This window comes from Phyllobates terribilis, unplaced genomic scaffold (genome assembly GCF_046119375.1).
Source record: "Phyllobates terribilis strain yellow unplaced genomic scaffold, ASM4611937v1 Scaffold_3__8_contigs__length_932513732, whole genome shotgun sequence".
NCBI lineage: Eukaryota > Metazoa > Chordata > Amphibia > Anura > Dendrobatidae > Phyllobates > Phyllobates terribilis.
Genome location: NW_027362763.1, coordinates 853,537,909 through 853,609,997, shown reverse-complemented (window position 1 = coordinate 853,609,997; position 72,089 = coordinate 853,537,909). Strand labels below are relative to the sequence as shown.

At 43.6% G+C, this 72,089-nt stretch overlaps 1 protein-coding gene across 1 annotated transcript; it reads right to left on the bottom strand.

Annotated features, from left to right (window-relative positions):
* Nucleotides 1–29,738: 29,738 nt before the first annotated feature.
* FBXO30 (F-box protein 30) lies at nucleotides 29,739–67,206 on the bottom strand. The gene is made up of 3 exons (XM_073672543.1): nucleotides 66,973–67,206; nucleotides 37,293–39,288; nucleotides 29,739–33,403 (listed from the first exon to the last, which is right to left on the bottom strand). Exons 2-3 carry the CDS (start codon nucleotides 39,273–39,275, stop codon nucleotides 33,200–33,202), a joined length of 2,187 nt encoding a protein of 728 aa, XP_073528644.1. The 5' UTR covers nucleotides 39,276–39,288; nucleotides 66,973–67,206; the 3' UTR covers nucleotides 29,739–33,199.
* Nucleotides 67,207–72,089: the final 4,883 nt, after the last annotated feature.

Below are 72,089 nucleotides of genomic sequence, written 5' to 3'. Positions count from 1 at the left end.
CTTTATGGGGCAATGAAAGAGAGATCTAGGACTTCAGCTGGAGGAAAATTACTATGTAAAGGATGGATAGTTGTGAGATCTGATCTTTGGTGACCGTGACTATTATTTACATTTTCTTTTGGGGGGGGGGGGGACCCAATTAGAGCTTCTGCTATGGGGCCCCATGATTCCTATGTACGCCCCTGAGTTCAACACTTAATTGAAATCATAACCTTTGTCATCACCTATTTCTGTGATTGCAATTGATAACACTCCCTTGAAATGTATTACTCACAAGGTTACTGCATTTCCCCTCACTATCAATATAGTTCACCAAGAAATTTTGGACTTGGTTGTATTAGATAATTTACCCTCTCCGGTCGTTTTAGGTTTGCCTTGGTTAAAACTGCACAATCCTTTGCTGGACTGGTCTACTAATGTGATTAAGTCTTGGAGTTCGAAGTGCTATGATAAATATTGTAATGGTCGCATTGCGGCTGTGGAAAAAGGGGAATTACCTGTACCTATTCAAGATTTTTGGAGGGTTTTTTCAGAGGAGGAGTCGCAAGTTTTACCTCCTCATAGGGATTATGATTGCGCCATTGAGTTTGTTCCTGGAGCTACTCTTCCCAAGAGTCGCTTGTTTAATCTGACTATTCCTGAAAGAAAGGCCTTGGAGGAGTACATACAGACTAGCCTGGCTGCTGGTCACATTAGACCTTCTAAGTTGCCTGTGGCAGTTGGATTTTTCTTTGGTAAAAAAAAAAGGACGGGGGTTTACGTCCATGTCTGGATTTTCGTGAAATTAATAAGATTATCGTACGCAATTCCTACCCATTGTCGTTAATTCCTGACTTGTTTAACCAGTTAGTGGGGGCCAAGTGGTTCTCCAAAATTGATCTCTGGGGGGCATACAATTTGTTACGAGTGAAGGAGGGTGATGAATGGAAAACTGCTTTTAACACTCCGGTAGGTCATTTTGAGAATCTGGTGATGCCTTTTGGTCTTACCAATGCACCTGCATTTTTTTCAGAACCTTATTAATGACATCCTGAGACCTTTGATTGGTAAGAATGTGGTTGTGTATTTGGATGACATTTTGATTTATTCACCAGATTTAGAGTCCCATTGGCAGAGTGTACGTGAAGTTTTGCAGTTATTGAGTGATAATTCACTCTTTGCTAAGCTGGAGAAATGTGAGTTCGCTGTGCAGAAAATTAGTTTTTTGGGCTACATTGTCTCCAGCGAGGGCTTTGAGATGGACCCGGTGAAGGTTCAGGCTGTGCAGGAATGGCCAAGGCCTATTGGTTTGAAATCTATACAGAGATTTTTGGGTTTTGCCAATTATTACAGGAAATTCATTAACCCTAGAACGCATTCCTGGGGCCTCACAGGCCCGCCCTGTTAATTGTTTTCTATTTTCTGCAAGATTTCTTTAGTTAGAATTTTGAAACTCTAGGTATTCCTCAGGTATATAGTTGTTCGTCATTTCCAGTTTGTCATTTATTTATTATTTGCACACGGGCCTAAAAGGCCCCAGGTATGTGAAAGTGTAGATTTTTATGGTCATGCATTCTAGGGTTAAGAATTTTTCTATAATTGTTAAGCCTTTGACCGATCTCACCAGGAAAGGTGCGAATACGGTCCCGTGGACTACTGAGGCCATTGAAGCGTTTGAGTATCTCAAAGAGGTTCAGTTCTGCCCCTATCCTTATGCAGCCTGATGAGACCAAGCCTTTTTTGGTTGAGGTCGATGCTTCATCAGTGGGGGTCGGAGCAGTTTTGTCTCAGGAGAACAAGGATGGAGTACATCCTTGTGCCTTCTTTTCAAAAAAAATTTCGGAAACCGAACTGAATTATGATGTTGGAAATCGGGAGTTGCTGGCTATTAAACTCGCGTTTGAACATTGGCGTCATTTTTTGGAAGGCGCTAGATTTCCTATTCAGGTTTTCACAGATCATAAGAACTTGATCTATCAGGATGCTGCCAAGCGCTTGAATGCCCGTCAAGCTAGGTGGGCACTTTTTTTTTCTCGGTTTCATTTTTCTGTTACCTATATCCCTGGTATGTTAAAGCCGATGCTTCATCTCGCAGCTTCTCTCCTACGGTCGGTGCCGAGGAGGAGGAGAGAATTTTACAGAAAGGAGTTGTGGTGGCGGCATTGGACTCCGTTTTAGAGAATGGGATTCTGGAAGCTCAAGATGATGCTCCATCTAACACTCCCCATGGGAGGTTTTTTGTGCCTAGAGCCTTTAGGAGAGATTTGTTTGTCGAGTGTCATGAGTCTCGGTTGGCAGGTCATCCAGGAATTTCGTAGACTAAGAGACTTATCAGTCGCATTTTTTGGTGGCCTGGATGGCAGAAGGAAGTCATCAAGTGGTTGTGTCAATGTACTGTGTGTGCTAGGTCAAAGGCTTCACATACTCCTGCTGCGGGGTTACTTTGCCCTCTCGAGGTTCCTGGTGCTTCTTGGACACATCTCACAAGTTGCCCTGCGCCAAGACACTCGCTAAGGCGTTTGTTAAGGAGATTGTCAAGCTCCATGGCGTTCCCACGGATATTGTTTCTGATAGAGGACCTCAGTTTGTGGATCGCTTTTGGCGTGCTTTTTGTGACAGGTTGGGAGTCCAGTTGTCACTTTCGTCTGGTTATCATCCTGAGTCTAATGGACAGACTGAAAGAAAGAACCAGGTTGTTGAACAGTTTTTGCGTTGCTTTGTGGCGGACAATCAAGAGGTGTGGTCTGAGTTTCTGCCTCTCGCAGAATTTGCTCTTAACAATCATACATCCTCCTCTGCTGGGTGTTCTCCTTTTTTTTGTTGTACTGGGAGACATCCGTCTTTTGGTTCGTTATTCAAATTGGGGTCGGCGGTGCCGGAGGAGGAGAATTTTTCCGGTGATTTGGAGAGAGTTTGGACTAATGTACGTTGCAACCTTCAAGAGGCTAACAAGAAGTCCAAGAAGTATTTTGACAGGAAACGTAAGGAGGTTTTGTTTACTGTGGGTGACATGGTTTGGTTGTCCTCAATGAACCTGCGGTTGAGGATTCCCTCTAAAAAACTGGGTCCTAAGTTTGTAGGTCCATTTAAAGTGCTTCAGGTTGTTAACCCGTCTGCTGTTAGGTTGGATGTCCCTACTTCCTGGAAGATTAATCCTGTGTTTCGTGTTTCCTTGTTGAAAAAGGCTGATGTATCAGATAGGGACGCCACTGTCACAGTTCCTCCTGTGGTGGAAGACGGCGAATATGAAATTTCTCGTATCTTGAATTCTAGATGGCATAGAGGGAGATTACAGTATCTTGTCTCCTGGAAGGGTTTTGGTCCCGAAGACAACTCCTGGGTAAGGACGGATGATGTCTCTGCTCCTAGGCTTGTTAAAGTTTTCCACAAGAGGTTTCCGGATAGGCCTGGGCCTGGAGGATCCGGAGGATCCTCATAAAAGAGGGGGTACTGTTAGAACCCTCCTGTTTGTTTTTTCCATCTTGTGTTTTGCGGTCACGTGACCATCTGCCTTTATATTCCAGCCCCACACTTTTGGCTGTGCTAGACTTCAGTGTTTGACTGTTTCTCTAGCCAGGTGCTTCTGTGCTTTTCTCTGTCATTTCGCTTGGTCCTTCTGGGACCTCTAGTACCTTTTTGTCAGTTTGTCTTTTTGTGTCCTGCAACAACTTTTCGTTTTAGGAGGTGTCCCATTTTTGTCCCAGCCCAGTTCTTTTAGGGACTCCTCCCCTTATGCTATAGGTCTTCGTTCAGACTAGCCGAGGACTAAGGCGGGTCTGTTCGCTAGGAACAGTCAGCCCGCTACATCCTAGTGATTCAGCTTAGTCTTACTGTAGGGACAGCTTTCCCCTATCTTTCCTTAGTACTTGTTGCAGATCATAACACATACATTGGGTGGTGCTTTTCTGCAAAGGGGACATGATGACTGCACTGTATTGAAGGGAGGATGGATGGGGTCATGTATTGCAACAATTTGGCCAACAACCTGCTCCTCTCAGTAATAGCATTGAAGATGAGTCGTGGCTGAATCTTCCAGGATGACTATCACCCAAAACAAACAACCAAGGCTACTAAGGAGTGGCTCCATAAGAAGCATTTCAAAGTCCTGGAGTGGCCTAGCCAGTCTCCAGACCTAAACCAAATCGAAAATCTTTGGAGGGAGCTGAAAATCAATGTTGCCCAGCAACAGCCACAAAAACCTGAAAGATCTGGAGAAGATCTGTATGGAGAAGTGGGCCAAAATCCCTGCTGCAGTGTGTGCAAACTTGGTCAAGAACTACAGGAAATGTGTGACCTCTGTAATTGCAAACAAAGGTTTCAATTCCAAATAGTAAGCTTTGTTTTTGTATTGTATCAAATACTTACCGTACTTTTCGGACTGTAAGGCTGCGTGCCCACGATGCATTTTTGATCCGTTTCCGCTGCGGAATTTCCGCAGCGGAAACGCATCAAAAACGCTTGGTAATCCGCACCCCATGATCCCCAATGGCATTCCGCAATGTCAATGCACATGCTGCGGATTTTTCCGCAGCGTTTCTGCAGCGCTCATAAATCCGCAGCATGTTCATTAATTTTGCATAAGCGCAGCGGAATTGCCGCCATTGACTTGCATTGAGACGCATATAATCCGTGTCTGTACATTTGTACACGCGGATTATATGCGGTTCATTGTGCGTATGGTACCCAGTTCTGGAGGAGAGAAGACTCTCATCCAGACCTGGGTACCATTGTACCTGGAAAAAAAAGAATAAAATAGTAAATAAAGTTTATATTCACCTGTCCGGCGGCCCCTGCAGAGCTTATCTTCCAGGACCTGAGATGACGTCGCGGTCATGTGACAGCAGCCTGTCTCGCGAGATGCCGGCAACCAGGAAGAAGCCAGGACGAGCGCGACAGCACACGCGGCGGGGGATCGGGGGTAAGTATAGCTTTATTTTTTTATTTTTACGGTCACACTATATAAATCCATGCCGTTTGAATGCCGTCGGCGGGCCCATCACCCGCCGGGCCTGGTGGCAGCGGCGTCCGCCAGGGCTGAGGAGTTTATGAGCCAAACCTCCGACTCAGACTCCTCAGTTTCCCCGACTCCCGACTCCACAGCCCTGCCTCACTACTGAGCATGTATATAAAGTGCAGATTCATCTCAACTGAAAGCCGAGATCTTTAGATCAGGAATTGAACAGACATTTATAGGACATTTCATAACTTTCCCAAATTCTTATGAAAAAAGTTACAGCACATCCGGTATTGTACTACTGTACCCAATTTATTATATATTTCATCTTCTTTTATATTATATTTCATATTCATTTTATATCGACTCAGACTCCAAAATGGACACTGACTCCCGACTCCACAGCCCTGGCGACAGCAGTCGTTACTCCCCTACCTAAGACAACCTGTCATGGTGGGGGAGGGGAATGATTTGGGCTTGTTTTGCATCCACAGGACCTGAGAACACTGCAGTTATTAATGCGACCATGAACTCTCCTGTACACCAAAGTATTCTTGAGTCAAATGGGAGGTGTCTATCCAAAAGCTAAAGCCGAAAGTGGGTCATGCAACAGGACAATGATCACAAGCAGCAAAATCTGTATCAGTGTAATACTATGGGTACAGAGAACTCTGTATAGGTTAAATGTGTATTGATGTTACAGTGATTCAGCACTTTTCATGCTAGTTTGTACATTAACAGTTAACATCCACACCAAGGCAGGTTGACAAGTGAACAGTTGGTGGGTGGAGTTCTACACACAAAAGTCAGTCATTTTCATAGTTCAGTTGTGTCCTAGTTAGAGTCTGTCAGAGAAGATGTAGACTACAGAGGAGGAAGAGAGAGTCCATAATTGGAGTTAAGAAGAGAATCTCAGCGAGCATCACTACACAGCCACAGTCAAGCATGTAGGGGATTCTTTCCCTTGTTCCCATCAGCTTGCAAACGGAGAGGCAAACGTGAGAACCTAACATGAGGGAGCAAGACGTCTGCCAATTGGGGTGAGTGATTGCCTGGTCCTCAAGTGCACACATTCGTCTAGTGCTAACTGAAGGTGGGACCAGGACACAGGAGCTACATTCAGCCATCTGGTGGTTACTCATGGAAGATAACGTCAAGCTGTATTTGCCCTTCATGTAATATGATGGTTAGTGAGGATGGGACAGTGAGGGCTAATATGGCTAGAGATGCTTCAAGGAACCTCTATAGCGTCAGTACTTGACACCAGAGATCTGGAGGGACTTACTTGTAAGCTACTCATCTGTTTTCCTATTGATCTGTCTCCGCTCTTGGATGTTGACTGTAATATGGAACTGTTTCACCATCAGCACGTGCTTGCCTGTACTGTACTCTTCTTTGGCTGTTCACAGCCCAAAGGGTTAACAAGTAAAGTTACCATCTGTTTTACTGTTAAAGTCTCCTGGCTTCAATACCTCTCTCACCTAGCCTCCTACCTCATCCCTCTCTCCCTCCATCACCAAAACACCATGGGGAATGTCAACCACATCGCACACCATCAAGAAGGGACAGAACGACGTTTAAACCCCACACACCCACAGCCGTGTGTTCCTTTTAAATGTGACCTCCGCAGCGCGAGGCGTCGGGCACGGCCACCACCAACCTTGAAACCAGGGGATCGCAGAGAGGATCCGACCCATGCCCGGCGTACTGGAGGGTCTTGGCCCTGCGCTCCGGTGCCCGTTACATCAGAGTGGCTGAAAAAGAAAAGAAATTCCTCCAGAAAGACACGAGAGACTGATGGTCATACAGAAAACAATTACTACAAGTAATTGCTGCTAAAGGGGGTTCTACAAGTTATTGATTTATAGGGTGTACTTCATTTTACACACATTGCTTCGGTATTTTGGCCTTGTTTTTTGGTACGTAAATGATGACAGTTTGCAATTTGTCATGTCTAGTTGTTCGTCTGAGCTAGTATTTACCTCATTTTAAACACCTTCTAAAAAAGGACCAGATATTATATTATTATTACTTTATTATTATTAATAATAATAATAATAATAATAATATGTCCTGATAGGAAAAAACAAGTACACCCTCTTTGAATACTATGGTTTTACCCATGCCTGGATATTTATATTCCACATTTGTATATAATTTTGATGTCTTCATATGTGATATATTAGAATATATATGTATGTTAGATAGTGTTATGCATGTACTGTTTACATAGGTACAGTGCTGGCCAAAAGTATTGGCACCCCTGCAATTCTGTCAGATAATACTCAGTTTCTTCCTGAAAATGATTGCAATCACAAATTCTTTGGTCTTATTATCTTCATTTAATTTGCTTGCAAGGAAAAAACAAAAGAGAATGAAGCAAAAATCAAATCATTGATCATTTCACACAAAACTCCAAAAAAGGGCCGGACAAAAGTATTGGCACCCTCAGCCTAATACTTGGTTGCACAACCTTTAGCCAAAATAACTGCGAACAACCGCTTCCGGTAACCATCAATGAGTTTCTTACAGTGATCTGCTGGAATTGTAGACCATTCTTCTTTGGCAAACGTGACAGATTATACTTTGTGATAGTGGCAAAATTTATTTGATATGATTTGCGTTTATTTGCGAACTAAAAGGAAATTTGTTGAAAATTTTGAAATTTTCAAACTTTGAATTTTCAAGCCCTTAAATCAAACAGATACTGTATGTCACACAAACTAATTAAAAAATAACATTTCCCACATGTCTACTTTACACCAGCACAATTTTTGCAACAGATTTTTTTTGTTCGGAAGTTATAAGGGTTAAAAGTTGACCAGCAATTTCTCATTTTTCCAACTAAAATTTACAAAACCATTTCTTTAGGGACCACATCACATTTGAAATGACTTTGCGGGATCTATATGACAGAAAATCCCCCAAAGTAACACCATTCTAAAAATTGAACCCCTCAAAGTGCTCAAAAGCACTTTCAAAAAGTTTATTAACCCTTCACAGGAACTGAAGCAACGTGGAAGGAAAAAAATTAACATTTAACTTTTTTCACACAAATTTTTACTTCAGACCCCAATTTTTATTTTTTTTTCGCAAAGCTAATGAGAGAAAATGGACCACAAAATTTGTTGTGCAATTTCTTCTGAGTACGCAGATACCCCTTTTGTGGAGGAAAACCACTGTTTAGGCGCACGCAGGGCTCAGAAGGGAAGGAGCGCCATTTAACTTTTTGAACGCAAAATTGGCTGGCATCTAGAGCAAACGCCATGTAGCCTTTGGAGAGCCTCTGATTGTCCTAAACAGTGGAAACCTCCTACAACTTGACACCATTTTGGAAACTAGATCCATCAAGGAACTTATGTAGATGTGTGATGAGCACCTTGAACCCCCAGGTGCTTCACATAAGTTTATAATGTAAAGCCGTGAAAATAAAAAAAACTAACTTTTTCCACACAAATGATCTTTTAGCCCCAATGTTTTTTTTATTTTCACAAGGGTGAGAGGAGAAAATGGACCCCGAGAATTGTTGTGCAATTTCTCCTGAGTACGCCGATACCCCATATAAACAAAAATAAATCCCTGTTTGGGCGCACGGCAGTGCTCAGAAGGGAAGGAGTACTGTTTGACTTTTTGAATGTAAAATTTGCTGACCTAATTAGCGGACGCCATGTCGCGTTTGGAGAGCCCCTGATGCGCCTAAACAGTGGAAACCACCCACAAGTGACCCCATTTTGAAAATTACTCCCATCAAGGATTTTATCAAGGGGTATAGTGAGCATTTTGAACCCAGAGGTACGACACAGAATTTGATAACATTAGGTCTTCATATTGAATATCTTGTCAGTAATATCTTGTCATTGAATATCTTGTCATTGTCTTGTGCACAACGCACAAGTGCCCGCTCGAGTGGCATGCTCGAGTCCCCGCCCACGTTTCGTGGCTGTTAGACACCCAAAAAAAAACATGCGGGGGATTGCCAGTATATTGCAGGAAATCCCTGCGTGTGTTTTTTTTTCTGTATAACAGCCACAAAGCATGTGGGGCGGGGACTCGAGCATGTGACTTGAGCACCCGCGATACTCTGTGCATACCCCAGCACCCTAGGCATACTCAAGTAGCAAGCACTTGAGCTCATCACTAGTCGTCATATTGTCATCATTTTTTTTTTTTTATTTTGAAAAAATCCCAACCCTAACCCCAATACAACCCTAATCCCACCACAACCTTAACACAACCCTAATCCTAATCCCAACCCCAACGACTGGAAAAAAAAATTCTAAAAAAAAATAAAAATATATTTTTAGCATTAACTAAGGGGGTGACAAAGGGGGATTTGATTTATTATTTTTTTTTCTTTTAATCACTGTGATCAACCCTATCACAGTGATCAAAAGGAACCAATAGGGAATATTCCTTATTGTTGCCAGGTACCGGCCGACAACACTGCGCATTCGTTCACCATTTTTTTTTTTTTTTACAGGAAGATGACGGAGGGGCGGGGGACAGATCAGGAGATATGGAGGACGGTGGAGGTACCAGGTGGGCATGGGGGACTTAATTTCTCTCTCCTCAGATATGTATATCATGTCAGAGGAGAGAGAAATCATTGTAACCACGGGCTCACTATTTTTTTCCGTGATCGTCTAATGAATAGCGGCAATCACGTGATCAGGGACCGGTAAAAACGTCCCTGATCATGTTCTTCAGGGTCTCAACTATTCCCGGTAGCTGAGACCCCAGAGAATTTCCAATGCTGGGGGGAGCTACAGCCTTATTCCTCAGCGCCATGAAAGAGCATCGCTGAGGCATAAGTACCCTTAACTGCCGTCGTGAAAATGCGTTACGGCGGTCGTTAAAGGGTTAATACATATGTACACCTTTGTAATATATTTAATATTTGCCTGTCATTTCTCTTTGCACTATGTCTACAATAGTAATTTGTGAATAAAGTTTACCTATTAGATAATCATGTATTACAATTTTTAAAACTATGATTTCAAAACATTGTATGCATACAGTATATATTACATGCAAGAACTGTATATGTGTAACATACCTGGCGGCGTCCTTGCATGGTGGTCCATCTCCCACTGTGCAAGAGGGCGCACTTGATCTCCTGTCCAGAATGTCTCTCTGGCTTCCCTCCATGCTGTCTGTTTGTGTCTGTTTCTGCTGCTTAAGGGCGGCGCCCGATCACTTCCTGCCTTTTGTACCTGCTGTGGGTCACACCCCTTGTGCGTCCTCAGCCTATTGCTGTCTGTCACTTGGTATATAGCTCAGCAGCTCCCTTCTATCCCTGCCTGAGCATAGTGTTTCCTTCAGTGTGTGCTTGCACTCTGAAGGTGCCAGGTCCCGTCTCTTGTCTCCTGCTTTTTGTATCAGTTCCCGTGTCTGAACTGAGTCCTGTATTTCTCCTGCTTTTTGTATCAGTTCCCATGTCTGAACTGAGTCCTGTATGTCTCCTGCTTTGCGGTATCAGCTCCCGTGTCTGAACTGTGTCCTGTATGTCTCCTGCTTTGCGGTATCAGCTCCCGTGTCTGAACTGAGTCCTGTATGTCTCCTGCTTTGCGGTTTCAGCTCCCGTGTCTGAACTGAGTCCTGTATGTCTCCTGCTTTGCGGTATCAGCTCCCGTGTCTGAACTGTGTCCTTTTTGTGTTCTCTGGTCTGTCCTGTCTGAACACGCTCCTTGCCTGTTCGTTCCGCCTTCTAGTGGCCGATTTCCTAGACCCGCTCCTGCGTCTGGTCTGTCCTGTCTGAACACGCTCCTTGCCTGTTCGTCCCGCCTCTCTGGGGGCCGTATTCCCAGACCCGCTCCTGTATCCCTCTGCAGTGTCGGTCTCCTCCGTACACTCAGTTCCAGTCTGAACTCTCTCCTGTCCTTTACCTGTTTTGCCTCTATGTCCGTTCCCTTCCTTTTTCTGCAGAGTCTGAACTCGTACCTAACTCCTGCTTGTTGTCTCTGCAAGTACTGTGTGAGTATCTGGCTCTGTCTTTCCCTTCCTGTCTGTTCCGTGTGAACAGAGCCCTGTCCTCCCTGCTCAGCCTTGTCTGCACTCTAGCTGTGCTTGCCTGTAACCCTCTGCCTGTATTGTTCCTGAGTCCCGGTGTGTACTGGGTCCTATCCCGCCTGTGTTCCTACCTGCTAGTGCCTCCCTGTCTGCACTCTAGCTGTGCTTGCCTTTACCCCCCTGCCTGCATACCCGCCTGCCTGCATACCAGTCGTGCCTGCCTATACCCTCCAGTCTGTGTGCCAGCCTACCAGCCTGTTCCTGTATTCCCCTGTGTGGGTCAACAGCCGTGTCCGGGGTCTGTCCTGGAGTAGCACCTGGTCCCTCTGCTCGGTTCCTCCTTGGTGCACTGGCGTCGTATGCCGTCGTGCGACCCTGGTCGGATCGGGTGAATACTTAGTCACGCCCCTCCAGGCATTCACTCTCCGGCACGGCCCAGTGGAATCACTACCAATCACACGCACACGCCGCTTAGCCCGGGCGTGTGCATAACAGCATGCTCAGGCCATGGTTCCCGTTGAGCCCCACGGCCTTCGCTCTTTGAGAAGTTTTTCCAGCGAATACATGCATTAAAATAAAATAAATAAATTTTTTCCCCCCTTTAGCTGAGTTCCAGGCGAATTACGCACCCGTCCAGATGGATCTATCAGCCCTCGTTCCTGCGGATCCGCCACGTTACTATGGGGATCCAAGACAGTGTCGTGCATTTGTGGAGCAATGCATGCTACACTTTAAGGCCTACCCTCTCTATTTTCCTTCCGATTGGGCTAAAGTGGCCTTTATGATTGACTACCTAGCGGGTGATGCCTTGAAATGGGTCACTCCCCTATGGGAAGCATGGGATCCTGTCATCCTTGACCTGCAGGCCTTCCTGGTGGCCTTTCGTATGGTCTTCGAGGACCCTAACTCTGAAGCCCCTGCTGAAGCTTCACTTCCCAATATCCCGGAGCAGCCCCGACGGGTAATGTGTGTGGGTAGCGCAATAGTCCTCCAGCCCAATGAGACTACTGCCCACCCAGAATCCTCACAGGGTGACTACGCTTTCCGGAATACTTCTCTCAACCTCAAGAGGCAGTCCAGACGTGCTAGACTTAGAGGCAAGCCGTCACGCCAGGGTCTGTCCTCCCTGAGACCTCCTGACCCCAACCTTGAAGTCCCTACTGAAGCTTCATCTCCCTGTATCCCGGAGAAACCCCAATGGGTAATGTGCGTGGGTAGTGCACCAGTTCTCCTGGCCGAAGAGACTTCTGCCCATCCAGACTCCACACAGGAGAACTTCCTGCACCCGGCATCAGATGCTTCTTTCTCTTTAACCGGTGTGCATGTCCAAGGATGCTCCAAAGCTGTGGTTACCTCAGAGTCTGTGCACCTCTACTACCTGGCGGAGGATCCCCTGTTGCCTCCTGAACCCTCCGGGATACCACTCGATGACAAATGGAGAGAGACTTCTCTACACCCGGTACTCAATACTTTGTCCGCTTCGTCCTGTGAGCCTGACAATGGGTACCCCAAAGTGGTAGTTACCTCCGAGTCTCTACACCCCTCCGACCAGGCGGAGGATCTCCAGTTGTCTCCTGAACCCTTCGGGGTGCTACCTGGTAGCGAAAGGACAGAGACTCTCCTATACTCTGTACCTGATACCTCGCTCGCTTCGTCCAGTGAGTCCAACCTAGTGTACTCCGAAGCAGAGGTTACTCCTGAGTCTCTACACCCCTCCGACCAGGCGGAGGACCTCCAGTTGTGTTCAGAATCCTTCGGGGTGCCACCTGGTGGTGAATGGACAGAGACTTTCCTATACTCTGTACCTGATACCTCGCTCGCTTCGTCCAGTGAGTCCAACCTAGTGTACTCCGAAGCAGAGGTTACTCCTGAGTCTCTACACCCCTCCGACCAGGCGGAGGACCTCCAGTTGTGTTCAGAATCCTTCGGGGTGCCACCTGGTGGTGAATGGACAGAGACTTTCCTATATCCTGGATCTGATACCTCGCTTGCTTCGTCCAGTGAGTCCGACCTAGTGTACTCCGAAGCAGAGGTTACCCGTGAGTCTCTACACCCCTCTGACCAGGCGGAGGACCGCCAGCTGTCTCCAGAACCCTTCGGGGTGCCACCTGGTGGTGAATGGACAGAGACTTTCCTATACTCGGTACCCGATACCTCGCCTGCTTCCTCCAGTGAGTCCGACCTAGTGTACTCTGAAGCAGTTGTTTTCTCTGAGCCTCTGCACTCTTCTGACCCGGCGGAGGACCTCCAGTTGTTTCCTGAATCCTCCGGGATACCACCAGATAACAAAGAGACAGTGACTTTTCCTCATTATGTACCTGATAACCCGTCTATTTCTTCCTGTGAGCTTGACAAGATGTACCTCGAAGCAGAGATTACCCTTAAGTCTCTGTCCCCCTCCAACCCAGTGAACGACTGGCCCTCGAATTCCCTGCGGAAGATTCTGGCAGGCCTGAAGAAGAGGGGGCGTAAGGGGGGAGGTACTGTAACATACCTGGCGGCGTCCTTGCATGGTGGTCCATCTCCCACTGTGCAAGAGGGCGCACTTGATCTCCTGTCCAGAATGTCTCTCTGGCTTCCCTCCATGCTGTCTGTTTGTGTCTGTTTCTGCTGCTTAAGGGCGGCGCCCGATCACTTCCTGCCTTTTGTACCTGCTGTGGGTCACACCCCTTGTGCGTCCTCAGCCTATTGCTGTCTGTCACTTGGTATATAGCTCAGCAGCTCCCTTCTATCCCTGCCTGAGCATAGTGTTTCCTTCAGTGTGTGCTTGCACTCTGAAGGTGCCAGGTCCCGTCTCTTGTCTCCTGCTTTTTGTATCAGTTCCCGTGTCTGAACTGAGTCCTGTATTTCTCCTGCTTTTTGTATCAGTTCCCGTGTCTGAACTGAGTCCTGTATGTCTCCTGCTTTGCGGTATCAGCTCCCGTGTCTGAACTGTGTCCTGTATGTCTCCTGCTTTGCGGTATCAGCTCCCGTGTCTGAACTGAGTCCTGTATGTCTCCTGCTTTGCGGTTTCAGCTCCCGTGTCTGAACTGAGTCCTGTATGTCTCCTGCTTTGCGGTATCAGCTCCCGTGTCTGAACTGTGTCCTTTTTGTGTTCTCTGGTCTGTCCTGTCTGAACACGCTCCTTGCCTGTTCGTTCCGCCTTCTAGTGGCCGATTTCCTAGACCCGCTCCTGCGTCTGGTCTGTCCTGTCTGAACACGCTCCTTGCCTGTTCGTCCCGCCTCTCTGGGGGCCGTATTCCCAGACCCGCTCCTGTATCCCTCTGCAGTGTCGGTCTCCTCCGTACACTCAGTTCCAGTCTGAACTCTCTCCTGTCCTTTACCTGTTTTGCCTCTATGTCCGTTCCCTTCCTTTTTCTGCAGAGTCTGAACTCGTACCTAACTCCTGCTTGTTGTCTCTGCAAGTACTGTGTGAGTATCTGGCTCTGTCTTTCCCTTCCTGTCTGTTCCGTGTGAACAGAGCCCTGTCCTCCCTGCTCAGCCTTGTCTGCACTCTAGCTGTGCTTGCCTGTAACCCTCTGCCTGTATTGTTCCTGAGTCCCGGTGTGTACTGGGTCCTATCCCGCCTGTGTTCCTACCTGCTAGTGCCTCCCTGTCTGCACTCTAGCTGTGCTTGCCTTTACCCCCCTGCCTGCATACCCGCCTGCCTGCATACCAGTCGTGCCTGCCTATACCCTCCAGTCTGTGTGCCAGCCTACCAGCCTGTTCCTGTATTCCCCTGTGTGGGTCAACAGCCGTGTCCGGGGTCTGTCCTGGAGTAGCACCTGGTCCCTCTGCTCGGTTCCTCCTTGGTGCACTGGCGTCGTATGCCGTCGTGCGACCCTGGTCGGATCGGGTGAATACTTAGTCACGCCCCTCCAGGCATTCACTCTCCGGCACGGCCCAGTGGAATCACTACCAATCACACGCACACGCCGCTTAGCCCGGGCGTGTGCATAACAATATGCATATAACTTCTCTCCAATAAATCAAAGACAGGAAGCAAGAAGACCTCCATAAGCCCTATAGAGAAAGATGGACGTACAGCAGGTGAAATGTGTTAAAGACTTATCAGCAATTTAAGTAAATATATTTCTAAAGGTGAGATTGACATGAAATAACCCATCCAATACACACAGGCAAAGAAATCAAAGCACAGATGTCAATTAAGTTATGTGTAATAATGAGAAATGACACAGGTGAAAAGTATTAAACCACATGAAGATAGAGTTCAAAAGCCATGGAAAGTCATGACACCAGCTGAAATCTATCAGCAATTAGAAAGCAATCCTGCCACTTCATGAAAAATAATATTAGCTAGTTCAACTGATGTCCTATAAAAAGGTGCCACACAAGAAACATCTCATAATGGGTAAAACCAGTAAACTGTCTCAAGACCTTCACAGCCTTATTGTTGCAAAACAAGCAACAGAAAGACCTGGAATCAGCAGGTACAATTGTTTCAAGGAAAACTATACGCAAGATTCCATTGCTGTACAAAAATCATGTTCAAGCACATTTAAAAGTTTGCTGAAGAACATTTAGACAAGCTTGTGAAATACTGGGAGAATATAGTCTGGTCAAATGAGACAAATTGTAATGCTTTGCATGCCATAATACACACCATGTCTGGAGGCCAAAAGGCACTGCATATCACCCCAAAATCATCATACCAACAGTGAAGCTTGAAGGTGGGAACATCAAGGTGTGGGGCTGTTTTTATGCATATGGCACTGGCAATTTTCATATAATTGAAGGAAGAATGAATAGACAAATGTACTGAGACATTCTTGATAAAAATCTGGTGCCATCTACCAGGATGATGAAGATGAAACAAGGGTGGACATTTCATCAAGACAATAATCCCAAACACACAGCCAAAAAAACTCTCAATTGGTTTCAGAGAAAGAAAATAAATCTGCTAGAATGGCCAAGCCGACGACTGAACCTGAATCCAACAGGAAATTTATGGAAGGAACTAAAGCTCAGAGTTCACAGAAGTAGACTACGGAACAAGCTGGCGCACACAGACACAAGAGGGCCCTTTTGCAAGAACAATATATGGGCCCTTTTCAGCCCAATAGCTCATCATAATGCACAATTCCACCTGATTTGGAGATAGAAATGGGCCCCGTCAACTCTTGGGCCCTGTGCGACTGCACAGGTTGCACCAATGATATGTTTGCCCCTGACCGAACCTTCAGGATTTGAAGAGTGTGTGGAAGAAAGGGCCAAAATCACACCTGAGCAATGTATGTGACTAGTTTCTCCATACAGGAGACATCATGAAGCCATCATCACCAGGGGTGGATTAAGAGTAGCCAGGGTCCCGGGCAGTTCAGAAGGCGTGGGCCCCCCCGGTACCTGATGGGATCATGTGACATGTCGTGTGATACCTTTGATAAATAATGTGTTACTCACATAAACTAACATACAGGTGCTCTGGTGCAGATCTGTAAACTGAAAAAGATAGAGATAGGAGCGCCGCGCAAATTTTTCCCTTGTGTACAGTGCTATGCACAACATAGCGCTATACAAAATAGAGCAGAGAAGGTGGGAGATTAATTTTCCGAAGGGGCCACATGAGAGACCATGACTGTTGTGGAGGCCGAACCAATAGGCTGAAATTAATTCTGCTCAAAATTAATATTAGCATATTAATTAGAATATTTTTTTTACATTAATTGTATTACTTAATATTGAGCACAATTAAGTATGCGGACATCCCCTATATACAATATGAGATTCCACATAATCCCCATATATACAGTATAAGCCGCACATAGCTCCCTATACCGTGTGAGCCCCCATATAGCTCCCTAGATAGATACAGTATGAGCCCCCATGTAGCCATCTATATACAGTATGAGCCTGCACATAGCTCCCCGTTTCCAGTATGAGTCCGCACTTAGCTCCCCGTGTCCAGTATGAGGCCACATGTAGCTCCCCGTGTCCAGTATGAGGCCACACGTAGCTCCCCGTGTTCAGTATGAGGCCGCACATAGCTCCCCATACACAGCATGAGGCCGCACGTAGCTCCCCATATACAGCATGAGGCCGCACATAGCTCCCCATGTCCAATATGAGGCCGCACATAGCTCCCCATATAGAGCGTGAGGCCACACGTAGCTCCCCATATACGGCATGATGCCGCACTGCGCTCCTCAGATGCTGCGGTATGAAGCCACACGGCGCTCCCCAGATGCTGTGGTATGAAGCCGCACAGCTCTCCCCAGATGCTGCTGCAGTATGAAGCCGCACAGCTCTCCCCAGATGCTGCAATATGAAGCCACACAGCGCTCCCCAGATGCTGCGGTATGAAGCCGCACAGCGCTCCCCAGATGCTGCGGTATGAAGCCGCACGGCGCTCCCCAGATGCTGCGGTATGAAGCCGCACGGCGCTCCCCAGATGCTGCGGCATGAAGCCGCACGGCGCTCCCCAGATGCTGCGGTATGAAGCCGCACGGCGCTCCCCAGATGCTGCGGTATGAGGCTGCACGCCACTCCCCAGATGCTGCCGTACATATACGGGTCATAGAAATGTGCACACACACAAACATACAAAGACACATACATACACGCATAAACATATTTGAAACAAAAAAATACATATAAACAGACATATTACACATACATAGATAACACAATCATACATGTACACACAAACACACTGTGTCTCACACACACACACACACACACACACACCATCCCCGGCCCCGCCCGCCTCTGCCTGCTGGTATACTGAAGGCAGCATGGCTACCACAGCATCTTGCAGCGGCATGCTATTCCATCCAGTTTGCGTTTAGTTGGACCATCATTTATTTTTCAACAGGACAATGACCCCAAACACACCTCCAGGCTGTGTAAGGGCTATTTGACCAAGAAGGAGAGTGATGGGGTGCTACACGAGATGACCTGGCCTCCACAGTCACCAGACTTGAACCCAATCGAGATGGTTTGGGGTGAGCTGGACCGCAGAGTGAAGGCAAAAGGGCCAACAAGTGCTAAGCATCTCTGGGAACTCCTTCAAGATTGTTGGAAGACCATTTCCGGTGACTACCTCTTGAAGCTCATCAAGAGAATGCCAAGAGTGTGCAAAGCAGTCATCAAAGCAAAAGGTGGCTACTTTGAAAAACCTAGAATATAAGACATATTTTCAGTTGTTTCACACTTTTTTGTTAAGTATATAATTCCACATGTGTTAATTCATAGTTTTGATGCCTTCAGTGTGAATGTACAATTTTCATAGTCCTGAAAATACAGAAAAATCTTTAAATGAGAAGGTGTGTCCAAACTTTTGGTCTGTACTGTAATGTTATCTAAAATTATTGAATTTTCTTCAATTTCGTTAAGCATAATCCCACTAAATTGCAGCCGCCTGTCTGGATCATCCTCCAATAAACCATGAATTAGACGTGGACGATAAGCTTTCCACCCAATAGATTTCAGGATTCGCATGATAGAAGCTCGTGAAATTCCCAATTCCAAAGAGGCTCTTCTGGTGGACTTTTTTGGACTCTGAACAAATGTTTCAGCATCAAGTTGTTTATTATCTGCTGTACAGACTGTTTTGGGTCGACCAGTTTTTGGAGCATTAAGGATTGAGCCAGTGGCATTGAATTTGTCACGAATGCGGTAAATGGTTTGTCTCTTTGGGGCTTGAGTACCAAATGTTTCAACCCAATTTGTTCTAACGGTTTCAGCATTTTGAGATTTCCAATACTCTGCTAAAATCCATTTTCTTTGATCTGTATTTAAATTATTTACCATTATGTGTTATCTGAGTTATCTGAAAAGAAATCAGATTTGGGGGAGATCTGTCTGTGAAAACTAGATCTGTGAAACTGGCTCAGTTGCCCTTAGCAACCAGATTCCACCTTTCATTTTCCAAAGAGTCTGAGGAATGAAAAGTGGAATCTGATTGGTTGCTAAAGGCAACTGAGCCAGTTTCACTTTACACCATGTTTGATAAATCTCCCCCTTCATAACCTTATTACACTTTCTGTCCACCTACTTTTGGACCACCCTGTATATGTATGAAGTACATAAAATGCCATCTTCCTTAATTCATAAATACGGCTACACTGTACAATATATAAATGTATTATTAATATACTGTTGGAATCAGGGCCGGACTGGCCATCTGGCAATTCTGGCAAATGCCAGAAGTGCCTGTCTGGTCGTGGACCACCTTGTTTGCTACGTTGTTATTGGAATCTGCATCCTTAAGATGCCCATAGCGTTAAAAGTTGTGACGGAGCACAAAGTCACTGGCTCCATCACTTAACCCAGCAGGCTGCAGGCGTTCCATCTGTTTCCCACCTGCCAGAGGCCAGCACCAAGCAGGGGACATTGGCAGTACAATGACATCACCGCGTCACGCCACCAGCATCCACTGCGAGAGTGGATAAAAGAGACAGATGCTGCGGAGGATGAGGTGTCTGGATTAGGGGAGTATAGGGATCTTTTTATTTATGGGGGGGCTGTGGGGGACCATCACACTATATAGGGTGCTGTGAGTTGGACCATCATAGTATTATTATTTATTATTATAGTAACATTTATTCCATGATGCTTTACATGTGAAAAGCGGTATAACATAAAAAACAAGTACAATAATCTTGAACAATACAAGCGACAGACTGGTACAGGAGGAGAGAGGACCCTGCCCGCGAGGGCTCACAGTCTACAAGGGATAGGTGAGGATACAGTAGGTGAGGGTAGAGCTGGTCGTGCAGCAGTATGGTGAAGCGATGGTTATTGCAGGTTGTAGGCTTGTCGGAAGAGGTAGGTCTTCAGGTTCCTTTTAAAGGTTTCCATGGTAGGCGAGAGTCTGATATATTGGGGTAGAGCGGTCCAGAATAGGGGCGATGCACGGGACAAATCTTGTATGCGATTATGGGAAGAGGAGATAAGAGGGGAGTAGAGAAGGAGATCTTGTGAGGATCAGAGGTTGCGTGCAGGTAAGTACCGGGAGACTAGGTCACATTTGTATTGAGGAGATAGGTTGTGGAAGGCTTTGTATGCCATGGTTAGGGTTTTCATCTGGAGTTTCTGGGCAGTGGGGAGCCAGTGAAGGGATTGACAGAGAGGAGAGGCCGGGGAATAGCGGGGGGGACAGGTGGGCTAGTTGGACAGCAGAGTTTAGGATAGATTGGAGGGGTGCGAGAATGTTAGAAGGGAGGCCACAGAGCAGGAGGTTGCAGTGGTCGTGGCGGGAGATGATGAGGGCATGGACTAGGGTTTTCGCAGATTCTTGATTAAGGAATGTACGGATCCGGGAAATATTTTTGAGTTGGAGTGGGCAGGAAGTGGAAAGGGTTTGGATATGTGGTTTGAAGGAGAGATTAGAGTCCAGGGTTACCCAAAGGCAGCAAGCTTGTGGGACTGGGGAGAGTGGACAGGCATTGACGTTGATAGATAGGTCAGATGAGGGGGTTGAATGAAATGGTGGAAAGATGATGAATTCTGTTTTATCCATGTTAAGTTTTAGAAATCTAGCAAAGAAGAAGGATGAAATAGCGAACAGACATTGTGGGATTCTGGTTAGTAAGGAGGTGATATCGGATCCAGAGAGGTAGATCTGTGTGTCATGAACATAAAGGTGATACTGAAAGCCGTGAGACTCTATGAGCTGTTCCAAGCCAATGATGGTACCCCTAACAGCCCCCCATATATCAGGAGCATTATTACAATGAAGAGGCACTAAGGGTCATTATTATAGGGAGGTAAAAGGGGGATTGTTATCATTTTAGGGGAAACTAGGAGTCATTAATATTATTAATACAGGAAAGCACAGGGGATATTTTTATTATTATAAGGAGGTACAGGGTCATTATTATAAGAGGTGAAGGGGGAGCATTACTAAAGGAGGCACAGGGGAATTATTATGAGGTATCACAAGTTGTGGTTTGTGTAGAGGTGGTAGAATGTGAGAAAAATCAGTAAAGTGAAGATGTCTGAATGGTACATTTTGCAGGGACAAGTTATAGACGGAAGAAGAGATCATAGTGGTCTCGACCGAATGAAAAGGAAAATGGAAAATTAATTACAACAATCAGCGAGACGTCACTGGTGAGAACCTGCACAATATACACATATATGGTCTGCAGAGCACTGGTGTAAAACTGATATTAGCATTATATGGTCACTGTATGGTGGTAATATCGGTCTTAGTACAGTATTTTTGGTTAAAGTAGTTGTCCAAGTTTGAAGTTAGTCTGCAGTGACTATGTGCTCGTGCCTGTGCGGATTCTCCGGTGCTGGCACTGGGAGTTGTTGATCATGTGCTGTGGCGTAACTTCAACAGCATGGGCCCTAAAGCAAAAGCTCTAATGGGGCCCCAATTATTGCAAGTCTTGAATTGTATTGGTCCTTTCATATAAACCAAAGGGACTTTTGGGGCCCCCTAGACTCCAGGGCCCGGGTGCCACTGCAACCCTCGCATCTACAGGAGTTGTGTCCCTGATCATGTGACCGCAAGTATGCGATTTGCATACTTCCATTTTCGCATACTTGCGGTCACATGATGGCCGCTCCCAATGCCGGTACCAGAGAATCCTCAGTGTGTGCCATGAGGATGCAGAAGTCTGAAGTTACATAGACTTTCACCCCAACCCCTTTAACAATCAGTATGGTGTTATTATCAATATGGTATATGCTGGTAATATTTGGTTACGGTTTGTTGGCATTTGTCTGTAATATTGCAATATTATTTTGATATTATTTAATCTTATATAGCAATATTGGTATTATTAGAAATATTGATTGTGTAGTAAATCTTGATTTTCTCCAGGCAGGGTAATATTTGTAATACAACCCCTGGCAAAAATTATGGAATCGCCAGGCTCGGAGGATGTTCATGCAGTTGTTTAATGTTGTTGAAAAAAAGCAGATCACAGACATGGCACAAAACTAAAGTCCTTTCAAATGGCAACTTTATGGCTTTAAGAAACACTAAAAGAAATCAAGATACAAAATGTGGTACTCAGTAAGGGTAATTTTTTTCAGACCAAGCAGAGGGAAAAAATTATGTAATCACTCAATTCTGAGGAAAAAAATTATGGAATCACCCTGTAAATTTGTATTTCCAAATCTAACACCTGCATCAAATTAGATCTGCTCATTAGTCTGCATCTAAAAAGGAGTGATCACACCTTGGAGAGCTGTTGCACCAAGTGGACTGACATGAATCATGGCTCCAACACGAGAGATGTCAATTGAAACAAAGGAGAGTATTATCAAACTCTTAAAAGAAGGTAAATCATCACGCAATGTTGCAAAAGATGTTGGTTGTTCACAGCTGTGTCTAAAATCTGGACCAAATACAAACAACATGGGAAGGTTGTTAAAGGCAAACATACTGGTAGACCAAGGAAGACATCAAAGCATCAAGACCGGAAACTTAAAGCAATATGTCTCCAAAACAGGAAATGCACAACAAAACAAATGAGGAACGAATGGGAGGAAACTGGAGTCAATGTCTGTGACCGAACTGTAAGAAACCGCCTAAAGGAAATGGGATTTACATACAGAAAAGCTAAACAAAAGCCATCATTAACACCTAAACAGAAAAAAACAAGGTTACAATGGGCTAAGGAAAAGCAATCGTGGACTGTGGATGACTGGATGAAAGTCATATTCAGTGATGAATTGTGAATCTGCATTGGGCAAGGTGATGATGCTGGAACTTTTGTTTGGTGCCGTTCCAATGAGATTTATAAAGATGACTGCATGAAGAGAACATGCAAATTTCCACAGTCATTGATGATATGGGGCTGCATGTCAGGTAAAGGCACTGGGGAGATGGCTGTCATTACATCTTCAATAAATGCCCAAGTTTACATTGATATTTTGGACAGTTTTCTTATCCCATCAATTGAAAGGATGTTTGGGGATGATGACATCATTTTTCAAGATGATAATGCATCCTGCCATAGAGCAAAAACTGTGAAAACATTCCTTGAAATAAGACACATAAGGTCAATGTCATGGCCTGCAAATAGTCCGGATCTCAATCCAATTGAAAATCTTTGGTGGAAGTTGCAGAAAATGGTCCATGACAAGGCTGCAACCTGCAAAGCTGATCTGGTAACAGCAATCAGAGAAAGTTGGAGCCAGATTGATAAAGAGTACTGTTTGTCACTCATTAAGTCCATGCCTCAGAGACTGCAAGCTGTTATTAAAGCCAGAGGTGGTGCAACTAGTGATGTATTGGAGTGTTCTTTTGTGTGTTTGTTTTTCAGGATTCCATAATTTTTTTCCTCAGAATTGAGTGATTCCATAATTTTTTCCCTCAGCTTGGTCTGAAAAAAATTACCCTTACTGAGTACATTTTTTTTCTTGATTTCTTTTAGTGTTTCTTAAAGCCCTAAAGTTGCCATTTGAAATGACTTTAGTTTTGTGCCATGTCTGTGATCTGCTTTTTTTCAGCAACATTAAACAACTGAATGAACATCCTCCGAGCCCGGTGATTCCATAATTTTTGCCAGGGGTTGTATATCCCCATCTGGTGCTCAGGTGCGGGGACAGCATGGGCTTGTGCGAGTTCAAATGCCAGAACTAAATTTCAGTCCCAGTCCGGCCCTGGGCGGAATAAACCCTGTAGAGACAAAACTTAAGCCCAATACCACTGCAATATCCAGCACGACCAGCAGATGGTGCAACTGTCCTACTGCTTAACATTGTTATAGTATCAGCTCCTGTTCAGCACACTCAATTTTTAAATACATAACCAATAACTTTTTATCTGATCTTCCTGCTGCAAAATATTTAAAATAGCATGTTTGCAATTTATATGTCAGCTTCATACATGCAACATAAAATGCTTTCAAAGACATGCGAGTTAAAGGACTCCAAAAGTGGGTGTTTTTGACATAAATTAGGCTAGAATAAATCAGTGTACATCTTATTTGGAAAAGAAAACAACACAAGAAGTAACAATAAATTGACATCGTACTTAAAGGGGTTGTTCATTTGCAACTATTTTAGCACTTACACTCAATGAAGTAAAAAAATGAGAAACTGAGCTACTTACTGTTCTCGGGTTGCACATAGTTTCTCCGCCATTGCTCCAGGCTTTGATGATCGGTTGCAGCAGTGACGTGAATTGAATAGCGCTGCATCCAATCACTGTGCTTAGCAGTTCAGCCGATGTAGATTGCACAAGTGCCTTCATCAAGTAAGTACAATAGATATTGGCGGTGTTTTTTTTTAATTAAATGCCATGTTTCACCTTTGCTCTGAGTGATACCACAGACAGGGTCCTAACTCCACCAAAGTCAGTGGCTGGACCTAAACCAAGGAGGGCAACTATTGTCAGGCATTATCTATGAAGTCAAAAGGCAATGGCAAATAATAGGAACTTTAGGCAGCAGCTTTAGGCTTCTGCCATAGAGATGTACATTTTTGAATGGACTTGAGTATATTAGTTAATACATGTAGTACTATCACCAGAGCTCCAGATGGCATTAAAATTGTTAAATCAAAATAAATATAAAATTTTGCTCTTAATGTTTTGTATTTTGAAACAAAAAAGTGGCAAAGATTTATTATTTTTTAAACATGGAGTTAGCTGCCACTAAAGGGCATTTACTAAGCATTGTGTTATTAAAAGGGGTTTTCTACTACTTGACACTGATCTGGAAAAAAAAGTGTGTATTCCCTTCCTGCAGCGGCACCATTCCTCCGGTTGTTAATTGACAGTTCGCTCTTCCCTTAGTGACCTGTCTCTCCTGTGCAGGTGCTGCCATTTCCCAGGGTTAATTTCATCAGAAGGAGCAGTGTGCTCTTGATGTTGCTGCTAAATCAATGCATTGGCTCCTGCAACATCATTAGGCGCTCACTGTGCAGGCGCCATCATTGCAATGAACCTAGGCAATGACACACCTGCGCAGGGGACACTGCTCAGTGAAGGAAGAGTGAACTGTCAATCAACGACTGGAGGGAGGCAGCGAAGTACAGCGGAGCTGGTGAAGGAAGTGCCGCCACAATGCACTTGAGTATATCCTCAAAACTAGATTTCTCACTAGTGCCCCAACATTCTACTAGAAAGGTATTAATGTAAGGAGCATTAGAGGGGCTTTACATTCATACCTTTAGTTAAAAGGATTGTATACCCTGCAGACAGATACTCTATAACGGGAGCTCAAAAGCCGTTGCAACAGTCCTAGGAGACCTCCAAGTTTTATATACCTCTTTTCAGGACACTTAAAGGCTTTTCAGTATTAAGATCCACAGAGAATCTATTTAGCCGATCAAATTTTTCGGGGAAAATTCAATGAAGCTGACAAATTTTAAAATTTAGATGCATGATAATCTCTAGCTCTAACTTACATGTAATACCGGACACGGCTAATGCATAAGAATGGTGCCATTTCTCAAGAAAAAGCCATTAGCAAATTAACTATTGAAATAAGAGAACTTAATCATTTCTGCAAATTCACTTAATATAAACATTAACTTTCAGTGCCACTTCAGTTATCTTCTCAATATTTCCTCTTTATAAGTAGTTTCAGTACAACAGATGCCCAGTCCTATGTTCTTGCAGATCTGAGATCTAATTTGTGCACCATTTCCTCATTTGCCTGGAGAGGCCTTTCAGACTTATTACATTTGTAAAGGTCATGACATTCTATGCATTGTTGTTACAAAGGCGAGATTATAATTCAGGGCGACATTTCTCTATCAATATGGAAATTTGTCTGGGACTGATGAAGGACGAGAAATAGAAAGAAAAAGAAGCTACCATTGTATAACCCCTGGCAAAAATTATTGAATCACCGGGCTCAGAGGATGTTCATTCAGTTGTTTAATGTTGTTGAAAAAAAGCAGATCACAGACATGGCACAAAACTAAAGTCATTTCAAATGGCAACTTTAGGGCTTTAAGAAACACTAAAATGAATCAAGATAAAAAATGTGGTACTCTGTAAGGTTAATTTTTTTCAGACCAAGCAGAGGGAAAAAAAATATGGAATCATGAAAAACAAACACACAAAAGAACACTCCAATACATCACTAGTGTTTTGTTGCACTACCTCTGGCTTTAATAACAGCTTGCAGTCTCTGAGGCATGGACTTAATGAGTGACAAACAGTACTCTTCATCAATCTGGCTCCAACTTTCTCTGATTGCTGTTGCCAGATCAGCTTTGCAGGTTGGAGCCTTGTCATGGATCTTCCACCAAAGATTTTCAATTGGATTGAGATCTGGACTATTTGCAGGCCATGACATTGACCTTATGTGTCTTCTTTCAAGGAATGTTTTCACAGTTTTTGCTCTATGGCAGGATGCATTAGCATCTTGAAAAATGATGTCATCATCCCCAAACATCCTTTCAATTGATGGGATAAGAAAACTGTCCAAAATATCAATGTAAAGTTGGGCATTTATTGAAGATGTAATGACAGCCATCTCCACAGTGCCTTTACCTGACATGCAGCCCCATATCATCAATGACTGTGGAAATTTGCATGTTCTCTTCATGCAGTCATCTTTATAAATCTCATTGGAAAGGCACCAAACAAAACTTCCAGCATCATCACCTTGCCCAATGCACATTCGCGATTCATCATTGAATATGACTTTCATTCAGTCATCCACAATCCACAATTGCTTTTCCTTAGCCCATTGTAACCTTGTTTTTTTCTGTTTAGGTGTTAATGATGGCTTATTTTTATCTTTTCTGTATGTAAATCCCATTTCCTTTAGGCAGTTTCTTACAGTTTGGTCACAGACATTGACTCCAGTTTCCTCCCATTCGTTTTGTTATGCATTTCCTGTTTTGGAGACATATTGCTTTAAGTTTCCGGTCTTGACGCTTTGATGTATTCCTTGGTCTACCAGTATGTTTGCCTTTAACAACCTTCCCATGTTGTTTGTATTTGGTCCAGATTTTAGACACAGCTAACTGTGAACAACGAACATCTTTTGCAACATTGCATGATGATTTACCTTGTTTTAAGTTTGATAATCCTCTCCTTTGTTTCAACTGACATCTCTCCTGTTGAAGCCATGATTCATGTCAGTCCGCTTGGTGCAACAGCTCTCCAAGGTGTGATCACTCCTTTTTAGATGCAGACTAACGAGCAGATCTAATTTGATGCAGGTGTTAGTTTTGGAAATGAAAATTGACAGGGTGATTTAATAATTTTTTCCTCAGTATTAAGTGATTCCATATTTTTTTCCCTCTGCTTGGTCTGAAAAAAATTACCCTTACTGAGTACCATATTTTTAATCTTGATTTCTTTTAGTGTTTCTTAAAGCCCTAAAGTTGCCATTTGAAATGACTTTAATGTTGTTGAAAAAAAAGCATATCACAGACATGGCACAAAACTAAACAACTGAATGAACATCCTCCGAGCCCGGTGATTCCATAATTTTTGCCAGGGGTTCTATAAGGCGAGGCCCTATAATGAAGTAAACCGCTCTTTTTATACAGGTATGAAATTGCTTATGGCTTCAAAGATACAAAAAAATGTTCAGTTCTGAAATTAAAGAATAACTGAATGGGAGCAATTACAATATTTTAGGTACTTATACGCCCTGCACAGATGGATGCTTTTTTTTTCCTGCAAATTTTAGTTACCTCTTTACATCTAATGTTATCGCTGTACAGATCAACCATATAAGTGGATCCTTCTAATGCCATTTCCACTTCCTTTTCCAGTGGTTTGTGCTGGATTAAAAATATCCGTAGAGAAGGAATCTCTTACAGTGAGCCTGCCACCACATTTATGCTGGCCCAAGCATGGTAACATTATAGCGGGGTTCAGAGGTGAGCCCACTCCGCTTGACTGGCAGGTTAATTTACTAATATACACCAATTCCGTAGATTAATGGCTTATGTGCACCTGCTGCTTAATACTGCCTGCTGTTAGGCAAGCACAAATGTGCTGACATCTTTCCCTTTACGTCCAAAGCATGTGACTGTGGAGGGGGTGTCAAGACCCTCAGATGCAAGGATTTTGCTATAGAGACCAAGGTGCAGTTAGAGTATCAGAGCAGCTGTCGGCAAAATCTGAACCTAAAGAAACACTTTGCATTATGTCCCGCAATCTTATACTATTATCAGTACTATTGCCGGGCACACATGAATATTTATTATTGTGCAGCTTTGATATTATTCGAAATCAGAAGTGGATGTAAAAGAAATAAAAGGTTACCTTTCCTGGGTATTTTTTCCTCGTACAGCACCACATATGTTGTCAGTGCCATATTTTGGACGAACGTACATTTTGGAGAAATTACTTCTGTTACCGTCTAATCATGAACATGTGAACCATAGACTATCAGTACTATACAAGTGCTTTCCGGAAAACCAAGGGTAGCAGTTGTATGTGAAAATGTGACATCTGAACAAACCCTTAGACTGTCAGAATGCAAATTATTTCACACTTTAAGGGCTCATTTAGACGTCCGGTTTTCTCATATGAGTGCTATCAGTGGTTTTAACAGATAGCACTCGTACCTGTGATAGTCTTAGGCAATTCACATGTCTGTGATTTTTCACGGACCAAGCATTCTGTGGCAAATTGTGGAGACATGTCCAATTTTGGTTCAAGGGTCAGATCAAAATTGGCAATACAAGTCTATGGGTCCGTTGTGAAAAGGGGTGAGGCAAAAACAAAACAAACTGACTCCACTTGGATGACATTGGAGTACGGTCCAATTTTGACAAACTGTCAGGAAAGAGAAGGTACAGAAACTTAATTCACAAAAAAAACCTCAACAGTCCATTTCTCTCGTATGTATTCTTTTTCTGAACTCCGCTCAGCTGATTAATAGCCATAGATTACATAAAGCTGAATGTGCAGGGGGAAAGAAAAGGCCTGTAAAAGCAAAACTGTTCAGAATTTGTAATAAAACCAAACTGCAAAAATAAACACATGTATTGTGGGCTAAAAATTGAGAAAAAAAAAAAAAACACACCCACACTAAAAACACTGTAGAGAGACAATTTTTCAAGAGAAAACCACTTCAGGAAATGCTCTTTTGTCAAGTTTAGTTTTTCAAGGCCTTTTTCCCTTTTTTTTTTTGCCTTTTTATTTGGTTGTGTCTAGTTTAGAGAGGTTTCTGTCAGGTTCACTTCAAATAAGGGACATGCACTTCCCTCCCCATCATTAATTCTTTAAACATAAAAAAAAAAATCCTCATGAACAGCACAGAGGATTTCCCATAGAAATAAATAGAAAGAAGTTCTCAAAACAGTTTTAGGGGATCGCTCCAAAAACTCTTAACAACTGAACATAGTAACTGTAGACTGAACTGAAATCTAAGCTGAATCCTGTGGCGGCAGCAAGACCAAGCAGTCATTTGACCACGAGCATGCCAATATGCATGGCCACTTTCCAACTAGACATGCGCAGCGAGGCCGTACATGTCTAGTTGGAATGTGGCCAGAAGTATGCAGATCAAATACTTGTGGTCAATTCACTGCTCTGCCTCGCCACCGTCACTGGAGAACCTTCACAGCACGTGTTGCGAGCTTTGTGAGAATTCACAAGTCGGCAGTCACAGAGTGACTACAGATTTTTGTGATAAACCTGGACAGCCCCTTTACGTATCCATGTATAAATATTACTGCATTACCTCAGTCTAGTCTTCTCTCAGCCAGAAGACCAATATTTTTCTGTGTGATGCTGTTTGGAGAAAAGTGTCAAAACATTACATGTGACATTGTGATTCATAGCAGTCATTATGGAATATAAAAAAATATGGTCACCAAATCTGGTGTGATCTCCATAATAAACTAAGAATATCAAATAGGTCAGCTGAAGGATCACTAGAAAAATAAATAATGTGCACACAAACGTGAAACAGTTTTATTAGCTTTTATTATACACCAAAATATTTCATAACGGAAAATAAAGCATTTTAAACACATCGAGAAGTAACAATCAAATTTTAATGATCAGATTGTAATTTAGGAGTCTTGTGAGGGGGGCACATTATTATGTGATTGGTAATAATTAGGCACCATGCAAGTCTAGGAATACTTTTCTGTGATCCATTAGTCAGATCTTTATACTGTGAATGAACAGAACTATCTGTTAATAGGACTTTAGACAACGAGGGATTAGTAAGGTTGTCATACTCCTCGTAGTCCTAGTATGTGACAATTATGAGGATTTCAGCCATGTAACATTGAGATTGTTTCGTTGGTTAACTCTAAGCTGGAGCGTCAGATGAGCCTGGGAAGTGTACAATAGGATCCTCCGCTCCCATCACTTATTACAACAGGTTAATTCACCGTGTTAACAATTTGTTCATGACCTCCAGCTGAAAAGCATAAAGCGCATGTCTTCACATGGTGCATATGGCTACGCATGAAGGCCTTTCATACATGTAGGTGGTAAAGCTCCAGAGACCACTCACCCTTTGCTGAGAACTTGAGTCATCCTTAGAAGCAAATGCAAAGTGCTCTACCGAAAGAGTAAAAAACACTGAAAAGTACAGAGAGTTTACAGTGGTCTCATGTCACAGTGAAAACCCTGAGGGTCCATCACCATTCCTAATAGGTCTGGTTTAGGAGATACTTCTATTCCCTATGAACCAACAATTCTACATTGTCTCTTCTCACATTTGTGCCATTCCTCTGTTATTCCTTCTAGAATACATTTACAGCTGAGTGTTACCAGTTGGGGGCGTGTCCCTGTACAGGCTGACCAATCAGTGCTCACAGTGATCGACTGGGTAGGGACACACTCCTCTGACAAGTCAATGTAGGTCAAGTCTCCAGGAGGAACAACAGAGGAACAGTACAATGCAGCAGTCTTCAAAACTATGGTCCAATATTCTATATTCATTCATTCCTCTATAGACGGGTCGGAGGTCAGTTTTCCCCAGCATAGACAGTCAGAATTTTAGCATCTGTCTGCAGCCACCACTAGAGGGAGCATAGGCATTTATTGCAGACAGATTTGCTTATGGAGCAGCTTAGTATCTAAACAGTAAGCAGCAAGTGATGATTGCAGGCAGGCATATTCCATATGTCTATGAGCTAGGTTTGGAGTTCTGCATTATGGAAATAAGAGTGCTGGCTGCTAAAGATATATTATAAGGGTTGTCCGGTCTAAAAACGACAAGTCTGCAGGGCACACGCTGCGCACTGTGAGAATTCTCCGGTGTCAGCGCCGGGAACAGTAGTCAACGTGACTGCAAGCATGGGATCTGAATATTCCCGGCCAGAATCCGACTACACAGTTTCCGTGTATTGTGTGAGGCCAGAAACAGTCTAGTCGGAATGTGGCCGTGAGTATGCATATCACAACCTTGTGGTCACGTGACCGCTGTTCCCAGCACCTACACTAGAGAAGCCCAGTAGTGCCCAGTGCATGCGCTGCAAGGATTAACAAGTCTGCAGTCAGAGTGACTGCAGACTCGTTATTTTAAACTAGACCACCCCTTTACTAAAGGAATTTGCACAGCTTTTAAAAAAAGTTGACTTTTCCATACAAGTCTAACTAATAAGGCATCTGTATTAAACATATATGGTGGCCATTAGAGGATATAGACATCCTTAAGGCAATTTTGTTTTACTTCAATGCCTGTATTTTTGGCTGATTTTTTTTAAAAGTCAAAACAATTCTTTTTAATACCAAACTGAAAAAAAAAAAAAAAAAAAAAAGTTTGTTTTCCTGCACATTGCTGGCTGTAGAAGAAGTTAACTGAAAATCTATTAGTGAGCTCATTCTGAGGCTGAGAGATTGTTACTTCAGTCTTTCAGAGTTCCTTTCAGCGGACTTATGATCACATCAAAGTTTGGCACAACTGATATGGACCATGGCGAAAAATCAGGGTAACGGAGACAGACAAAAAAAAAAAAAAAAAAATGCAGCAAAGTCTAAACCACGGGATGAACTCACACAGATTCAGTTAACTCATTCTGCATCAAGCAATGTGCAGTTAAATGTCATAAATTATTTGTTGCCCAAATGCATGAGGGTTCAAAATATCCCCCCCCATCCCCCCAGAATGTCAATATCCCTTTTTTGGAGCAGTTACTCTGAAAGTAAAGAAACTGGAAGAATGATGAATATTACAATTTTACCTAAACCACTATTTCAACTACAACACAATCTTCTGGTCCTTTGGCCAATACTGCTAACTAGGAAGCCACACAAGCAACTTCAGTGCATACAAATGTCACCAGCGCTCCGTACAAGTTTCCTGCACCCATGCCCACAGCACATTTAGGAGTCTGTGTTATACCCATAACCAACAAGGCAGGAAAAGGAGAGAGAAGGGGGGGGGAATAGGGAAGAAAGCACTTTTTGCCAGGAAGGCACTGGAGTTGAGCTCAGCTATGGAAGACTTGCTTAGAAATAAGAATCTGTATCCCAAATGCATAATTGAAAACGGATTGCTCTCATCTCACAAAGATGATAAGTAAAACCAAACAAGGAAAAACAAACAAAAAAAGGCTTAAAAAGTCCATCTCATATATTCTTAGTCTTAAATATCATTCATTAAAACAGAAACACTTTAAAAATGTAAAAGAAGCTATATGTTAAAATGGTAGGTGTGCGCGTGTGCTCTATGCCGAACATCCAAAGTCTTGAGTGGATTCCACTGTAGATAAATAAGTTAGTGAGTGCAACTGAGAAGACCAAACATGCAGAAACCATTCTCCAAGGAAACAGATCAAGGTCCTCTTTACCCCCATCTGCTGCAACACAAGAGGCTGTACTTGATCCCAAGCGCAGGCTGCTAACTTCCAGAACCTGGAGATAAAGTGCTAACACAGAATCCCTTCCAGATAGTCTGTCATCTGCAGGTAACTACAGGGTTAATGGCACTATAAGATCAGCCGAGAAGGGATCTGGTGTACAGTACTGAATGATCGCTGATCTACAAGACAGGAAGTTTAGTAAAAACGCTTAGGGAGATTTGTCTGCTCTGTGACTGCGGGCTGACCAACACTAAATTGACGAGAAATTACATGTACATTCTGTTTTTGGTCAGGACGAAAGAAAAAAAAAACAAAAAAAGTTAGTATTGTTAAGTGCTCAGGATACCATGACTGAGATCCACGAGAAAGTTCTTGTCATTTATACATCAGGAAAGTCCAAAGTCCCACAAACTTTAAGGCATTTTTCTTACCACTTCCACCTAAACTATTTAATAGATTTATAAAAAAATAAACATCACTTCCAAAACCAGTTATATACAGTGATAGTGGCATCTTAGTTTAATATTAAAGTGTCAAAGGAGATCGGATGGCGTTTAAAACTGGTGCTAGAGTGTTGGTGCTTGTAGGGCGGCCGCTCTCCTCCTATTAGAGGACAGGTTTCAAGACCGAGCGAAGAGAGCGGCCATCTTTTGTCAATTCCCGGGTCACACACATACAAGGCAGAGGGACTGCCTCCTCTCTCTTCTCCACTGTATTGTAGCTGCATTTCTTCAAATGGTCAGCCATGCTCACAATATCCGCAAACTTCCACTCCTTTACCGTGCAGAACGCAGTGCTGAATCGCCAGACCTGAAAAACAGAGTAGCATTAGAGTCCAGCTAGTTTTATCATTACAATGGGCTTCAGTTTGGCGACCTAGTCAACACATCTGCCTGCCCTCTACCCAAAGCAGAGTGGATTGTTGATTTTTCTCAATTTGTTCTCAAGTCCTCTGACAGTTCTCTTTTCAATCTGTTCTCCATGCTTAGTGTAGCACACAGACACACAATGTAAAGACCGAGTCAACTTCTCCCCTTTTTATCTGGTTTCAGTGGCGATTTTCATATTGCCCACACCTGTGACTTGCCGCAAGACAGTTTGAAACAAAGTTGTTTACCCACAATTTTAGGAAGGTGCCAACAATTTTGTCCAGCCCATTTTTGGGGGTTGTGTGAAATTATGTCCAATACACACAAATAGAAATAAACATGTGTATAACAAAATGTGTGTAATTGCAATAATTTTCTGAGAGAAATACTTCATTTTCTGGAACAATTTCAAGGGTGCCAACACTTTCAGCCATGACTGTATAAGAGAGCCCTTGTGCAGCTAAGTCAATTGGAGAAAAAAATGTTTTAGGTCTTGAGGGTCTTGGAACATGGCGATTCAGACAAGTTATATGGGGCGGGGGGAGAATGCTCTCTTACAGAACACCCTTTTCAGGTGCAATATGAAAAAAAAAATAAAAATAAAAAAATAAAGAAAAAAACTACACCGCCATCATTAGCAGTGTTACCCATGATAGATCATATTCAGCATTTGTAAGCCAAAACCAGGAGTGGGTGATAAATACAGAAGCGGTGAGGTGTTTCTATTATACTTTTCCTCTGATGATTCCACTCCTGGTTTTGGCTTATAACGAAGGTTAAATACTGACAGTGTGAACGTGTTAACATGGCCTAACAGTCAGCAGCATGGCCATTACAGGCATCCTAAAGACCAGTGGACATAATCACTAATACATTATTTTTAGTGTGGATTGTTAGAGCAGCCCCCATACTATGAGGCTCCCATCAGAGCACATGAAAGTCTGTCACCCATTTCTGTCAGCAGTGAAAGCAGCTGTTGCGGTGTGGACATACAGAGCATGTCGTGGCTGCTAATTTTGGTTAGGTGTTGTAACATGCTGACTGACTAAGACCATCATGCCAAATCTGCTAGCCAAATCATAGACTGGACCACGCTGAGGACAACAGGCAAAGTCAGGCACAGAGCAGAAGGCAGAAAAATAAGTAAAACATACCGGCATTATAAAGAAAGCCAGTTAGTTACATGGCAAGTTAGGCTCTCATGGGCTTAGGGGGCAAATCAAAGAAAAGCTATAGCGAAAAGGGTTTATTTTCTTCATCAAAGCCTTTCCTGTCTGACCTTAGAAGTAACCGAATAGGATCATAATGAAATGTGCCTTATGCTGCCTGTCACAAGAGACCATTCACAGGTTACAAGTATCAGCAAGAAAAAATAATATGGGTTTTATGAACTAGCTAGTGAATGTTGCAGACTTATCTATAGAAACCTGCAGACACCTTCTACAACAAGTCTTCAAGAATCTGCAGACCTCAGCAGCAGTAGATCCACCACATCGTCTCTGCCTATCCTGGCCTCGTACTTGCAGGGGGCCAGATAACCAATTTATATAAACTCGATCCAAAGCAGAAAATCTGCACAAAATCATGCAGATTAGCCACTGAGGATCAGGCAATCCAGGCCGAGAAAAGTCTGCAGTCACTTTATGATGTTTTCATACTTGCAGTCACACGCTGAACAGACTCCTGTGCATCTCTCAGCAGAACAAGATTCTTAACGTTCTATTGAAAAATAAAGCGCAGGACAGTCTAGTTGGCACATGACTGCAAGTATACAAGCTGCATAGATGTAGCCACGTGACCACCCACCACACAATTGTGACAGTGTGCACATCACACACTGTCATGATTCAGCACACTCTTCTCACCCAGGAAAACCCTCTTAGAAGGGCATAGCTGTCGTTTCAGGTGACTTCAGAAAAGCATGTTGTGTGAACATGAGGAATAACACCATTTCTAGCAATTATGACATATCTTGCATTTTTCACCTGCTTTCATCTCTGCACGCTTTAAATTTTCAGTTGTCTCTGAGCTAGTGTATAGAGACTAGTTGCTATGAGGTCAAAGACATGAGTCAGTCACTCTGCTGCATAACCGAGTATAGCTATGAATCTATTAAGGAAAAAAACTACTAGAAGTTTGCAATTGGCTCTCCTACCCGTTACATACATTAGGCAGCTGTGATCTAATCCCTCAGATTTCAAAAGTGTTTTTTTTTTTTTGGTTTTTTTAAAGAATGAGCTCAGGAGGCAAAAGGAAGAAAATAGCTTCATAAGTGAAAAAAAATAAAAAGCATATATCTGATAAAGTACATAGTTTCCTAGCTAGCACTATTGATTAATGCAGAGTTGGTTTAAATGACAAATTAAAAAAATATCACATCCACTTGGCTACTGCAATACGCTGAAGATTTTCCACCCACAAACAGATATGGAAAAATCTTTGTGAATGCATCTTTATACACAAGGAATTAACCCATCCATTCTCCTAGACCAGCAGAATAGCAGATATGACGCCATCAGCATCCCTTGAAAACTGGGTAAAAAGTTAATAGCCCCATAACTATTGTGGTCTCGCATCCTATACTATGTCTATAACCATTAACTCCTTCACTACGCTGCAGTGCACCTATCCCCTATCAAACATTAAAAAAAATTTACAAGATAGAGAACTAGACATGGATCTGTGTATTGTACAACTTGGACGGCAAAGATTGCATGTACTACTAATCTGAAAAACATAGCACCTAGACATTGTGTGGAAATAAGCCAAAACAGGATTTCACCTCCCCCTCCTAACTATTTAAAATGCACATGTAGTCCTTTTAGAGACAAGTCCAGCAATACCTTTACATGGCCAACCCGTTCCATAGTAACTATGAAATCAGCGTTTGATTTTAAATGCAAATAAGGATGAAAATCTGAAGCCCCTGTCACTCCAGCAGACCCTGCCCCTCCAGCAGACCCTGCCCAGCACTGCCTTTTACTGCTCAACTGACCGTCCCTATGCCGTGTGACTTCAGGCAAAGGAGCAGTCAGTTAAGCAGGAGGTAGCAGTGCTGTGTGGGGAATAGAGCTGGAGTGACAGAGGCTTCAGATCTACAGCCTCATTTGCATATTAATTCAAATGCTGCTTTCTCAGTAAGAAAAGAACAGACTGGCCATGTATATGTATAGCTGGGTTGGTCTCTGAAAGAGCTACATGCGCATATAGTTTGTGGGTGTGAAATCCTGTTGATAGATCTTTAAAGGGAACCGGTCACCAGAAAAAAAAAAATTGCTAACCTGCCCAGCACCTGCACTTAGCCGAACACAGAAAATTAACTTGATTCCCCCCTGGAAGCATTTGGTTTCAGTCAATGGGGCAGCATCGGCACTAGTTCAGCCACCGTTCTGAGAATAAAGAGTGGGGACTTACACTGGCTCTGCATTGGTGTCAGCCGTCAGTCAGGGCCGGGGACGCCATTACAGCTGCTGCTCTGTATTCTCAAAGTGTTGACTCAACAAGCGACACCCCCATGACTGAACTGAATGCTGCCGTGGAGAATAAAGTTATTTTCCCTTGCAGCGTTAGGCTATATGCAGGCACCGGACAGGTTAGTAACGCCATTAACCTGCAGATCAACCCAATATCTGCAGGTTAATAGCAATTTTTCTGGTGACAGGTTCCATTTAAGTACGACTTCTATATGTTCATAGAAATAAAAGATGAAATGGTCAATTTTTAAGTCTATCAAATCGTACAACTATTAAATGATTGTGGAATTTGTATTCTGGCATTACTTCATTGATTCAATGTGCTTGGGATATTTTTTGAGAAATAGTAACACCAACCTTTTCTTTGATCTGCCAGGAACTTCCGTGTGGATACTGTCTTTTTTCCCACAGCAGAACCACCATTCCACGGGCTTGTAGTAAACTGGCACATACATCCCTCATCAGTCTAGACACTCTTGAAAGTTGGCACATAGAAAATCCATCAAGAAATCCTGCAATGTGCTGCAAAACCTCATAAGGCAAACTACTAAAATGATCAACTGGTGGTCCTGATGAAGAACTCTTTGTAGATTCAAGGTCACTTGGTAAATGAGGTTGAACCCCAAACGATTTTAAGTGTCTATCATGAATAATTTTTGATCCTTGTGTTGAAGGACAAAACCTACGTTGGGAATAAGTACATCCATAATATGCTAGTGGACATCTCTGTTCCATCCAGCCATTTAGACCTGCGTGAATATCACCATGAACATTCTTAAAGTGAGAAGAAAACTCGTCTCTTCTGAACAATTGGCCACATACAAATGTAAACATAGACCTCTGTTTAGTTTGGTATCGCGCAACACATTCAAGAACTAAGTCCAGACCAAGAGTCTGAAAAGGGCTAGGATTGGAAAGCTGGGGATTAGCATGATCACAGGCAGAAGCTGATGCTATCTCCCCGACCATCGTATTTGTAGCCAATATTGCAGATGGAAATGAGAAGGTTTGCGTTCCAAAGTCAACATGATAACCATCTACATTCCGACTATCTGAAATCCCTCTACCACCAGGTGAGTCCCCCAAGCAAAATAGCAAAGCCGCTGTAATTAAGTCGATACCATTTAGTCCCATCGGGTCTTCTTGAACTTCCAAGTCCGAAGTGTCCACTGCTTTATTCTCGGTTCTAGCTTTAAACCAATAAGTATCAACCAAGAAAGGACGTCTTCCAAAGACTGCAACATTTCGTAATCCTTGTTCATCCTTTTTATCTGACATTTGCTCATCAGAACCATTTATACATGGAGGAGAGGAGATTGGTTCTGCAGAATGCAATGAGCTACATTGGCCATCGAGTTTTTCGACACCCTCTAAAGTGATGACTGCACCATTTTCATTAGGTCCCACAGCAAACTTATTTTCTTTTCCCTGAGGAGCAAGTGTACTTTGATCATGAAAACCATTACACAAAACAGATACTTGGCTCCCGTTCCCATTGTCATTTTCCACCACATAACTACCATTGGTTCCTGGATAGAAATCACTCGAACCATTCTGATACTTTTGCTTCAAGGAACTGCAAGCCATTCCACCAGCAGCCTCAATGCTTTCTTCATCCTCAAATTCCTGATCTTTCAGGCCATCATGTAGATTATTGTGCTCCGTGAGCTGGAAATTTTTGTTCATTGCACAACTGGCATCTCGTAGTCTTCCATTAAGTATTGTAATGTCTCTGGTGGCATTATTTAAGATATCTAGAGCAGCAGCTAAACTTTTAGTTGTCTCAATGGTTGCTTGATAAAGTGCACTGTAGGAATCTTCATCACCAGGTACACCATTCGTGATCACATTGTCCTCCTCTTCCATTTGGACAGATATTTGTTCAGGAGATTCAAGTTTTTCAGTGGTTTTAGACATCATGGTGGCCACTTTGAGAGACTCCAACAGCATTCTTTGATCTTGCAATGCTAAAGCCATATCTAGCTGTTCTACTTCATCAACATCTCTGCTCAAGTTTTCATAGGATTTTCTGTCCGCATAGCTCACCGGCCACCTATTCCATTCCATAGTGCAGCAAACTACACTGGCAGGGCAGATTTGCAAATGATCAGCTAGTTTATTTCGGGTCATGAAAAAGGGACATCCAAAACCACTGTTTAGGCAAGGTACTCTTTCTAGGGGACACAACATTCGATGTTCATCGGCTTTGCATGAATGAAAGACTGCACCGCAAACGTGTGGACAGCCGATCAGATCACAGGAGATTCCAGTCTCTGGTCTAATCATGCATCGTCGACTGACACAACAAGCACAATGTGAATGTTGATGTTCTTCATCCATGATGAGGCCAGGTCTGAAAAGAAAAAGAAAATTCACCATTTTATTTTTCATTCAATGTACACAAACCAATTTCCAATTACAAACTATTGCTGCATGTGTGTCAGTTTATCAGACAAAGTCAGTCGAGAAAAGCCCAATAGAGTTCAAGTGGATTATCAGCGCTTATGCTCATCCACTGCGTCATTCAGATCCAGGACTTCCTCCAGATATTGGTGGGGGATTTGTGTAGTTGGACTCCAGCTTTCATACAGTTATATCTTATTGCATAGCCGATGTCACTTATGAGTAAGGGGTTAAAAAAAACATTAGATACAGGGCATCTGATCTAGTGGATTTTATTTTATTTTTTGAAGGGCCCAAACACAGTGAAGTTTTAGCATTACTATACTTATGTGGATGCTGGATCACCTGTTCATACTTTCCAAAAATTAAAAGGCTGGTTAAAGCCAATAACATACATGAATTGTATAGATTTAGTACAAGAACGCCATGCTGAATATACACAAGTGATGTGTATACTTTATTAGCCAGCATAACTTTTGTTGGCCCTTTACATCACACATTATAAACGTCTTTGTAACAGAGATGTTTTCTAAGAAAGATGATACAGAAGAACAGTCTGGTTATAGAGAAAACTATAAATAACATTTCCACATCGATGTCCAGATTCATTAAACCATTTCCACGAAAAGAATCACATTTTATGAACGGCCAGCTGAGCAGAGGGCTATAAAGGGGATTTCCTGCACCAACAATTCACAGGGTTAATAGGACATTGCCTGACAACCCCATGACTTGTGCCTGCTGTTTATACCGTGATTAGGCAACTTCTCAGCTTGGTTGGATATCAAAACACAAGAGGCAGATCATAAGAACTAGGAGAACAGTCCTCCTATTGGACTACTTATACAATTTTTTTCCCGCACACACAAAAGTTGCTTAACTTTGTTTTTTGTGGGTGAGAGTAAAGATATAATAACCATGTTGCTGGCAGGGCTGTGGAGTCAGTAAGCCAAACCTTCAACTCAGACGCCTCAATTTCCCTGCCTCCGACTCCCTCATACACGGCTCATGTGTAAGTGATAAATTTACTGCAGCACAGATTCATCTCAGCTAAAAGTCTAGACCAGGGGTCCTGAAACTTTTTAAACAGGGGGCCAGTTCACGGTCCCTCAGACCATTGGAGGGCCGGAATATAGTTTTTTAAAAAAAAACTATGAACAAATTCCTATGCACACTACACATCTTATTTTGTAGTAAAAAAAAAACGATACAGGAACAAATACAATATTTAAAATGAAGAACAAGTAAAGTTAAATCAACCGGTATTTCAATAGGTAGGTAACTGTACCCAATAGGCAGCATAGGTCCTCAATGGGCAGGTAAATGTACCCAATAGGCAGCATAGGTCCCCAACAGGCAGGTAAATGTTCCCAATAGGCAGCATAGGTCCCCAACAGGCAGGTAAATGTTCCCAATAGGCAGCATAGGTCCTCAATGGGCAGGTAAATGTTCCCAATAGGCAGGCTGTTTCCCCCTTATAATGCCATATGCAGCATGTCACCCCCCCCATATAATGCCCCATGCAGCATGTCACCCCCCCCATATAATGCCCCATGCAGCATGTCACCCCCCCATATAATGCCTCCATACATTAAAAAAAAAAAAAAAAAATCCAATACTCACCTCACTTCTCACTTGCTGCCGCTGCCCTGGTCTGGACTCCAGCGTCGCGGCGGTGTCGTCGTCGTCCCGCTCTGCGCTGCCTGTGACGGCACTCGGGAGGGCGCGGTGTAAAGACATCACCGCACCCTCTGACCTGAGACGTCACAGGAAGCACAGAGCAGGAAGACAGCGGATCTGCAGAGGCACGGGGAGAGGCAAGTATCCGCCTGCCGGGGCCCTGAGCAAGCGGGGGAGAAGGGCGGGCGCTGACACCGCTCCCCTCTCATCCGCCCATAGCAAGGCGGGCCGGATAAAAGTCCTCCGCGGGCCGCAGTTTGAGGACCCCTGGTCTAGACCCTTAGATCAGGAATAGGACATTTCATAACTTTCCCGAATTCTTATGAAAAAATATTCCCCACAAACTGCATTGAACTACTGTATCCAATTTATTATATATTTTAGGAGTCGGGTGAGTCAGTTCATTTTATACCAACTCCACCAAAAAGGGCTCCGACTCCACAGCCCTGGTTGCCGGGATTCAATAAAGAACTCACTCTTCTTTTGATTGAGAAAATAGGATGTAATGTAGCCACTCAAAGAATGGCAACTCCATGCAGGAACATTTCCCTAATGACCTGTATGGAAAAATGTAGGTACTTTAAATCGGGCACAGTAGGAACACTACCAGAGAGTGAACAGGCCTTTTTGGATGAGAGCATAAGGAATCCTTAAAGGGGTTTCCCCCCAAACAAAAGTTCATCTTATTCTCTAGATCTTGGAATAAAAATAAGGTCCACAATACGAAAGGATTAAAAACAAAAAAAAGTCCCTGTGCTGAGATAATCTTATAAATGTGCCCCTGCTGTGTACTGTGTAATGGTTGTGTCCGACAGTGCAGGAACATGGTCTGATCATACCACAGCTCCTGGGCAGGGGAGGAAGCAAAAGAGTATACAGACATTACAGCACAGCGGATTCTTTTTGTGCAATAAAACATTTCTTTGCTTGCTTTTAAACAAAGTTTTAGCTCAAAGAATCAGCTGTAATCCCCAGCTGTCATGTCTGTATACTCTTGCTTCCTCCCCTGCCCAGGAGCTGTGGCATGATCAGACCATGTTCCTGCACGGTCAGACACAGCCATTACACAGTACACAGCAGGGGCACAAGATCTCAGCACAGGAACATTTTAAACACATCCAATTGTGGAAATTCTTATTATTTCAAGATCTAATGAAAAAAATTAACTTTTGTTCGTGGGAAAACCCCTTTAACCCACCACCATTCAATTTCAGAGTCAACGACCATACGACTTGCTAGTGGTTTTCATCAAGTGGCAAAAAAAAAAAAAGTCTCAATACATCAACCCCCAAAAAAAAAACTATTTAAAAGCGAAAATGGTGTCTGGTCTGCAGGCAAGCTGGTAGAGAGCAGGAGAAGTTGATCAGATTGATATTCATTTTGGTGGGAATGGTTTCTGTAAAGCTTGCACTTTATGGTGTTTGGCAATGACTGAATAGGACTGCCCATTGCACTTGTATACATGCTGTCTTCACTGTATGCCTGTGCAACTTTGGCCTCAACTCAAAAACTCAAGCGGCCAAAGTTCACTAGCTGTTACTATACTGCAGCGAGATACAAGTGAATAGAATCACATTGTGACTGCGTCAAGCAAGTGGCAAATTTTTTTTTTTTTTTAAAAATTAGCTGTCGCAGTTGAACTTTTTTTTTCAGCCTTCTTATTGCGATCACAGTACCCTTAAGCTACGTTCCCACGCGTGTTTTTCAGCATATTTTGCTGAACATTTGCAGAAAAAGCTGCAGCTGCATTTTGCAGTACCAGCAATGAGAAACCAGAATTCTCTGCTCCCACAATGTGTTTTTTGCTGCATACTTTGTGCCTTGGTTGTGTTCTTGGAAAATAGAACATCTGCGTTTTTTATGGCAAAATAGAATGGGGTTCTTTTTTTCCACAGAACTTTATGTACATGTCTAAATAGACAGAAGGAAAGTGAAAAAAAAAAGCAGCAAAACCAGCAGATTTGACGCAGCTGATTTCCTGCCAGAGATCAGTTTTGCTGCAGATTTCTGACTGAAAAAAAAACAAAACAAACAAAAAAAACAATGTGGGAACATAGCCTTAGGGGTATTGATCTGTGATGTAGCAACGACAGCTAGTGAACCTTGGCCGCTACACCTACTGTGCCCTTGCCTTAAAATAAATCTTCACCAACAAACCTATATATCATTCTAATCAGCTTCTCCTTCTCTATACCCTGCTGCCCACAGATCAGACTACATGTTCAACCTGAAAAGTGACAAAAAGTTTTTTGTTTTTTTTAGCAAAAGTTGTAACGGGGAAGGGGGGAAACACATACAATCATTGTTATATCAACCCACATAAAATGAACATGTCAATTTTACTGAATGGTAGAGGGCAAAAAAAGATGCATTCATAGGCAGGATTGTATCAATAACAATGGAAAAAACAAATAAGTATCCATTTTTTTGTTCTTCCAATTGCAATTACTGTTACTAGAGATAGTACTGTAGAGGCCGAACATAATTTTTCTTTAATGGCCTGGAAAGAAGCTTCCTTGCTACAATACTGATGACAGCTCCATAGATCAGTCAGTCACAAATTTGCTACTGCTAACCTGTGACCTCCAAAGAAAAAAAAAGTCATATGTAAAGACCCACATAGGTCACACAAGAGTGGAGTACTATATTCACGTGGCAAAAAATCCAACATTAATATAATGGATTACGAAAAATAAAAAAAGGTTTGCCAGAGAAAGATCCAAGGAATTGAATAGTATAAAATGAACCACAGTTCATGTGTCCTTGTAATGGAAAATAAAAAGTCACAGATAATATATGGTCACACAGCGAGAAATACAGAAGATCACATCATCTGCGACCTTTAATTGTTTCCATCACAAGTAACAGATGAACGGTTATTCATTTTATACGATCTAGCCTAATATACGGTGCAAGTTATCAGATTTCTCTTGAATCTTCCACTGGCAAACCTTTTTATTCTTTGTTCTCCTTGATAGCAGTTATTAATGAAATGTTGCATTTTTTACCACATTAATATAGTACTTCAGTCTGAGTGAGATATGTAGGTTGTATATTATTGAAGTGTATCCTGTATTCGGTAAGGTGAAGGGGGGGGGGGGGGGGGTTCTTAAGGTTCTTGACAGCATGCTCCCAACCAAAATAATTTATCAATGTCCTGTGAATATTATCGTATGAATGTAAATCGTAACAATAAAACTACAGCCAAGTTGATGGAGAAATGTAAAAATATAAGGCAATTTAATGTTACTTCTAGAAATCAGGCATCACCATAAACATACAGAAGCACCAGATAAAAAGTGGACACTGTGGAATTTAAAAGATATATATTCTGCGTGTCTCCGATTTCACATAGAGACAGCGGTTTTGTGGCATGCTACATCAGACCGGGTAAGATACAGAGAGGCAATGCCTCCAGGGGAGAAGAATATCTCCTTACATACAGGGTCTGATAAAGACATTACTAATCATATTCCATCGGTTGCAGTGCAGGGTGAGCACACGGACTGAATGTCTAAGCTACAGACCCAGCGCCCCCCCAGCACACACAGCTGATGAGGCGGATCTACTCCAGAACACACTTGGCTTCATGTACTGAGCTCCTTGAGAGTTGTCAGGACAAGACCTCAAGAGTGTATTTGAGGACACACCATCATTAATCTCATATTTCAGTATGGATCTGGCCTGCTGTAACAATGAAAACAGACTAAACATGTAGAAAACCTGTAGGCATTTAAAAAAATGCCTATTAAATAATGAGGGCTCCTGCTCATCGGACATCCATTTTTAGATATTTACAGAATTACTACAATATCATGAAAGTGATCCTTTTTATTCTATTTCTCCATGGTTAGAGGCAGCTTTCCTTAATGTGTACATTCCTGCAACAGCAGCTCCAGAGAGTGGAGGACTATTGGCCAGTATTGCCAGCATGCCCTGTGCCACGTGCAGTAAGAAGGAGGAGCTGATGGGGTGATCCGGTGTTCCAGTTTCCCAATATAAGTGTTCCCTTTCAATGGCATTAACCACTCTAAGTACATGCTCCATCTGCATCATATCAAGGTTACTTACATCTTATACATAATATTCCATATGAAAGGCAATATTCACAGAATGATGTGCTCTACATAGGTGATAATAGCTTGTTGATCGGTGGGGGTCTGACCACTGGGACCAGCACTGATGGAAATAAAAGTTCACAGTTCTGCCAGTTAGAATGGAGTAGAAGCAGTGTTACATGCTCAACCAGTGCTCCATCCATTGCCCAAGGGGCAGTTTTTTCCACCAGTCTCACAGAATAACTTGAGTGGCATCAATTTCTTTTTGTAACATGGATAAAAGTTGCCTGATCTGCAGATCGGTGGGGATCCCAGCTGTTGGACACCCACTGATCAACAAGTTAGAACCTATTCTGTGCTTAGGCGATAACTTGTTTTCACAGGACCCCTTTAAATTCTTTAAAAGGAAAAGTCAAACTTTATAGAAGACTCATTTAGCTAACGATCCAAACTAAATGTGGCAAGGTTAGTTTAAGGCCACGGCCCCACTATCAGTATTCGGTCAGTATTTTTCTCATTAGTTGGAACCAAAATCAGGTGAGGAAAAATCAGAGAAAAGGTATAATAGAAACAAGACACCAATTCAGCATTTATCACCCACTCCTGGTTTTGGCTCCCAGTCCTGAGAAAAAATACTGACCGAATACTGACCAAATACTGATAGTGGGGCCATAGCCTTAGGGCAACTACCTTCAATAGGAGAGACTGCCTTCTTTTACTTGGATGATAGCTAGTTTGCATAAATTAATGCATTGTGGCATGTATGTGGACCTTGCTGCCAATTGTAGAGTTGTGACATCACAACAGGATACTTTTTTTTGTATTTTGCTACTTGGTATACATTACCAAGGGGGCTTGGCCTGGACTACAAGTTTTCCAACACCAATTTAGTAGCTTCCACAAGAACATACATTACCCTTTAGAACAGGATGTCAAGCTCAAACACACAGAGGGCCAAAATGAAAAACTTGAACAAAGTCACGGGCCATCCAGTATACAGTATAATGGGGCCTCACATAAGGGTGGTGGTTCTGGTGTCACAGGCCAAATATAATAACCCTGTGAGCCAGATTTGGCCCACGGGCCAGAGTTTGACATGTATGCTCTAGAACATGAATGGTCATTGTTGCTTCAAAACTTCAAACATTGCCTAAGTGAATTGTACAAATAAATCTAAGAATCACTAATATCTTGAATAATCTTTTTGCAAGCCTATGAGTCAAAACAAGACAGACTGCTAGGCTCGCTGAGAGACTATGGAAGTCTATAAATGGTGGAGGACTAAAGAAGTGACTGCAGCTTTGTAGTGAGTGTTTATGGAACTCCAGTGCAGCATGCACAGTTACACTGCTCAGCACTGTGGAATAGTGTCCCCCCAGGCTGCTGCTGCTTTAGAACATGTGCAACATAAGCAGGGAGCAGGAATAGCTCAGTGTAGGAGAGACATCACAGCTGCTAATATCCACCCACTAGCTCAGAGTTGAATATTAGATAAGACTTGCAAAAAGGAGAACACTAGTTTAAAAAAAAAAAAAAAAAAAAGTCTTTATGATGAGCTGAAAGTGTTATTCCTTATAACCACAACACACAACCAGCCTATTCTGAAAAGTTACCTTAGACAACAGGTATACTTTAACAATATATACAACATTGTATTAAAAAAAGCTAGACAAATTGTTCTTTAAAAATGTGATCCAGCCTACCACTGGCTCATGAGGGAATATTCCTGATTTAAAGGACAAATCTCCTAACGTTAAAAAAAAAAATTCTGTTCCTTCTCCTGGACTGGATGCAGCCAAATGGTCAATCAAGCAAATTCTACTTTCTTGTGCACTACAAACCAGGCTTCTAGGTGAAAAGAGACCAAATCAAGTAGACAGTTTCCCCATCTTATCACCTTAACTGAAAAGTCTACATGTTTAGCTGCTGGCGAGAGATTTAAAGGGGGTTTCCACTTTTAGAAGCGTGGACCAGTAATGTAAAATAAAGCCAGATAGTACTCCTCCCACAACCACTCTGCTCTCTGGCTGTGGCAGTGAAGTTAAGCCAACTGCTCACATCACCGATGCCACCAATCACCAGGCTCATCAGTTCTGCCAAAGTAGATGGCAGTAGTTCAGTGATTGACTGTAGTAGTGATTGAAGCTGGTGTAATGAGGTTACCACTGCATTCAAAAAGCAGACAAGAGCAGGGGGGCGAGTGCTACTAGGCCTTGTTATATTACTGGAATCGTCTGGGGTTCACTTTTCTAAAAGAAGAGAGCCCCTTTAACAATCATACCACCACATAAACAAGATAGAAATGACTCTAGACAGCCATGTACTAGTTACATGCACAAAATATACTAAGTTAATAACACTGCCTTCTGTCAGGCCTTAAAAGGAAAGCATGAAGATTTCCTGCACATTCAATTCTGGGCAGCGGACCAGCAGCGATAAACATGGCCACTAAGAAAAGAAATCTTACAAGACAAACTTAGATTAGGGCTAAGCAGTCATAGCCTTGTATAAAGACCAGACCGTCAGGCAGTGACAGGTATAGCTCAGGGAGGACTCTGCAGTGCCAAGTGTCACAATGTTATTTGACTAAAAGGGAATCGTTCACCACATTTGACCTATCTACATTGTTAAAATGGGCATAAGGGTTATAGAAAGCAGAAAAAGTCCTCCCTGTATGCCTCATATCAGATGCCTTATTGATGAGAAATCATCTTTTATCACTTTATATAAATGACCTCTTCCAGGCTCTGGGGCGGACTATCTGGTAGATAACTCTGCCCCAGAGATTATTTTACATGAAGGGAGAGTTACCAGTGTGAGACAAGTAACTAACAAAACAGGAGAAATGAACATAGTCTTCTTGTAAACACTTTTTTTGCAGCTCTGCTGTTTTACAACAATATTACAGCCCTGTCTGCCTGTGAGCAGGAAGCAGAGAGGAACCTGCAGATGTGTCCGGTCTAATCACACACAGCTCTGCAGAGATCAGGAGAGCAGAGAGCGGCCATCACACTGGTAACTCCCCCTTCATGTATAATAATCTCTGGAGGCAGAGGTGTCTTCCAGGCAGCGTCCTCCCCAGAGCCTGGAAGAGGTCATTTAAATAAAGTGATAAAAGATAATCTATCAACAAGACATCTGATATGAGACATACAGGGAGGGCTTTTTTCAGCAGTCTATAACCTGTATGCCCATATTAAATAGTTTATATAGTACAAATGTGGCGATTCCTGCATTCCCAAACAAAGGCCGCATGAATCTGTCAGGATCAATCATTGCAGCCACCCATGTTTGACTCTGAAACACTGCAAGACTGTTTAGAAAGGAGAAGAGAAATGGGAAGAGAGTCACCTGAGCTGGTACTTGCCCGTTTCATCTAGATTGAATATGCAGAGAGACCTGTCAAACAGGTAGACCTGTCAATCTAAGAGCAGATCTCCACTTCCCATTCCCAACTTTTTTAAAGCTGAACTTCAAGTTTTCCACTATGCGGCAGAGTTTCAGAGAAAAATGCAAGATTTATGACGTTCAGGCAGCAGAAATCACCAGACAGGTTGCCTTTAAAAGGTCCCCATAGAGGCAAGTCAGTAAACCTGCTGTTTTGGGCAGAATTAGCAGACTTATGTGTATGGGGGACTTTTGTTGCAGGAAAGTGTAGCTAGAGACAAGTTCAAACATGATAGTAATTGCATCTTTATGTAAATGAAGTTACAAGTTCACTGAGGTTGGACGGTTCTTGGCCAGTATGCTGATCCTTGCCATCATTCACCATCCCCATGGGCTTGATTGACATCTGCTCAGCACCGCTGACAAGAGTGACATGGCGGTGCCAACATATAGCAGTCTGTTAAAATGTAATTTGCCACCAATTACCCTTCCATAATCCAACATGGGAGGGGGATGGAGGAGGATGCTGGGTAGCCATAACATGTAGAGAAATAAAAGTTAAACTATAAAAATACTATAGTATGTAAAGGTCTAATGCATTACCTACCTACCTTGGCTATGCATTTTTCATTTTTGTGTAGGATATTGAGAGTAAAATTTTCTCATACATTTGTCCATGCGAATAGGAGCCAAGATGCAGTACCCAAGAGTAGCCACTAAACAGTGTGTGGCACTGTGGTGTACTAATTCTGTTTACAACCAGCCATGGCCAGAGCTGGAAACGGCTGATCAGAGGGGGTGCCGACCAGATTCTCTCGCACAAAAGAACATACGCTCGTGTGACCTCGGCCTCATACTTTCACTGGAAGTTCAATATGGCACCTCATGGCAAAGAAATGAAGAACTGAAAATTGTTGCACTACATAAAAATGGCCTAGGCTATAAGAAGATTGCCAACACCCTGAAACTGAGCTGCAGCGCGGTGGCAAAGACCATACAGCAGTTTAACAAGACAGGTTCCACTAAGAACAGGCCTCGCCTTGGTTGACCAAAGAAGTTGAGCTTATGTGCGCAACAGCGTATCCAGAGGTTGTCTTTTCAAAATAGACGCGAGTGCTGCCAGCATTGCTGCAGAGGTTACAGGGGTGGGTCAGCCTGTCAGGGCTGAGACCATATGCTGCACACTGCATCAAGTTGGTCTGCATGATTGTCGTCCCAGAAGGAAGCCTCTTCTAAAGATGATGCACAAGAAAGCCCGCAAACAGTTTGCTGAAGACAAGCAGACTAAGGACATTGATTACTGGAACCATGTCCTGTGGTCTGATGAGACAAAGGTAAACTTTGTTTAAGATAGTGTCAAGCATGTGTGGTGGCAACCAGGTGAGGAGTACAAAGACAAGTGTGTCTTTCCTACAGTCAAGCATGGTGGTGGGAGCATCATTGTTTGGAGCTGCATGAGTACTTCCAGCTGTGGGGAGCTACAGTTCATTGAGGGAACCATGAATGCCAACATGTACTGTGACATGCCGAAGCAGAGCATGATCACTTTTTTCAGAAACTGGGCCGCAGGGCAGTATGCCAACATGATAACGACCCCAAACTCACCTCCAAGATGACTACTGCCTTGCTAAAGAAACTGAGGGTAAATGTGCTGGACTGGCCAAGCAGGTCTCCAGATCTAAACCCTAATGAGCATCTGTGGGCAGGGCTATGGAGTTGGTAAGCCAAACCTCTGACTCCTCAATTTCCTCGACACCACAGCACAGCCTCACTACGGAGAATGTACATTTAGTGGATTAATCTCCACTAAAAGCAGAGATCCTTAGATCAGGAATAGAACATTACATAACTTTCCCAAATTCTTATGAAAACATTTACAGCACATAATGCATTGAACTACTGTACCGTCAGTGTCTGTCCAATTTATACCAACTCCACAGCCGTGCCTGTGGCGTATCCTCAAAAAGGAAGGTGGAGGAGCGCAAGGTCTCAAGCATCCACCAGCTCCGTGATGTCGTCATGGAGGAGTGGAAGAGGATTACAGTGGCAAACTGAGGCTCTAATGAACTCCATGCCCAAGAGTTAAGCAGTGCTTGAAAATAATAGTGGCCACACAAAATGTAGACACTTTGGGTACAGTTTGGCCTTTGTCTCTTAGGGGGATGTACTCACTTTTGTCGCCAGTGGTTTAGACATTAATGGCTGTGCGTTGAGTTATTTAGAGGGAACCAAGTTTACACTGTTATACAGGCTGTACACTGACTTTCCATTGTATCAAAGTGTCATATCTTAACCCTAGAACGCATGACCATAAAAATCTACATTTTCACATACCTGGGGCCTTTTAGGCCCATGTGCAAATAACATGGAATAACTCAAACAAAAATGACAAACAACTATATACCTGAGGAATACCTAGAGTTTCAAAATTCTAACTAAAGTAATCTTGCAGAAAATAGAAAACAATTAACAGGGCGGGCCTGCTAGGCCCCAGGTATGCGTTTTAGGGTTAAGTGTTGCCCCATGAAAAGATATCCAATAGTTACAAAAATGTTAGGGGCGTACTCACTTTTGTGATGTACAGCATATATTCTCCAAAATGATTCAAGTTAAAGGGGTGAAGTGAAGAAAAGTAATCTTATAGACTGATGCGATGACCAACGGTCAGACCCCACCAATCAGCAGAACAGGGCACTTATCCCTGCTAGAATGGAGGGGCAGTAGTTAGCCTGACCGTCACGCCATTCACTATCTACGGGGTTGCTGAAAAAAAAGCGGAGAACAGCGCTCAGCAACCCTTATAAGGAATGAATGGGGGGGGGGGGCGATGGTCGGTCAGGCGCACTGCCGCTCCATTCTAATGGAGATTTGAAGAGGTTGTCCACTACTTTTACATTGAGGATTTATCGTTCGGACAGGTCATCAATGTCTGATTGGCCGGGGTCCAACACTCAGCACCTCCACCGATCAGCTGTTATCAGTGTCAGTGTATTGGGCACTGTAGAGTACTACAAGTAGAATAAGCAGCTCGGCAAGTGAGAACTTCTGGCTGGCAGCCGCTGGCGCAGACACCGATCACAGCTGATCGGCGGAGGTGCCAGACATTGATTACTTATCTGAACAAAAGGTCTTCAATGTATAAAAGTAATGGACAACCTCTTTAAGTGCCCCATTCAGATGATTGGTGCAAGTCTCGGCAATCGAACTTCCACCGATCTGGACAACCCCTTTAAACCTACCATATCACCTCACAACCACCGCTGAGTAACATTGAATATGATTGGTCAGAGTCTTCACCAGATCCCCAGCCCTTCAGAATAAGGCCAAGGTCACAGCAGCGTATATTCTCTCATCCGAATGAATCGGGTCGATTATGCTAATCAGACTCTGATCACAATGTCATCTGAGTGCAGTCCGATGGTTACCACAGTCTCATTGATTTGCATGGATGAAGTGCAATCTGGATATTGGATCACACTCTGATATGCAGTGATTTTTTCCGCAGACTCTTTCCGGGGACATAATATTGGACATGTGCACATTCCCATAGAATAACATTAATCAGAGTGTAATTCAATGTTTTGTTGGATTGCACACAGAGCGACAATACGGTCATGTGCACAAGCCCTAAAAGCCAGACAAACCTCTTTCACTCCACATAACATGTATAGATTGTAATGTTACATAGATTGTAATGTCAGGGACAGATTCTCCAAGTTTACCAGGCTATAAAAAGGAGAGGTGAAATGTAGAAGATAATTATGTACAGAAGTGAATTCTGTGAGGAACAGCGTAGGGTCTGCTGTAAGGATTAGTACAGTACAGCATATGTTGTGGTGGGGAGGTATGCAGGAGCCAGAACGGGCGATGATTTACTGACACATCTGAGGATTCTCCCCATTTATCGGCCCCCATGCCATTTGTGCCTAGGACAGCTGCTGGTCACACTTGCCCTAGGGTGTGGAGAGGAGAATATGATGCTAAACTGTTAGGCAGATGTCTTACAAGTCAGGATAGAAGAACGTGGCTCAGAAATTGCAAAATGATACAAATCTTTACTAGAAGTATGGTTTATGTTGATTCAGAACCATTCCCTCCCATCATTAATAGCAGATATTAGCGCTCTTTATAAGCCTAGGAGCATCACTTCCCAACCCATCTGTAAAGAAGAAAATTACAGCCATTCATACATCAATTTAATGTAAAAAAGGACCGTTCTGTTGCAGGTCATCCATTATGTCCCAATGCTGCTTTCAATTTCTCTCTTTATGAACTGAAGCAGGTCGACTTTTTATGCAATGACTCTTACAATGAATCAGTTAAAGGATGAAACAGTGAAGTAAAAAGGTGTTCAAACTTTCGCCCATGTTAAATGGATGAATCTGATCCACAAAACAGAGAAGAAGACATGCTCCAAATCTTACTGATCGCATATACAGATCAGTTTTTACAAGGTGGTTAAGAATCAATGAAATGCTATGTACACACTAAGCACACGGCCCTATAGTCGGATGTGTGAATGTAGCCTTAGGGTATGTGCACACAATCAGTATTTGCAGGAAAAATGCTTTGCACAATACATATGCAAAATTGCCTCTTCAGAGAAAGAGGACTTGAACAATATAGCGCCACCTATTGCAAGCAGCAATCCTACAAGTGACAATCGGCCCTTTAACGAGTCTTGCAATATGACTTCGGATAATAGCCAAATCAGAATCTCCATTTGTACACAAGCTTTTTTGCTGCATTTTTTCCCCTCATTTACTGAGGGGAACTGACATGCTGAAGATATGAAACTGCTTCAAATCTGCAAGGAAAAAATAAGCAGCGTGTGCATGAGGTTTCAGAAACCTCATTCACTTTGCTGGCACTGTAAAAAACACTGCTTTTTGTGGCAAAAGGGCAACGTGTGAATATACCCCAAATTGTATATTTATTACTATAGCATTACTGTAATAAAAGTTATAAACTACATAACTAGCCACAGTGTAGTTAAAATGGTTACGGTCACTTATTTAATGTGGGTGTTTTTTGTTTTTTTTTAAATATAAAGCATTGCCTTATTTATAGATGTGGTGTTCCTTGTGCCAGAAATCTTACCAAGGCCACGGTCCCACTATCAGTATTAGGTCAGTATCCAGTCAGTATTTTTTCTCAGGAGTGGGAGCCAAAACAAGGTAAGGAACTATCAGATAAAAAAGGTATAATAGAAACAAGTCACCAATTCTGCATTTATCACCCACTCCTGAGAAAAAATACTGACCAAATACTGATAGGGGGCCGTGGCCTCAGTCTCTGACTTGAGTATGATGGCACTTGTAAGAGGTGTCTCATGAAATCAGGCTCGTCTTACTCCGCCACACCCCTTCATTATGACATGCCTGTCCTAAAGAATAGGGGCCTTAGTGTTTTTTGGTAAATGTAACTTAGGCTGCGGTCAGACGGCCATAGATTCCATCATTCATGAGGATTGGGCTTATTAGGTTAAGGACTCTCAGCTCAAATGGTCAGTTTGACCCAAGTGCCATCTTAGTTGTGATCAGATTATCTCACATGAAAGAATTGGATCACAGGTATGAAGATGGAACTTAATTTCTCCATTCTCTGTGTCTGCGGATGTCAGATTGCACTCGGATGACATCTGAGTGCAGTCTGATGTCTTACACGCACCTATAGACTTGTATGGGTGCGCGTGATCTGATTATCTAACGCACCCGCAAGCATGCTGTGATTATTTTCTCATGCAGATTTGGCGTGAGAAGATAATCGCAGATCTACACTGCTCAATAGTATAACATGGGACAGAATGCTATCTGCTAAAACATCGGAAAGCACTCAGGCTTGTTATACGCTCATGTGAGCGAGCCCTTAGAGTGAATGTGCCTAAAAACTTAGCACGTTTCTAAATAGAGCTGCAATGCCACTTCATCCAATCTCCAGCCTCCGTGAGGAGAACAGGGTTTAGGAAAACCATTCTAGTGAGGGTCCGACTCATGGCTTACATGGGGCACTCACAGCAAAGCTTTCTTCCCTGCACTAGAAAAATTACTCTACAGGCTTAAAGGCAACATACTGCCTGGCCCCGTGTATAAACCCCACACAAACCTTCACTAATGCCAACCTAGTAAAAACATTTTCACGGTGTCTCATGGGCAAAGAATAGATGACTTTAGTGTCTGATTTCAGAAGGCGGGTTATTGTTCACACCATTTTCTAAAAATAACATTTTATTTTTGTTACTTTTCTGCTTCATTGTATCTAAACATAGTGAAGGGCTTCATGTGAAAGACGGCAGCCGTGAACCGTGCGCTGCCTGCAGAACAGTAATTATAGATCATTGTCATTTATATTCACATTCCGCCTATTCTTAATGCCACAAAACACATTCAGCGGCAAGCAACGGAGATAGGTCATTCACAAAAATAAGCAATTTGTCTGGTTTAAAGGGGTTGTCCAATCCTAGCCATGGATTTTATTTTAGCAACTCACCTTTTGTCACTCTTGGTGCATAGATCTGCGTCAACTCCAATAGCGAGGTCTGTGCTGTCCTGATGGCAACAGGAAGGCCATGTGCACATGTTCAGTATTTTACATCGGTATTTGTAAGCTGAAAACAGGAGCAGGGGGGAAAAAAAAAAATGCAGAAATGGTGCACGTTTCTAGTATACTTTTTCTGATTGTTCTAGTCCTGTCTTTGGCTTACAAATAAAAAAACCTCTCCAAATACTCAACATATGTACATGGCCTAAAGCAGGGATTGGCTGCAGCAGTCAAGCACATCATTGGATGAACTCTTCTGGTCACCTGATGCAGCCAGTCAAACTTCCGCTATCATGTTGACAGAGACATCGCTTTGAGTGAGTGCAGCGCTTCGGAGTGGCCTACACTGCTTCCACAGAGGTGACAGAAGGGAAGTGTGCCTCCGTTTGTTTTTTAAACCACCACTCCAGTGTTTTTGGATTTCAGCACTGGAGTGGTGCTACTAATTTAAGTTCTTTGACTGCAGTATTATGCTTACCAGCCACTGTTTTCATCTCTTCCCGACGCCACTCCGGTCCCATCTTGTGATCTCAACTTCTGACTGACCAGAAGTCAGAGGTAACAGGCACAAACTCAATGCAAGTCTACAAGAGCCTTCTTCTGGCCTCATTCTGGTTCTCAGACTTACAGTGGGTTGTCACAAGGTGCAGAAGATGACCAGAACAGTGCCAAGAACAGAAGAAGACGATGGCGGCGGCTGGTGAGTAGAAAACTAGAGTCAGGGAACTTAGATTAGTGGCATCTCTGCAAAGAGAAACACACACGGTGCTTTAAATGCATCCACGCCTAGGAGGAAAAAAAGAAAAAAAAGGTAACAACCCACGCACACAGTTTGTACCAAGATAAGTTATCACAAAACTGCTCTCCCAGCTAGAACCAGAAATTTGCTTGATATCGGAGTAAACGGCTCCTCAGTGACTGATGCAACTTCAAAACACATGCTGTGACTATAAACTAGTGTAGTTCTAAACGCGTCACGTGATGGTATTTCTGTTACATACATCAGTGGCTATGTGGATCAGTTTTTAATGGCTTGATCTATAATAAAGTTTGGATTTTATAGGTTAGCAGTCCAGCACATCCATGTGCTCATGATAAGAGCATGCACACCTCCGCTTCCTTCATTCTCAATGGGATCGTTGGGGACAGCGGAGACCAGCACTCACAAAGAGTACACATGCTCAACTCTGAATCCGTGCAGACTCTCGAGAGCCCAGTCTTTAAAAATCAATGAGGGTCCCTGTGGTCCAGCCATCAGGGACTTTTGTCCCATCACCTATGTAGTGCACATTTTTGGAGGCTACATTAAAGCCCATAAAAGGTTGTCTTACAAGAGTTGAGAAACCCACACATGGTTTTACAGCTCAGTTTTATTGAAAAAAACAAACAAACAAAAAAAAACACGGCACAGAGCTACACTACATAACCAGTGGACAGGTGCGACACGCCCTCTAAAAAAAGCACCAACATTTTTTTTTTTTTTCCTCTTTCAAATCTTGTACAGCAGGGCTGGTTTTATAAAAAAGGAACCATAGTTCATATGCCTTAGGACACAAATATAATAATGGGAGGGCATAGCCTTCTCAGGCTGTTGCAAGGGAAATGTCCAGCCAGATAAGGCTTCCTCCTGCAAAAATCACCCATGTGTCAGGAGCCTGACCTGCCTTTTCTTTAATAAGCCAACCCCTTTAACTAGGAGATCCTTCATAAAATCCTGTCTGACTGCAACTTCCACTTATTGAGGGGGGCATAGTAGCTAAAGCTATCATTTGGAAATGGAACTTGGTGAAATCCATGCAGGGATGTAAGAGAAAGGAAGTTCCAGCACCTAAAGTGTTGGCAGGATGCAGATAAATAGAAATCACCCACAAAAAGAAAAAAAAGAAATGAATAAATGAATAGCAAGTTTCAGAGCATTAGATTTGGGGCAATTCCTGGACACACTGGACTGGGATGGGGTGGTGGTGGTGGGGGGGGGGGGGGGGGGGATGTAAAAGCTGTTTTACATGGTGTTGCAGAGGCGGACCGAAAGGCCATGCTTTTCTACAGGTTGTGTGTGACAGGACAAGGTGCAATTTAATTCTATATTTGATGAAGGGAATTTAGAGTCCAATATCAAAAGTTCTTACTTGTGTAAAAATGTGGAATTTGTTTAATATGTGCACATGTTGGAAAGTGGAAATTCACTGTAAGGAAGGGCAATTATAAAGGAGGCGAGAGGAGAAGGGAAGCAGCACTTGGATTTAAAGGGGTCTCATCTTGTAAGGCTACATTCCCACGATGAGCTTTTCATGTTGCAGATTTTCTTCACCACTTCTGCACCCATCAATTGAAATAAGTTACCTGCATTTCTTAAAAAACATGCAGCGTAAAAACAAGAAAAACACACACTCACCAAAACCTCACTGTGGGAACGTAGCCCAAAGGAATACCTCTAGGAGGCCTCACCAGTGCTGCGTCCCCTTTGTTCTTATGATCAGCGAGTCCTGGATGTTGGACCCTGACCCTAACTATATGCCATCACGCTGAATCTCACCAACAGTCCCAGCCATCATACAGAAGGGTAATGGTGAATATTTACCTTGTTTTTGCAATTTCTAACACCAACTAATCTCCTGCTCGACTTGTAAAATAAAGGCTATTCATGAAACCAGCAGCTTAACCTTATTAGTATCCTTATTAGGTAAAGTGATTTTGTTTTCATGGCAATCACAATGGAATTTCAGAGCCTGTTGTATAAACAGTAATCTGTTATTAGATCATAACAATACTGCAATTCTTCACAGATTTAGAGGGCAAGGTCACTAAAACAAGTGGCCCAAAATAAAAAAAAAGGAACAGGAGATTTACAGGGACAGCATACATCTGTTAGTCACAGTGATCCAGCAGGAACCTGCCATCTAATGCTTTATACTTGGAAATACCCCTTTAAGTCTATCTTGTACAATTATGGCATATCTACAGGATATTCTACAGACCCCATATGACCTGAATCTATCTTGATAACAGGGCCCTGACGTGCACTAGTGGCGGTGGAGAGGGGGGCCCAGTAATCCCATACAAATGATTGGAAATTCTGGCCACCTCTCCACTGACAGCGTCCCATTCTTTAGATGACGTTACATTGGAGAAAGCCCCCCCATGCCATAAATGTCCCCATAGGTATTCTACTCTAAACCTTTCCTGGTGCAGACAATTTTTGAACTTTTTTTTCCCCTCCTCTCGGTAAAAGACCATAACTTTTCTATTTTCTCCCCCCATTGACATAACCATAGGAGATTTTCTTTTTTGGCAGAACGAGTTGTAGTTTTGAATGACGCTACCTTACCATAGAATATAATGGAAAACAGAAAAATTCGAAGATTGGGGAAATGCAAAAAAAAGAAAAAAAAAAAAAAAAAAAGAAAAAGGGAAAAGACCATTATTTTTTTGGGGGGTCTAGTTTTATGGTGGTCAGTTAAAATTACCAGCTACCTTGATTCTTCAGGTTAGAATTTTTTTTCTTTATTTGAAAGGTTGAAAAACATTTTCAAACAAAGTTTGAAATATGGTTTTTCTTCATTTTCTGACATTACTAATATTTTATACTTTTCTGTGGATGGAACTGCATGAGTGAGTTTTTTGAGCTGGCATTTATAGTGACTGTTTACGTACATACAATGTTTTGGTTGCTTTTTATGTCACTTTTTGCAGGTGTAAATTCTAGCATTTAAAATGGTCCCCCCACCTTTACGGTGTTTACCATATGGATTAATTCATTTTATACTTCGATAGATCAGTCTTTTGCAGACATGGCAATAACACATTTTTATTTCTTTACTTTTAATTGAAGAAAGGCTCAAACCTGAGACTCACAAGCACACAAAAATGTCAGCCATGGGGTCCCCATCTGTCCTCAGAACCCCACAACTGCACCCTGGGGAGTGGGTGAAGGAGGGGGAAATGGGTTCAATGGGCACTAGAAATGGTATGCCACCCTGAGTGCATCATCTAAATGCTGCCGCCATACATTGATAATGGCATTTAAGGGATTATAAGCAGCAACGAGTGCATGATTCAGTCGCTGCTGCTAGAGGTGGATTCCAGATGTATAACAGTTGTCTTCCGCCAAGTTATGAAAGGAGTTCCACTTATGAGCCCATACCATGCACCCGCACTCAGCATGTGTAGGCATGACAGATGTCAGAGTTAAAGGGAACCTGTCATGTGCTAAAATGTTGTTTATTTGCAGATAGAGGGTTAAGCCCCCGTCTCACATAGCGAGATCGCTGCTGTGTCACGGTTTTGGTGACGCAACAGCGACCTCACCAGCGATGTCGCTATGTGTGACACTTTGCAGCGATCAGGCCCCTGCTGTGAGGTCGCTGATCGCTGCAAAGTGTCCTGGACCATTTTTTGGTCGTTGCCCTCCCGCTGGTCAGCACACATCGCTGTGTGTGACCACCGGAAGCAGCGATCAGGCTGGTAACCATGGTAAACATTGGGTTACTAGGGGCACACGCGCACCTAGTAACCCGTTGTTTATCATGGTTACGAGCCTGCTAAAGTGAGCGGTAACCATGATAAACAACGGGTTACTAGGTGCGCGTGTGCCCCTAGTAACCCAATGTTTACCATGGTTACCAGCCTGCTCCTGCTTCAGCAGGCTGGCAACCAGGTGCAGGACATCTTGGAAAGATTCTTTCCACGATGTCGCTGCTCCCCTGATCGTTGGTGAGCCTGCCTGTTTGACAGCTCACCAGCGACCACATAGCGACGCAGCAAAGATCCCTGACAGGTCGTATCGTTGCAGCGTCGCTAAGTGTGATGGGGCTTTTAGTCTGCAGCACGGTTACAGAGAGGAAATGATCTTACATCCTTCCAGGAGCCGCACGCTTTTAATTACAGGACATGCACAGAGGAGTTAGTCACTATACTGTTAATTTCCTCCTAGTGGACATGCTTTCAGTATGACAGCTGGGAAGCATTTTAAAGCCACTTAACTGTAGATAGTAAATAGTGTTATTTGTGTTAGACAGGTACCATTTTAAAGGCGATGGACACTTGACATTTAAAAGTCATTTTAATATGATTCTGATTACCCTTTGGTAACAGAATTACCCAATTGCATTAAATTTTCAGGCTGCAATCTTCTTCCCTGCATTTTTTCAGACCCCTAAGGGTATGTGTACATGGTCAGGAGCCACTGTGGGTTTGAAGCTGTGTGTTTATGCAGCGTCAAACCCACAGCGGCCAGATATTACAGCATAGTGGATATGGGATTTGTAGAAATCCCATGTCCACTATGCGTCTCTGTGCACCTGCGGATCACCCGCAGACAAGGACATGCGGCGCGTTTTTCCAAACCGCTGCATGTCAATTTCTCTTGCGGAGTCGCTAGTCTCCGCAAGAGAAATTCGATCACTACAAATGTATTGATTGCGGTGAATCCGCATGCTTCAATGAACACATGAGGATTCACCTGCGTTCATATAACGCAACGCTTTGGACGTAGCATAAAATATGCTGCCTGTCCGGATGGTGTGCATATACCCTTTCAAGCAGTTACAGCCTGTAACCAGTTTCATATTTTTACCTTGCAGGAGTGACTCTCAGTAATGTAGGCTGTATGTGAGGTCTGCATGTAACCACTTGCTTTCATGAATTAGCACAGGTCCTATACTATACTGTACTCATTTCCTCTTGGTCTACAGCAGTTATCTCTGCCCTTCCAGAGATACTTTCTACACTGCAAATCTATGTACAACCCCCACCCTCCAGCTCTCTCTAAAGTCAGACTTTTGTATGCTACTTACAAGAAAAAAAAAAAAAAAAAATAGGACGATTTTCAATCAGTGTGTCCATGTATACCATAAATGCAAGCTCCTACAGCATTAAACAGTTTTATAAATGATAGTTGAAGAGCCCCACGGACTAATCAGTGTTATCTCATGAAAATATTTACAAAAATGTGAGGGGTGTACTCACTTGTGTGTACAATATGGTGCTTTTAAACAACTTTCTGAATAGTGTGTGTAAATATAATATTATACACACAGGTGCATATCACTAAATTAGATCATCAAAAAGTTAATTTCAGATCTTCAATACAAAAAGTGAAACTCATTATATAGAGTCATTACAAACAGAGTGATCTATTTCAAGTGTTTATTTCTGTTAATATTGATGATTATGGCTTACAGCCAATGAAAACACAAAAGCCATTATCTCAGTAAACAGAATACTTTATAAGAGCTTGAAAAAGGTTTTTAAAAACAAAAATGCTGGGCTACTGAAATGTATGTTCAGTAAATGTATTCAATACTTGGTCGAGGCTCCTTTTGCATCAATTACTGCATCAATGCGGCGTGGCCTGGAGGCGATCAGCCTGTGGCACTGCTGAGGTGTTAAAGCCCCGTCACACTTAGCGATGCTGCAATGATCCCGACAACGATACGACCTGTCAGGGATCGTTGCTGCGTCGCTATGTGGTCGCTGGTGAGCTGTCAAACAGGCAGGCTCACCAACGATCAGGGGAGCAGCGACATCGTGGAAAGAATCTTTCCACGATGTCCTGCTCCTGGTTACCAGCCTGCTGAAGCAGAAGGCTGGTAACCATGATAAACAGCGCGTTACTAGGGGCACACGCGCACCTAGTAACCCGCTGTTTATCATGGTTACCACTCTGCTATGGTGAGCGGGAGGTTACCGCTCACCGTAGCAGAGTGGTAACCATGATAAACAGCGGGTTACTAGGTGCGCGTGTGCCCCTAGTAACGCGCTGTTTATCATGGTTACCAGCCTGATCGCTGGTCCCGCTGGTCACACACAGCGATGTGTGCTGACCAGCGGGAGGGCAAAGACCAAAAAATGGTCCAGGACATTTTGCAGCGATCAGCAACCTCACAGCAGGGGCCTGATCGCTGCTAAGTGTCACACATAGCGACATCGCTGGTGAGGTCGCTGTTGCGTCACCAAAACCGTGACTCAGCAGCGATCTCGCTATGTGAGACGGGGGCTTTATGGAAGCCCAGGTTGCTTTGATAGCAGCCTTCAGATCGTCTGCATTGTTGGGTCTGGAGTCTCATCTTCCTCTTGACAATACCCCATAGATTCTCTATGGGGTTAAGGTCAGGCGAATTTAGTGATACTGTTGTTTTTAAACCAGGTATTGGTACTTTTGGCAGTGTGGACAAGTGCCAAGTCCTACTGGAGAATGAAATCTCCATCTCCAAAAAGCTTGTCGGCAGAGGGAAGCATGAAGTGCTCTAAAATTTCCTGGTAGACGGCTGCGCTGACTTTGGTCTTGATAAAACAGTGGACCTACACCAGCACATGACATGGCTCCCCAAACAATCACTGATTGTGGAAACATCACACTAGACCTCAAGCAGCTTGGATTGTGGCCTCTCCACTCTTCCTCCAGACTCTGGGACCTTGATTTCCAAATGAAAACAGGAACCTTGTGGGGTGTGTCAATGACTGCCTTCTGGACATCTGTCAAGTCAGCAGTCTTCCCCATGATTGTGGAGCCTACTGAAACAGACTAAGGGACCGTTTTAAACGCTTACGAAGCCTTTGCAGGTGTTTTTTGTTAATTATTCAAATTTACTGAGATAATAACTTGTGTTTTCATTGGCTGTAAGCCATATTCATCAACATTAACAGAAATAAACACTTGAAATAGATCACTCTGTTTGCAATGACTATATGAGTTTCACTTTTTGTATTGAAAAACTGAAATAAATTAACTTTTTGATGATATTCTAATTTAGTGAGATGCACCTGTATACACTATTCAGAAAGTTGTTTAAGCACCACTCCAGCGATTGGTTTGTTTTTTTTATTGGTAAGGCAAGTACGGTTGGGAAGTACCGACCGTACTTACCAGCTGCCGACTTCTGCTCCACCCGCCACCGCTCAGTCCTGTCCCTCCATCTTGTGACCGCAGCTCCTGACTGACTAAGGGCTCTTTCACACGTCAGTATCTCCGGTAAAAGTGGTGACAGTTTCCACACGTACCAGAGACACTGACAAGAGCAGACCCATTCAAATCTATGGGTCTGCGCACATGTCAGTGCGTTTCCACGGACCGTGTGTCTGTATGCTTCACACGCTGGCATGTCTGTTTTTTTAATGGATACACGGTCTGCAAAACGTACCACATGGATGACATCCATGCGTCATCCGCGTGACACATACCGGCGCCTGAGAATCAGTGTACAGTTAGCGCTGTTCCCAAGCGCCAGGTGCTGAACACTGCCCTCATGGTTCCCTGCCGGCCCAGAGATGTCCCCCGCTGTAATCCATGCGACCGCTGAAACAGAGGAGCCAGGGACAATGAGCCGCTCCGGAGCTGCGCTCTGAGTGACAGGACACCGCTCCTGAGCGGCTCATTCTCACCATTCTTCTCCAGCGGTCATACGGGTTACAGTGTGGGACAACTCCGGACAAGTGAGTATATGGATTTTATTATTTTATTCTTATTTTTAAACAGGGACACTGCGGGATCAGACTACCACTACCCTCATCATTGTCCCTGCAGGTGCTGATCACAGCGCCAGCAGGGAACCATGATAAGGGCAGTGTTAAGCACCCAGAGCTTGGGAACAGCGCTACCAAATCTAGCAGGGTCATTTTTAAGTTAATCGTTTTGAATGGCCCTCGAATGATGGGATCAATATCCAGATATCCTTAGATCTGAGGTGGGGAACCTTTTTTCTGCCAAAGGCTAAGTTCACACACGTTGGGTTTTACAGCGTTTTTTTGCGGCAGATTTTTATGCAAATTTTCAGCTACATTTGCAGTACCAGAAAAGTCTGAGAAACCAGAATTTTTTTTACTGCGTATTTTGTGACTTGGTTGTGTTTTTGTAAAATGGAGCATGTCACTTTCAGCGTTTTTGCAGCAGAACGCATTTGAGTTTTTGCAGCGTTTTTTCACCCATAGGAAGAAATGGGTGGTAAAAAAAAAAAAAAGGTAGCAAAAATGCATCAAAACCTGTGTTTTTAACGCAGCTGTTTTCCAGCCAAAGAAAAGTTAGCAGCAGAAAAAAAAACTACAATGTGTGTGACAATAGCCTAAGGGTTACGTCTGCATCTCTATGCAGGCGAGACGCACCCAGCATTCAAGCAGACTGCGATGCGAACATCTGATTTTCAGCCCTTTGACTGTCCCAGTCTATGGTCCAGAAAGGGAAAGCCAAGGGGCTGTAGACTGCAGTTTGCCCAGTTCTGGTCTTAGACTTATACCCTATATCATCTAGTGAGAACACTGTTCAGATGAGAAGCAACTTTACAGAAATGCAAATGAAACAGTAGCAGATGAAATCCAATTACTCTACCCTGGGCATGGCCCTGAATGCCATGTGTCACCCTGTATTTGTTATTGGCAGATTGGGCCTTGTATACCTACATCATTAGCGCTCACTCACAGGTTAGAGCAGAGCAAATACAAGACAATGATAAGTGTGTTGTTCCTTCTGTGATTCATGCAGGGAGGGAGGACGTGTGTATCCTGTGCCTTGCCAATTCCCCTATAATAGACACTAGACTGCTATAATCCATAGAACTCACAAGCATGGACCAAGCCAGTCTGCATTACACTCCAGTATATTTGTGCTGATCTTACAGACTATAGCCTTAGTGCTGGAATATATCCATAAGGTAGCTGTATAGAAGAATGGCATTTACTCTGTAGATCAACCTCGATAAGCTGCAGTGCCGTCCAGTCGCTGATTGTTACAATATGGTCACAGCAGCCCGAAATGTTTAGGGCAGGGGATTAGCTGAACTCCACCACTAAGTATACCCACTAGACTGCTTCTGCCCAGGAGAATGCACATTGCATACATCACCGCCTTACCCAGCTCAGAAACCGGCGAATCTTCACAGCGCACAATGCCTACGCTGGGGGATTCAAAAGTCACACAGTGACTGCATACTTTTCACTTTAGACCGGACAACCTCTTTAAAGGGGTTTCCATCATTATAGTGATGACCTAGCCATTGGATAGATCCTCAATATCAGATCGTTGGGGATCCAACATCTCCATCAATCAACTGTTACCAGCTATGGCAGCAGGCAGATGGAAAGAGCGTACAAGGGGAACAAAACTGTTCCAGCACAATGTTTATAGACATGAATGAATAAGAGCTACCCCAGCAGTCCACTAGCAAAACTTCTCTTAACATTTATTTAAAATAAAAATGTATACAATTACAGATGATTTGAGAAACTTGTCTCGATCTCTAGATATCAGGCAGCTGCACTTCTGGCTTGTGCTTGACACAGCAGAGTTTCCAGTGCTTTCAAGTCATCAGTTCAGTGAAGGGGGCTGGCTGATGAGCTCATTTTAGTGGCCAGACTCCATCTGTGTGTCGGCATATGCCATTTTGCCAGCCCCCTTCATACACAGGACTGGTCATGCGCAGATATTAGAAACACTATTTTGTGTCAAACTCAGCCTGGAAGTGGAGCTGCTGGGACTGGCACAGATATTTGCAGATGGACCTGTGACAATACAAATACGGTATATTAAGAAATTTTGTATCTTCACCTGAGCAACGTTGTAGAGATAACAAAAAATTCCAGTAATCCAGCGTCACTGCAGACATAACCTTCTATGGAGTTTGTTTTAAAGGGATCGTCGAGGCATCTGACATTGATAACTTATTAGAACAGGTCATTAGTATTAGATTTGTGGGGGTCTGAGACTATACTGATCAGCCATTGTTAAGCTGGAGTAGTCGTCGGTTGTAAACTTTAATGACCCTATGCACAGTTTACATCTGGACACTACTGGAGCATAACCACTGATCCGTGCCAAGAGTCCACTAATCTAATACGGATGGCGTCTCCCCGGGACAAGGCCTCAATGTTACATGCCCAGGCAGTAATTCAGTGCTACATGGTGACACCGGAGGCTCTGGATTTTTTGTACCGCCATATGACTCTCTGTCCAGCAGCCTATTGAGATATTTTCCCATGGAAGTAACGCTTTATAGGGAAAATATCTAATTCATATGGCACGGGATGGGTAAGTAATCATGGTGGATTTTAGAAGTTTCATAGGTCATCTCCTTCTCCCTACTGAATTAAAAATACACTTGGACTATGAGAAAACACGACCACGAGAAGGAACCAATCACTAACCACTAGCTTATGTCTATGGCTTTAGGCCCAGTGCACACAGACGGGTCACAAGACATGTTGTGCAACTTTTTACCCCATGTAGAAGATGCATGAAAACCTTATGACCACAGACAACAACTGTGACACTACAAAAAGCCTCCCAGACGAGAGGCCGCAACACCGGCGATCCTCCATACAGACAACTATCTGCAACGTTGTCAGGTCACACAAGTGCACGAGAGTGACACTGCAAAATGCCGGCAGCCTGTGCTCTGGGGCAGAGTGACAGTCACTGACAGAGGTGTGACGAGCACACTGAGCAATGCCCTGGTATATCTGCGAGCCCCCACAACAACAATACGCATCACCCTGGTAAGGGGGCGGCTGGGAAACGGCTTTGTGCCACAGCGGCATTGATAGTGGATCCCTGCTGATCATTAGGGAGTTGTTATGTATGCAATTTTCCAACTCCGAAGTATAGAACTGGCTGTAGGAACACAGCTCTAGGGCACAAGGGGGCAGTGCAACTGAAAGACTCCCAATAAAAAGGGATATCCAGACACAGGCCAGGGGTATATAATGGGGGGGGGCAGAGAAACTACAACTTAAGAACCGCGCAGCCTATGCAGGGACCCCCTGGGGGGGTACAGCCTACGTGGGGACCCCCTGGTACAGCCTACGTGGGGACCGGGCGCAGCCCACGCAGGGACCCCCCTGGGGGGGGCGCAGTCGTCTCTGATAAGTTGTCCCAATGACGTCACATGTCCCTTTATATCGCAGTAAGTTATGTCACGACACACACAGAGAACACAACACTGCGCCAGGCTGGTGAGGTACAAGGGGCCTAGAGTTCTCACCTCGTCCCGCCTGTGCAGGATACACGAGCTGGGCACAGCCGCCGCGGCCTCCTCTGCTCTGGACGTGGCCTCCTCACTGCCACAAGCCGCCGCCTCTCCACTTCCTTTTAAACGTGAGTTGTCCGGTCACAGCTCCCCCTGCATCTGCGGAGCCCCCAGCACGCACTCGTCTGCCTGCTCTGTTTCTCCACCGTCTTTCCCGTCGCTATGTCGTCATCACCTGCGTCACCACTTCCCCTCCCACTCCCCGCCTACCGATTGTGACGTCACGGGGCCGCCAACCGTTGTCGCTGTGTGAGCGCTGGAAGCCATTTTGTTGGAGGTAAGGAGTATGGGGTTTTTTGGATCGTTGACCTCGGAGTCAAACTTTATGATGGTGACGCTCAGGTGATTGTGGGACTTTCTTAGATTTCAAGCTCCTGGTCTCTAATGTAAAATCTAAGGAAGACGAACAGTCCAACCTTCATAGGATAAAAAGATGGACGAATTAAGCAAAATGTTGGTTCTGACCATAATCCATAGCCATTTCTACCTTGTCAGGAGATGTTAGAGGGGCGATGGGGATGACGGGCTTTTAGCAGACCCCCGAGACTGCAGTGCGCAGACCCCCCGAGACTGCAGGGCGCAGACCCCCGAGACTGCAGGGCGCAGACCCCCCGAGACTGCAGGGCGCAGACCCCCCGAGACTGCAGGGCGCAGACCCCCCCCCCCCGAGACTGCAGGGGGCAGACTCCCTTGAGACTGCAGGGCACAGACCCCCCCCCCCCCCTAAGACTGCAGGGCGCAGACCCCCCGAGACTGCAGGGCGCAGACCCCCCAGGACTGCAGGGCCCGGTCCCTCCCGAGACTGCAGAGGGCAGACTCCCTTGAGACTGCAGGGCACAGACCCCCCCCCCCCCCCCCCAAGACTGCAGGGCACAGACCCCCCCCCCCTAAGACTGCAGGGCACAGACCCCCCCCCCTAAGACTGCAGGGCACAGACCCCCGAGACTGCCGGCTGCAGCCCCACTTTCTGACTGCAGTGCATGAGACCAGCGATCAAAGTAAAAATTCTACATGTCCCACAGTGGGACTAAGTGAGAAAAAGTAAAATAAAGTGTAAAAAAAAAAACATAAAAAATCGCAAAAAGCTGTTTTGCCACTAAAAACGTAGCCTTTATGATAAAACAAAGATAAACAAAAAAAAGTATACATAATTGGTAGTTTCCGACACGGCAATATGTATAAAACTGTCACGTTATTTATTCTGTACCGCAAACACCGTAAAAAAAAAATAAAAAACATACCAAAAATGTTGTTTTTTCATCATACTGACACACAAAAAATTGAATAAAAAGTGATCAAAAAGTCATATGTAAAAAAAAAAAAATAGTACAAACTAAAAGCATAAGTCACAATAAGAGGAATTAAAATTCTCCCCAAGATTCAAGAAAAACACAGCAAAAAAGGGCAAGTGTTTACCTGCCCAAGTTTGAGAACTAATTCACTACCAGAATGCAGTAAATCCATATATTAAAGATGGCGGCAACACAGGTGCAAAATTCTGATGAGACAATCACTCACAACCTACTAGTTCATGGCGGGGGTGATTACTTAGTATTAAAATTGAAGACAAAAAATTCCTCTAAGGCTATGTGCACATGGTCAGGAGCTGCTGCGGGTTTTAAGCACACTTAACAATTTACGGGGTTTGATTCACCAGGAGCACAAGCTGGGCATAAATGTATGGGGGCACTAAAATATATGGGGGCACATTGTATGGGCACTAAACTTGCAAATTTGCAATTCTCCAAAATAAAGCCTGGCGTAGATGTAACAAGATAGTCACTGTAGCCGTAGTTGAATTCATTGAGAGATGCAATTTCTACATTGTGTTCACTTTGAGGGATTTTCTAGCAAATCTGTGCTCCAAAAGCCAAATAGCGCTCCTGCCTTCTCAGCCATGACGTGTGGCCTAACAGTAGTTTCTAACAGTAGTTTCTGACGGCTTAAATACAGCCTTTGTATTGCACAAGGTAAAACATAAAGTAACAAGTCCATATAATAGTGATGGTTAGCCCACCTAGCTTAGAGTCCAGCTTCCATGTCCTTTGGCAAAGGACATTCAATCCAGGAGACCTGCAACCTCCAAACGTCCAACATGTGTGAGACCAACAGCTCTCAATTTATCCAGTGAATCCGACCCAAGGGTGGAGATATGGTGAGCAGCTGTTCAGCTGCTCCTAATCAACCTTTTATGGCCGATTAACCCCTTTAGTCCTATATGCATTAATGCATTACTTCAAGTTTATCTCCCAACCCTTAGGTGTCTAACAGCCACCTTACATACCTCCCTCCTCTGCCTAAAGCTGTGGCTGGGCACTTTCTACCACTAGACAAGGGATTCTTGAGAGGTGATCGGCATTACCATGTAAGTACCGACTCTATGTTGTTCTTGGAACCATAAATCCTGCAGGGCTAGCAACCAGCGGGTAACACAAGCATTTTTCCCCTTTTTCTCCATTATCCACCTGAGTGGACTGTGGCCTGAGACTAATTTAAATTCTCACCCTAAGAGATAGTATTACAATGTGTCCACTGCTCACTTTATGAGCAGGCATTCCTTTTCTACAATTAAATAATTTTTCTCACATGCCAACAGTTTCCTACTCGGGTAGAGAACAGGATGTTCCTCTCCGTGTATCTCTTGAGAAAGGACTGCTCCTAATCCGACTTCTGAGGGGTCCGTTTGGAGTACAAATTCTTTCTTAAAGTCGGGGTTAATCATGACTGGCTGCTTACACAGTGCCAATTTCCGTTCTTGAAAGGCCGTCTCTGCCTCCGATGTCCATTCGGCCATGACTGACTTTGTCCTTTTAAGGAGGTCGTTCAGGGGTGCGGCCACCATGGCAAAGTTTGGAATGAATCTTCTGTAGTACCCCACGATTCCCAGAAAGGCCCTAACTTGCTTCTTTGAGAGTGGTTTCGGCCAGTTCTGGATTGCGTCCAATTTATTGATCTGTAGTTTGATTTCGCCTCTAGCTACTACATATCCAAGGTATTTGGCCTCGTCTTCCTCCTGCCACATTTTTTTTTATTTAAAGAGAACCCCGCCTTCCTGAGTGCATCAAACACTGCATGGACCTTTCCCAGATGACTTCACCAATCTGGGGGGAAGATTATGATATCGTTCTGGTATGCCGCAGCGTAATTCTTGTGGGGCCCTCTGGAAGGTGGCCAGAACTCCCTGCAGTCCCAACGGTATTCGGACATATTGGAAGGAACCATCGGGCGTAGAGAAAGCCGTCATCTCCTTGGCTTCTTTTGAAATGGGGATTTGCCAATATCCCTTTGTTAGATCCAAGGTGGTTTTGTACCTTGCCAGACCAAGTCTCTCAATCAGCTCATTGACACGCGGCATTGGATATGTGCCAAACTTGGAGACTTCGCTCAGCTTCCGATAATCAATACCAAATCTCCATTCTCCATTGGGTTTTGGAACAATGACAATCGAGTTAGACCACCCGCTCTTAGATTCCTCAATGACCCACTTCCTTGGCGATCTGTTCTCGGTGAGCCTCTGGAATTCAGTAGAGCTTCGAATTCACCCGCACATGGGGTTCCGTCAGAACCTCATGTTCTATGACATCTGTACACCCCGGCAAATCTGAGAACAGGTCCCGGTTCTGCTGCAACTATTCCTGACATTGCTGTTTTTGGGCCTTCGACAGTGTTTCGGCTACTGTGACGTCTTCAGTGTCCTCTTCTGGTTTAACCAGCCAACATGGAATATCTCCCAACCACTAAGTGTCTTAAGGCCATGGCCCCATTATCAGTATTTGATCAGTATTCAGTCAGTATTTTTTCTCAGGATTGGGAGCCAAAACCAGGTGAGGAACAATCAGAGAAAAGGTATAATAGAAACAAGTCACCAATTCTGCATTTATCACCCACTCCTGGTTTTGGCTCCCACTCCTGAGAAAAAATACTGACCAAATACTGATAGTGAGGTCGTGGCCTAACAGCCTCCTTACACTCTCTTTCCTTTCCGAGCCCTGCCATGTGCCAAAACAACAGTTTTTAACCTCATATGGGATGTCTTCGTGTTTGGAAGAAAGTACGTAACAAATTATGGAGTCCTTTTTCACCAATTATCCATTGTGAAAATTTATAAATTTGGGGCTAAAACAACATTTTAGCAGAATTTTTTTTTCTGCTATTTGGGTCTGCAAATGCAACATGGGGCCCGCAATCTATTTGAGCCAAAATTCAAATGGTGCTCCTTCCCTTCTGATCCCTGTCCAAACAGAGATTTCTGACCACATGTAGGCAGGGCCGGCTCCAGGTTTTTGTGGGCCCAGGGTGAAAGAGTCTCAGTGGGCTCCTTTAACACATACCACGATTCATGATGCACAGATACCGAAGAGAAATATATATATATATAGTACAATGCAAAGATTTCACTTCTTACATTACATGAGTGATATCTATTGTAAATTCCACAATAGCTCAGAAACCAGCGAATCGCTCCACACAGTATATTGGCCCCCATACAGGATATGTCACCCCCCCCTTCCCTTATAATGCCCCATGCAGGATGTCACCCCCCCCTTATAATTCCCTATGCAGGATGTCACACCCCCCCTCCCTTATAATGCCCCATGCAGGATGTCACCCCCCCTTATAATGCCCCATGCAGGATGTCACACCCCCGCCTCCCTTATAATGCCCCATGCAGGATGTCACACCCCCCCTCCCTTATAATGCCCCATGCAGGATGTCACTCCCCCACCACCCTTATAATGCCCCATGCAGGATGTCACACACACCCCCCTCCCTTATAATGCCCCATGCAGGATGTCACACACCCCCTTTATAACCTTATAATGCCCCATGCAGGATGTCACCCCTCCACCTTATAATGCCCCAAGCAGGATGTCACCCCCCCTTCCCTTATAATGCCCCATGCCGGATGTCACACACCCCCCTCCCTTATAATGCCCCATGCAGGATGTCACACACACCCCCTTATAATGCCCCATGCAGGATGTAACACACCCCCTCCCTTATAATGCCCCATGCAGGATGAAACTCCCCCCCCCCCTTATAACCTTATAATGCCCCATGCAGGATGTCAC

Excerpts from the sequence above, each read along its gene's own strand:
- FBXO30 (XM_073672543.1), bottom strand. The coding sequence starts at position 39,275 with ATGGATGAAGAACATCAACATTCACATTGTGCTTGTTGTGTCAGTCGA. Across the intron at positions 33,404-37,292 it reads CCTGGCAGATCAAAGAAAAG|GTCTGGCGATTCAGCACTGC; the intron begins GTTGGTGTTACT and ends TCTGTTTTTCAG.